This window comes from Oryza glaberrima, chromosome 7 (genome assembly GCF_000147395.1).
Source record: "Oryza glaberrima chromosome 7, OglaRS2, whole genome shotgun sequence".
NCBI lineage: Eukaryota > Viridiplantae > Streptophyta > Magnoliopsida > Poales > Poaceae > Oryza > Oryza glaberrima.
Genome location: NC_068332.1, coordinates 9198862 through 9270950, shown reverse-complemented (window position 1 = coordinate 9270950; position 72089 = coordinate 9198862). Strand labels below are relative to the sequence as shown.

General features: G+C 45.6%; 1 protein-coding gene and 1 pseudogene across 1 annotated transcript; one reads left to right on the top strand and one right to left on the bottom strand.

Annotated features, from left to right (window-relative positions):
* Positions 1-20385: 20385 nt before the first annotated feature.
* Positions 20386-26882, top strand: LOC127779258 (uncharacterized). The gene is made up of 9 exons (XM_052305990.1): positions 20386-20742; positions 21814-21907; positions 21991-24164; positions 24241-24423; positions 24494-24804; positions 25716-25798; positions 25882-25957; positions 26169-26227; positions 26314-26882. The coding sequence occupies exons 2-6, from the start codon at positions 21902-21904 to the stop codon at positions 25739-25741; spliced, it is 2700 nt and encodes an 899-aa protein (XP_052161950.1). The 5' UTR covers positions 20386-20742; positions 21814-21901; the 3' UTR covers positions 25742-25798; positions 25882-25957; positions 26169-26227; positions 26314-26882.
* A 24689-nt stretch (positions 26883-51571) lies between these two features.
* LOC127780160 (uncharacterized) lies at positions 51572-53254 on the bottom strand (annotated as a pseudogene).
* Between the last annotated feature and the right edge of the window lie 18835 nt (positions 53255-72089).

Below are 72089 nucleotides of genomic sequence, written 5' to 3'. Positions count from 1 at the left end.
AACAGAGGAGCACCCGGAGGAGAGGACAACGTTGCGACATCGACGGAGGAGACAGCGACGTCGATCGGCGTACCGGCGACGAACAGGAGTTGGCCGGATAAGGGGAGGTACTGGACACCGGCGAGGGCACCGTTCCGGCGAGCTTTGAGCGAGGCGGAGGATGGTGTCGCAGTGCCGGGGAAGGCGGTGGTGACGTCAGCCGCCGCACGGGCGAGGCAGCACAGGCGGCTAGAGGGTAGCCGGCACCAGGGAAAGAGAAGGAGGAGGCGGGGAGAGGTGGTGCGGCCACGGGGGAGCTCGGGAAGGGGCTAAACAATAGAACGGAGCGAGGGGGTTCCATTTTATAGCTGAGGAGAGGGAGCCGGGCATGGGAGAGGGCAGAACGGCGACGGGAAACACGGCCGGCGGCCATGGAAGGCGGCCGGGAATTTTGGGCTAGATTTCTATAGTTCCAAACGTAAATAAAGTGTAAAATACTTACAGAAGAGGCACTTAGTCCTCACACCGAAACAAAAGCAGCGGCAGCAGAAAAGACGATCCTAGCGGGGCTTCAGCTCCACTCCATAGGCAAAACTCAACTGGGGTCTGAGCCTTGGTCCTCTAACTTCGTCTTCAGCTCAAAAACACTACACTTCTGAAAAGGAGGAATAATAACAAGGCTGAGTACAACCACCGTACTCAGCAAGCCACACCAAAGATGCAGACGTGCAAGGGGATACAAGGATGGTTTGAGGCTATTAGCATAAAGGCGGTTGTAAAACATTTTATTAAGCAAACAGTAAAACAATTGAGTAATTAAGGTAATATTAAATCTCCACTGATCAACGCTACACCACGTTGAACAGGCCCAACCAACTCATCTGAACTATAGTGCATTGGGTCGATTTATTAAGTGTGAGACTAATCACGGTGAATCTGGTCGATCGCCCATAACCGCGGGCACGGCTATTAGAATAGTTTTACTCTGGCCAGAGGTGCACAATTGTACCCACAAGACACAATCCACCGGCATGTCACCGCGCCCGCGCAGACACATCACCATGTCGAGTGATTGTGACAAGACCCTCTGCATAACCCTCCCCTAACCATCCACACCACGCTAAGGTTTCACCCCCACCCCCTATCCCGGAGGTAGGCGGTCCCCTCGTGCGCCGCGGTGAATCTGGCAGCTGGACAACCGGACACCCCGGCCGACCCAACTCCATCACGCCCACCCTCGCCACTGGTGCCTAGGAAAGGGTCGAGCTATACTTCAGATCAAGCAGTTACCCACTCCCGCTTGTGGTAAGCACTGTAAGTCTTCCAGGGTTTCCCGTGAACAGGTCCTTAATTGCCATGGGTGCGACTAGCAAAACCATGCACCCACAGCCCACCATTCAGTTGCATTTTAGTTGGATAATTGCGGCCATGAAACATGGCCAAATGTCTCGAGCACGCAGCTCGTCAAGATACTAAAAAGGTCTAATACTGTAATTATCCCATCAACTAAGCTAGTGGTAATTAAGCATGGCTAAGCATATAGTTCTAGCTAGTTTAACATAAGTAACACAAGCTAGTGGATTTATTACCCAAGGTTGACAAAGGACAGATATCAAGTACACATGGCACAAGCGAGCAGATAGGTAATACCTGGATCCCATGTAATTAGCAAAACATGCATATTTATTTGCAAATGGTAAAACATTTATAAATTGGGATCAACATGCTCAAGGCGAATGTGTGACTTGCCTTGCTTCTTCAAACAATCTTCCAAACTCTTTTCCTTGCGACCGCGGACTTCCGAAACGATAGATTCTACATGCTGGCATGCAAAACGAGGAAAAACTCTAATAAACACCAAGAGAACAGTACATAAAAAGTAAACAAACATGTAGAGCTCAATTTTAGATGAACTTTGCAAGTTAAATGGCTCAATTCGGAGTTCGAATGAATTAGATATGAATTTTAGAAGTTTTGAGCCATTTAAATGAATTTCTATAATTATTAACGAATTTATTGCGCAATTAAATCATTTATGGCGTCAGCCGAGAGGAAGGGGTGGCACTGACAAGCGGGCCCCACCCGTCGGTGACTCACGGGAGGCGGGTGCATCGTGGACCAAGTCCATGCGCACACCGGCCCGCGGGCGCACCACGTGGCAGACACGTGGCGGCCACGACGGACGGGTGAGCGGAGGTGGCGCCGACGTGACGCCACGGAGGCACCGACGCGGGCGGCACCGGGGAGGCCACGTGGACGTCCAGGATCGCCCCGAAGGGTGATCGGACGGTCCACGGCGAGCGGGAGCGGCGCCAGCCGGCCGGCCGGGGGCGACAACGCATGGCCCGATGGTCGCCGGCGACGACCACCGGCACGATGGCACGCGCGGGAGGCGGCGAACAGAGGGGAAAGGGAGAGGAGACGGAGAGGGTCCTCACCGCGGGGCGCCGGCAACGGGACGACGACGGAAGGCGGCCGGCGAAGCTCGGGTGGCGGATGGCGGCGCTGCACCAGCGACAAAGCAGCGCCCGGGAAGGGGCGGACGGGCTCGGCCTCGATCTGAGGAAGATAAAGGAGGGGTTAGAGAGGGGAGGACTGGTGCGTGGGGACCGGCAACGACGGCCGACCGTGACAATATGAGGAGGAGCTCACCGGCGACTAAGGAAGGAGGAGCTCCGGCGGATTTCCGGCGAAGCGGGGCGGCGGCCGAGGTCCTCCTCATCCTTGCGGAGCTGAGGAAGGCAACGGCGCGGGTCGGCGTCGACCGAAGCGGAGGCGCGACGCGGCTAGAGTCGGTGGCGGCGGTGGAGAGAGGTGGTGCGCGTGGCGGCGGTGCTTCGGAGGCGGGGAGGGGAAAATGGAGTAAGGGCCAGGGTGGAGATCGACTCGGCAATGCCGATGGTGGTGTCGGCGCGGCTCGGTGGTGGCTAGAGCAGCGGTGGCGGCCGGCTGGAGGATTGCCGGCGAGCGGCGGAGCTGGGGCGCGCGTGGGGAAAGCGGTACGGGGCGTGAGGAGCTCGGGAAAAATGGGGAAATGGAAGAGGGGAGGCCAGGGATGCTTTTTATAGCCTCGGGAGTCGATGGGGAGGTCGGTTTGCGGCGGATTTGAAGGGGGAAAGGGGCGTCGGCGACGTGGGTGAGTGGGCTTGGGGTGGCGGCGGTTTTCGCGGGGAGTGGGGAAGAACGGCGCAGACGTGGGCGGAGACCGCGCCCACGCACGCACGGGAAAGGGGGCCGTGCGGGAGAGGAGGCGACGTGGTCGGCGCGGGCAGCAATGGCGGTTGCCGGCGGAGTGGCTGGAGGAAGGAGATGATAGGTGGGGCCGCGGTCCCACCTGTCAGCCAGAGGAGGGAGGAGACCGGTTGGGGGGGTGGATGCAGATTTTGAGAGAGAGGGCCGAGCGGGCCGAGCAGGAAAAGGAGGCCGGCTGGCCGAATGGGGGGGAAGGAAGAAGGGGGGGATTGGGCCAAAAACGGCCCAAAAGGAGAGGATGGAAATTTAATTTGTTTTCTTTTTATTTAAATTGATTGAATGAACATTGTATTATTATAATACTTATTGAGCTCCGAAAATTCACGGGAAATTTTCAGAGAATATTTAAGGCACAAAGAATATTACAAAATATTCCCGACCGATGATTTTTAACGGAATATTTTGATCCTCCCATTATTTCACTTGTTGAATTTGCTTTATCTTTTATTTAATTTCTAGAAAATTCATTATTAAACGATTTTTAATCCCGAACGAAAATCAGGGCGTTACAGCGTCCCTCCACCCCACCGCGGCGTCCGCCACTGCCGAGACGGCGTCCCCGGCGGCGGCGAAGGTGACCGCCACGGCCCTCTCGACGGCTGCTCTGATGGCGCAGAGGAGGCAGCTGAGGTAGCCCGGCAGCTGGACCAGCATGAGCAGGAGCACGACGGCCATGGCGGCGCCCTTGAACACCACCGTGGACGAGAAGGTGATCACCGTGCTCAACCCTGTGTTGAACAGCTTCGCCAAGGCCATTGCCATCGATCGCCTCTTGTCTCTGTCGTTCTTTTGCCTGAACACGACATGTTCTTGAGATTTCTTGATGAAAATTTGTCGAACACAAAATATATGTTCTTGAGATTGAGCAGGGAGAAGAGATATGAATTTGTTTGGTCGATTGGTTGTGCCATCGATTTGGTTGCCACTTTGAGTGGTAGAGCACGCATTAGACCAGTCGTTTGCGACGTTTGTTTATGACAATGTACTACCTCGTGCAGAATGGTTCAGAGTTCAGTGTTATAGTGTTGCTCTCAAGCTGTCTTTGCAGTTTGTATCATCATTTGAATGTTTGTTATATGTTCAGGTCAACTCCCCATCTCTCTGCGTCGGGATGAGAGGAGGGAGCGACGCACGCGTGCTCACCGGTTGACCAGGGAGCTCGCCTAGCCGTCCGCCGCCCTTCTAGCTCTCTGGCAGGAGAGGAGGGAGCTCGGCATGGCTCTAGCGCGGCGTAGGTGGCGGGAGGACGACAAGCGTGGTGTAGAGGCGCTCGGCGATACCGTCCTTGCGCGCCTGGAGGTCGGCGGCAGCGACACGGATGGTCCGGTGGTCGGCGGAGGTCCCGGCGCGCGCGTTGGTCGGCAGCGGCGACACGGATGGCAGCGTCGATGGCGTCTTCCAGGGCGCCGCCGTGCTGCTCGCCTTCACTCAGACCGGTGGCGCTCCGGTCGGGGAGCGGCGCCGACCACGCCCACCGCAGCCGCCGGAGCTCGCCTGCTCCACCACCCACCCACGCCATCCTCTGCCCAGGAAGAAGAGAGAGAGAGGAAAGGGAAGAAGAGAGAGAAGGGAGAGGGAAGAAGAGAGGAGTGAGGCTGACATGTGGGGCCCACATGGCCCCACCATTTTAAAATTATTTCTTTTTGCAGCTGACATGTGGGGCCACACTTTTTATTATTTTGCTGAGATACAGTTGCCACGTAAGCGCCACGTCAATGCCACGTGGGACGAAGACCTAGTCAAACAAGCCACGTATGCGCCACGTCAGCCAAAACCGCCTTCAAAACTACCGAGGGACCACGTTTGCCAGGTTTTCGTAAGTTGGGGGACGGGTCATACCCGGTTTTGCGGTCAAGGGACGAAAATTGGACTGGGCGACAAATAGAGGGACCCAAAGTGAACTTATTCCGGAAGAAAAAAGAGAGGGAGGAGGGAAGGACTTCGGCCGCGGGCCGAGGGAGAAAGAGGGAGACTTTGGGCCAGACTTGGCCCAAAGGGAGGAGAGGGTTTATTTTTAGTTTTTCTTTTTAATAAACTTTGTTAATTGTCATTGTTGCTTAATAATTATTTCCGGTGTTCTGAAAATTCAAGTAAAATTTGAGGGCTCCTTTTGGACCAAGGAGAATTTAACAAAAATTCTCTGGGCCACATTCGGATTTTTCTTATACGTATTTTAATGTTTGCCAATTTCTTTTCGAATTTTAATTAATTCTATTATTCCTTTTACAGAATGATTTTTAATTCGGGATGAATTTATCAGGACGTGACATAATTCCCAGCAATGGCACAGAAATACTTCTGGTATATTATGGTTATAGAGTTCATCCGCAAGCGCACGGATATACCATTGTAGCATTTCACCCGAGAGTATTCCAAGGGTATCGTATTTATTTTATCCCGTGGGAAGATCATGTAGAGAGAACTCAGCTAATAATTTATATATTACTTGTGATAATCATATTCTAAGCAGGGGTTATGATAATCCAAGGGTAGAGTGACACACAAGCATTTCTACTTATCCTCATAATAAATAATCTAAGCTAGGTGGAAAGAAAAGAGAAAGAGAATCTATTCCTATACTTCTAATATATATAGTATACATTCATTCTAGTTAACTGATATACTAGCTAATACCCTCTATCCGATGCCCTCCTGGTACTTCGAGAAGCCACCGCTGACTGCCGAGTTACTTACGACAGCCCGTCATGACCATCCAACCGGGGCTAAATACGGAGGAATACCCTCCCAGGAAATTTACTTAGGATTATATATAGGCTCGGAGGAATACCCGTACTGAGCTGTCACCATCAGCGGCCCACCTCTCATCCGCAATATATAACCACAAATAATGATATCCCGTAATCTAGACACCACGCCTAAATTACCAGATACTACTCTAATATCATCGTCATGACATAGAGTAATTGCATAAGCAAACATTTACCCGCACCAAAGCATCTCCCAGATAAGCTAGCCATATATTCAGTATAACAAGAACATAATGTAAAGTTGGTACTCATATACTCGGAAAATATTTCAATACCAGAAATGCAATCCTGGACATCCACGCCAAAACCTGGATCCAACGGCGCCAGGATTGGTTCGGCCGAACCTGAGGCTGGCCCAATCCAGCCCAATTTCGGCTGGTGGCCTCCTCTATTGCTCCACTCCGTAGACTTTTGAATTTTGGTTCAATTCATCGTGTCAATTCTGAGTTCTTGGCCCATTCATACATAAGTCTGGTCTTCGACATCATCTGATTGATTTATCGTTGGTGTTGATGTCGATTCTCCACCACTTTATGTTCATTCTCTGCAAAAGGTTAGTAGACCTAATACTGGTGGAATATTATTATTCTAATATATTTATGCATTGCAAGCATCACTAGTTCTCTCCTGTTTTAGTAATACTGACAGTCGAAACTGATCGATAACGACCGCCAACAGTGATATGATGACTAGACTACTTTTGTGCATGTTAGTTTTTATAAGAGCTTTTGATATTGTCTTTAAGTGAGATGATGCATGACACTAACTCTTTTACTTGAATTAAGAAAATATGCAATATTGATGCTAGCATATGGTTTGATTTATAAATGCTTTATATATATGCTTTATTGAATTATTATTCCTCAAATAGCTTTGTAATTGCTCATTGTGCAAGAGAATGAAAAATATCTATGAAAGAAATGAATACCGAATCCTTTGAAACAGTCTTGACGATAAGGACGTATTCGATGTGAGCAAAAATAATGGGTGCCGAATCCATGGAAACAGTCTTGACAACAAGGAGTACCCGGATTAATTGAAAAAAAAAGAGCAAAAAGGCTCAAATAAAAACAAAAAAGAAATTCTCTTGATTGTTTTGTGCTAAAGCTATTTTGAGAAAGAGTGATAAATGCAATAGGTATATATGTATAGTGTTTGTTTTTCAACCTATGTGCTTGTTAACATATTACATTATAAATCATTTGAAGTCATGAATCTTTAGTGTTGATTTGATATTTTTGACAATATCTTTGGTTCATGTTTACACTTCTATGCATGCTTGTTAACTAGATTGTCATGCTATCTACCTTGTTATTGCAAAACATGTTCTTGAATTACTTTTGGTATAGCAAAGCTCTCCGAGGAAAAAAATGTTGATGAACTCATTGTCAAAAGGGGGAGAACAAGGTAACAAATTGTGCATTATTGTCATAAGTAGAAGGAATTTCTTTCTTTTCGAAAGTGAGAGATTTTTCTTTGAAATTTTTTGGCGTTGAAGATGCTTTTTGGATTTGGTTCACAAAACACCACAAACCATTTGTTGTTTGCCAATGATTTTCATCAAGGAGGAGATTGTAGAATCAAGGAGTTGATTTAGATTTTGTGATGAAAATATTGGTGGTTTGCTAATGTTAATTTAGAGATTTTATGAGATGGTTGATTTTGTGAAGTGTGCAGTTTCGGTTGACCCTGACGGTCAAACCGGCTGAGTGACGCCGGTCAAACCGTAGGTGTTGCAGCAGTCTGACCGGCAGGCCCGACGGTCTGACCGGCAGGATCCTAATCGATGTCAGTTTCGGCTTGTTTTGTTGGATTTGGATATTTCCTTTGGGGATTTGGTTTCTAGATGGTTTCTATGCGTATGGATACTGTTGTTATACTAATGTGAGTCAAGTTGGGAGGAACTTGGTCTCGGAATATGGTTTCTTGGTTGTTGCATGTGCAGGTGTTGCTTGAGTCCTCGGGAGAGGATTGCCAGTGATAGATCGGAGTTAACTTGGGAGAAGTTGATGTCCAGGGATCAAGAGATCATGCGGGATACTAAAGGCTAGAGTACAATGCGCGTGGTGATGAATAAATCCATATGGTATCCAAGAGGGATTGTGCACGTATTGAAAGAGGAGTCGAATTTGGAAGGAAGTCTGAATTCGGGAAGTTTGATTGAGATAAGGAAAGAGATGAGTTGTTTACTTGCACGAGAGGGTTTTCTACGTGGGTTAGGAGTCCTAAGTTGTGTTAGATTCGTGGGCTTTGCACAGCCTACCTCATGTATAAATAGAGAGGGAGGGTGAGGCCTCCCGATATAGATTTTGGAGAGACTAGAGTTGAGAGAAAGTTAGGGTTTCGAGTTTAGTTCGAGATTTTAGTGAGGAGTGTTGTTGGTGCAGTTTGTAAACACTAGTTGATGCAATAAAGTTGAAAAGTTTCAATCTACAACTTTGAGTTTGTCATCTACCGGTGTTTCTAGATCCCGACGGTCTAACCACAGGTGTGCGCGCGGTCTGACTGGTGGGATAGCGGCGGTCTGACCACAGGTGTTCGGACAGTCTGACCGGCGAGGCTTCGGCGGTCTGACCGGCGGCAGGAGGGTAGTTCGACCGGCGGCGATAGGGCTTCATCATCGACTTCGTTTCAGGGTAATCTTTGATTACGCAAAAGATTTTTGGGTTTTTGGTTTTCCCTACCATTCGCCCCCTCTGGTAGGTTTGTTTGATCTTGTGCGATCCTACACTTTGAACTACTAAGACCCTGTTTGCAATATCAGTACTATGCAAAATCCATCAATCAAGTGTCTTCGGAATGCTCATAGTTAAGAACATTCATAACGAGAGAGAAGCAATAAATCGGTGTAACAAACAACGTAACCATCCGAATAGGTAGTTGTATGCATATACTTTTCCATAATTCTTGATGTTCTAGATATTGATATGGTTTTCAAAATATATTTTTACCACATTTTTCTATTAGAATATATGTAATAAAGAAATATTTTTTTACTTCTACTATAGGTTTTTAAGACAGATCTATATATGCAATTATAGTGTCTTTAAGGCACAAGTACTATAATACTTGTTGCCTCGAAAAATGCCACATAGGATAAGATGATGAGGTGGAAGAAATAAATGAGGAAAGAGAAGGTGAGCTACCCCTCATGCAAGGGGTAACCTTCACAGACTCCAAGAAAAAAAGTGATGAATGAAAGAGAGGATTGGACAAGCAAATAAAATAAAATCATTTGGATTAGTATGCTAGAGGTAGTGTTGATGTGGTGTACTTGTATGTATCAGCTCTTATATTACATAGATAAAATTAGATGTGGCAACTACCCCTACTATAAAACTTGCCCTAATGCTCCATATGTTGCCCCTAAAAATATCACATTGGATTAAGTGATGAGGTGGAGGAGAGAGATGATGCGGAAAAGCTAGCTCGCGCGCACGCGTCGGCGGCGCGCGTTTCGTGAGTTAATGTGCAAAGTTAACGTAACTAACTACTCCTACTTAGTTAAGAATAATGATAGAATAAATTAGATTATCTCTTTTTCTAATTTGTTTTACTAATAAATTGAAAACTTTTGACTTAAGATGTAAACTTTGAAGTCAAATTTTGAAAAAATTCAACTCAACATTGAAAGTTTTTAACTCAAAATTTAAATTTGTATGACAAATTTTGAAACTTTCAACTCAGAATTGAAAACTTTCAACTTGAGATTGAAAACTTTCAAGTCCAGATATGATAACTTTCAAGTCCAGCTTCGATAACTTCTCAAATCATTTGAAAAAATTTCAACTCGGGATTTAAAATCTTTCAACTTGAGATACGAAAACTTTCAACTCATATTTGAAAATTTTCAACTCGAGACTGAAAACTTTCAAGTCCATATTTGAAAATTTTTAAGTTAAGATTTGAAAACTTTCAAGTCAAGATTTGAAAATTTTCAACTCAAACATTTTGAAAACACGTGTGGTGATGATAAAAGAAATCCAAAAGGAAAGCGAAAAACAAGGAAAGTGAAAAAAAATCGCAAAAAAAAAAGAAAGTGAAAAAAATCGCGCGTGAGGAGCTGCAGCTGGCACACGCGTGCCAATTAGCAACGCCCGAGATGATGAGCCACCCCTAAATTAAGATGCAACTTCTCTACAAACTTTAAGAAGGATGTGAGAATATTAGAGATATTGATATTTGTGTATTAGAGGTGACATATTGCATGGGTTAACTCTTAATTTATTAGTGAATGGTATGGATAAATTTGGAGGTGGTAGTCACATCTACTATAGCACTTGCCCCAAACTATTTAAATATTTTTAAAGTTATCAATAGTCAAAATTAAAAAAGTTTAACTTCAACCTTGTCCAGAATGTCAGGAGTTATGGAACCGGAGGGAGTAACTCTTAGGCTCTTAGTATTAGGGTTCTAGGATTTGGACCATTCGATTCGGCTAATTTCGTTCATTTTGGTGAGGTCCGAGACAACATTACATCCCATGTCGCCTGAAATTGGTGAAATTTGATTCAAGTTTTATCATTATTGTTTAAAATTTCCGTACTCAGTCCCTTTCGGTGGAGCCCAGAGTTTTTACGCAATCGGATACAGAACCATGCTTAGTACATTTTGTTTAGGCACTCCTCACAACTTCCCTTGCTAGTGTCTTGCATATGACACTGTAGTTTCGATCTCTCATCTCATTACAACTCTCTTGCGTAGCACCTTATTAATTACTGTAGGAACTCGATAACATGGACCACCAGGAATATATGCTCTAAGAGTATATTTGCTACCTTTAATTTTAATTTTTTTCAATGTTATATCTACTCTACTCATAAATTAAGAGGTGGCATCTATACTATATATATTACCTATAGTCTAACTTTATACAATAGCTTCGATATTTATTTGTCCAGTCTACTCTCTTTCTCTCCCTCCTTGTTTTGATGTGTATTAGATGTTGTCTCTCTTGCATTAGAGGTCTAAAGTAGTATTTTTCCTCGTTAGCATGTTTCTTGTGCTCAATCTATCTCTTAGGTGCAGCCAAGAAGAAGAACTTGTGTCTTGGTTGTGAGTAACTTTACCATAACCAGTTGAATGAATTTGGTATGTCTACTGCGCCCGTAACCGTAAGGCACTTGTTTGCTTTTATTGAAGAGAAATGTGCTAAATTCCATCTATATGATTTTGTTGAGAGATATTCAAGTTTTTTATGAGAACTTGCAGGTCATGATATTGAACTTGCTTCCACTGACCTTTGTGTTGAATAGTCCCACATTGTATTTACATTGTAAAATATTATGGGTTTTAAATAGATTCATGCATGGATCTATCCATGGTATATATGTTCAAATTCATATGCATGTTAATAAATCAAGATAAGAGATGGAGATGCCAAAACATATTAGAATGTGGAATGGATAGAGTAATAATTTTGGGAACGATGCAAATGATGGAGAGAGACGCAGATAAAAGAAACTAAATGTTTGATCTACTTCAATTTCCAGTTACTTTACCCAATTCCTGCATGTTATAGAGTGATACTATATATATGTGACACCATAATTATATTTTTTTCATGTTTTTAATTTTTCTTTATAATAGGTTGGATGGCGTGTAAAAAATAATACACTTGCATTCAATTATTCAAATTCTTAAAAGCAGTCCCCTGTAAATATGCACATATATAAGTAGGGCACAGGAGGAGGTTTTTAACAACACATTACACATTGGATTGTGCCCTTAGGGCAAGTTTTATAGTAGGGGTAGTTGTCACATCTAATTTTATCTATGTAAGATAAAAGGTGATATATACAATACACCACATCTACATCACCTCTATCATTATAACCCAAATAATTTTATTTTATTTGTTTGTCTAATCCCCTCTTTCTTTCATCTCTTTTTTCTTTTCTCAATTATTATTTCCACCTCATTATCCAATCCTACATGGTATTTTTAGAGGTAACATATTAAGCATAATAGTATTTGCCTTTATCATTTACATACCATGCTTTGTACAAGTCCCCCTATTGTTCTGAGCTTGTGGCTTGGGAAGCATCGAGAATCGTTGATGTGCCAAGTATTCCAGTGGAGGCAGCAGGGGCTGTCAATCCATTACTCGGGCTACCACCAGCGGTGACGGGGCCATCCCGAGGCGAGCCTCTTTTGTATCAGCAAGCATGCCACCCGCGATGTTAACTGTTTGCAGAAATCTTGAGTACGCGCGCCAAGAATCTCGATTAAGTTTGGGCCTAGATTTTGTTGGAATTAATAGATAGGCTAAAGACCATTCGAAGATTAATTTTTTAGAAAATCACAAAAGCCCACCTCATGGGATAGCATGCATGTGGAGTTTAGTACCACCTTACTTATTCTAGGAGAGGGAGACCTCCTTAAAAGGGAGGATGACCACCTAACCACTTGAAGCATGTGTGGTGGAGAGAAGAGGGGGAACACACGTGCGTACGCTCGCTCGCCTAGCCCGGCAGGCGGTGCGCGTACGTCAAATGGTCCGCAAAATTTGGCTCCTCACCCTTACGCAGATTAATCCGGTGCGTGAAAACGGCGTGGAGTCCGGATAAGTTACGCGGAGTGGAGATCGTGCGGGCGCCCTGATCAAGCGACCTATCTCTATATAAACCGAGTCGCCATCTTCACGCAACACACGCGAAATCAATCTAGGGTTTGCCTCCTCCTCTGTACTGCGCCGTCGCTCGTAGACTACTCCATCCGATCGCCGGTGCGGGCGAAATCAATCTAGGGTTTGCCTCCTCCTCTGTACTGCGCCGTCGCTCGTAGACTACTCCATCCGATCTTACGCAGATTAATCCGGTGCGTGAAAACGGCGTGGAGTCCGGATAAGTTACGCGGAGTGGAGATCGTGCGGGCGCCCTGATCAAGCGACCTATCTCTATATAAACCGAGTCGCCATCTTCACGCAACACACGCGAAATCAATCTAGGGTTTGCCTCCTCCTCTGTACTGCGCCGTCGCTCGTAGACTACTCCATCCGATCGCCGGTGCGGGCGAAATCAATCTAGGGTTTGCCTCCTCCTCTGTACTGCGCCGTCGCTCGTAGACTACTCCATCCGATCTTACGCAGATTAATCCGGTGCGTGAAAACGGCGTGGAGTCCGGATAAGTTACGCGGAGTGGAGATCGTGCGGGCGCCCTGATCAAGCGACCTATCTCTATATAAACCGAGTCGCCATCTTCACGCAACACACGCGAAATCAATCTAGGGTTTGCCTCCTCCTCTGTACTGCGCCGTCGCTCGTAGACTACTCCATCCGATCGCCGGTGCACGCGAAATCAATCTAGGGTTTGCCTCCTCCTCTGTACTGCGCCGTCGCTCGTAGACTACTCCATCCGATCGCCGGTACGTGTTCAACATGTTGCGCATATTTGATCTATTCATGTTTTACTGCTTAGTTTACATGTGTAGATTTAATGATGCGTTCAATCTAGTTTACATCTGTAATATCATGATTTATTTATGGAATAAATTAAATCATTATGTGTTTATACTTTCAACAGATTTTACATTAATTAAAATGCACCACATATGTGACCCGGTCTGAATTTGGACACATCCAAATGAGGCCATGCAGTAAGCAGGGCTGGGACAATTCTCTCCTTGATGGGTTGTTTGCCGATGTACACCAGTGTGATCGTAACAGCAGTATAAGTACTATACAAAATCCATCAATCAACTGTATCTTCTGGTTGCTCCTAGTTAAGAACAGTCCAGATAAAGTATCTGAAGAGAGAAGGTGTTCAACAAACAACCATCCTAATTAGTAGTAATACACTAATAATGAAAATGTATAGAATTATAAGTGCAGCTCCAGTGAGGCAAGAATCGATTTTAATAGGAAAAAAAATGAACCATGCACACTTCGGTAGTTCACTCGAGCTTCTCTGAGGAATAATTCAACTCCAAAGTGAAGTCGAACTCAACAGACTAAAAGATTGTGTATCACCCATACCCCTTGGCACAAGCAGGCAACACAGCTATATGTATGTGATTGTAAAATGCATGTGAAATGAATATGGGGATTCTGATGCTGTGTTTGCTCGTCAGGAGATGGAACCCATCTCCTCTACACGGAAAACTTCATTAGCACATGATTAATTAAGTATTAGTATTTTTTTCAAAAATGGATTAATTTGATTTTTTTTAAGCAACTTTCGTATAAAAACTTTTTTAAAAAACGTACCGTTTAGTAGTTTGAAAAACGTGCGTGTGAAATACGAAGGGGAGAGGTTGGGAACTAGATCGTTCCGAACACAGCCAAAGGATGGATGTATGTATGCGAAATATATCTTGGGATTCAAAGGACTAGTTATGTGAATATATATCTCTATTTCCGGTCATTTTTTACATGCATAACTAATAATTCTATGAGACTATGCAATAAAACATTTTCTTTAAAAGCCTCATCAATAATAGGATACAACCTAACCCCATCACAGACAAGCCCCACCTATATATGACGGGTTAGAACAACATCCTATGACCGATAGTCATCCGTGATGGATGCTAACCCATCAAAGGTGACCGAGTCATATATGATCAGTTAGAGTTGGAACCTATGATGTGTTGTTTTATGTGTGTATGTTGGTGGTGGTGGTGATGGTGTGTGTGGGGGGTGGGGGCGGGGGGGTGGGGGGGGGTCTATCATAGAGGATAGCTAGCCTGATACATTTGAGTTTTACATGGTACTTACAGCTTGTTAAGTCGATGATCAGGCCAAATATGTTTAATTTAGCTCGAATGTTAAGTTTCTGGAATTATTATTGGTATGTTTTTTTTTCTTTTTACTATGCTGGATTCTAAAGAAAATGAAAAAGGGTATGACTAAGGCCCTGTTCGTTTCCTCCTAAATTTGAGGATGAACTTTTGGATTAAAATTGCACGTTTTTTAAATTGTTAAACGATGTATTTCGAAAGTTTTCGCACGAATATCAGATTAATCCATTTTTCAAGTTTGTAATAATTAAAACTTAATTAATCATACGTTATTACCACCTCATTTTACGTAAAACACTAATTAATCTTCATCTTTATCTTTAGAAGATTCAAACGCCACCTAAAATTAAATACTCACCTGTACTGTCTCACGCTCCAGATAGGTACAAGCCTAACCAAACTTTGGTCTCTTATGATTTCTTCCTGCCATCGCGTAGATCAATACCATATGGAGGCGGACTCATCTCCTGATGTACGGGCTACTTGCGTGAACCGACAGTGATAGATCAATACCTCTGGCTGTATTTGCTATTCTAAGTTGGGAACCTGGAACGCATCACGGAAAACGGAGCTGTTCATCAGCACGTGATTAATTAAGTATTTGCTATTTTTTAAAAAAATAAATTAACTTGATTTTTAAGCAACTTTCGTATAGAAACTTTTTTAAAAAAATAGCATTTAGCTGTTTAAAAAGCGCGTGTGTGAAAAACGAGAAAGAGAGGCTGGGAAAAAGGGTGCCGAACACTGTAACACATGGTTCTGCCTTTTTTAACGCCCAGACCCATCCGAAAGCACTTTCGCTCGCTATTAGTTTCTTATCAGTAAAATCCACAGAGAGATGCAGTATATACCCCTTCGTCCCTAAATATTTGACGCCGTTGTTTTTTTTAAACATGTTTGACTATTCGTCTTATTCAAAAACTTTTGTGAAATATATAAAAATATATGTATACATAACAATATATTTAACAATGAATCAAATGATAGGAAAATAATTAATAATTACTTAAATTTTTAAATAAGACGAATGGTCAAACATGTTTAAAAAAACAACAGCGTTAAATATTTAGGGACGAAGGGAGTATACTACAATTTTGGAGGTTCATCTATAAGTAGTAGCTGGCTACGAAGACGTACCATACATGGTTCTTAGCTTGATCTACAAACCAAGCAGACATGCACACTCATGTGAGAGTCTCACCCGCGCTAGTATCCCAAAACTAAAAATCCACATAGGTACACACTCCCTCCGTTTTTTAATTTTTAACACCGTTTATTTTTTAGCACATGTTTCACTGTTCGTCTTATTAAAAAACTTTTATGAAATATGTAAAACTATATATATACATATAAGTATATTAACAATGAATCAAATTATAGAAAAAGAATTAATAATTACTTAAACTTTTGAATAATAAGATGAACGGTCAAATCTATAACTAATATAAATATTCGTATTTTTCCATTCGTCACATCTAATTTTCGTCCGTTTTTCGTCCATACAAGATCCGAGTTGGTTAGCAATAGCGATAGAAAAAATTGCAAAAAAAAAAAAAAGAACGGCGGCCGCCGACGCCACCACCGCCGCCGGAGGGAGAAGAGAGGTGGCGGAGGGAGCCATCCGGCAGCGGCGGCTCTACCCACGGACGCCGCAGACGCCGCCGTCACCGTCGACGCTGCCGTAGGGACGGCCGTCGCCGAGGGAGCGCGGACGCCGACGATGCCGCCGCACCCCGCCATCGCCCGCGCCGTGCCAGTGAGACGGGAGGGAGAGGGGGAGAGGGAGCGGTCCGCCGTCGCTGCCACACCCCGCCGTCGGCCGCGCCATGCCGGTGAGACGGGAGGGAGAGGGGGAGAAGGAGCGGCGGCGCTGCCGGAGGGGAGGGGAGTGGAAGCGGTGTCGGTGAGGAGAGGGAGAGGGGGAGAGGCGGCGTCGGGGGCGGGGGAGGCTGCCGGCTTGGCTGGGGGGAGGGGGTCGCCGGAGCGGAGCAGGAAAAGCGGCGTCGGGGGCGGGGGTGGCGGGCGGCTCGGCTGGGTGGAGGGGAGGGGGAGGGTTAGGGTTAGGGTTTTCATCACTTTGGAACTAATCTGTGCCGTGCATCAAAACGAACGGCTCAAATCGATCGAGCATTGGGCCGCACCACTTGGGCCGCATGCGGGCCGGCAGTCCAGGAAGCGTGAGAAGAGTATAGGGATATAAATTAGACTTTGGTTGCTTGCGGGCTAAAGAAGAAAGTGGGCTGAAAAAGGCCCATAGAGATAAAAGGATACATGCTAAAATGATGTTTGTATTATTAAAATTAGCAATTAAGCTACTAAATTCCAAGGAAATTTTAATGAATGTAATTAATAATATAGAAAATTTAATAAAAATTAAATCCAACTATAACATTTTATTTCTCACACTTACTTTACTTATAAATTAATTTAATTATATATCTAACTACTTAAAAAACCCAAATATTTCCAACCATAACATTTTATTTTTCACACTTACTTTGCTTATAAATTAATTTAAATATATACCTACCTACTTAAAAAATACCCAAATATTTTAGAAAATTTGTATTTCATTTAATTATAATTTAATGTGTTTTAATTTTATCTTTTTGTCTTTCCGTTGCAACGCACGATCACTTTTGCTATAATTTCAAAGAGTGTAATTAATATTGAAGCAAATTTATATTTCATTAAATTAGAATTTAATATGTTTTAATTCAATTTTCTCATTTTTCCTTTCGTGATGCGAGCTAAGCAGGAATATTTTTATCCATCTTGATTATCATTAGTGCAATGAATAATTTACATATCTTGGAATATTATTATATACACGTTAACGGTGTACTTTATAGAATTTAACCGTTCCTTTACCCGTAGCGAAGCACGGGCATTTTGCTAGTATATTATAAAAGCTAACGGCGTTAAATATTTAGAAACGGAGGGAGTATATTAGCAAGTCTGATATGGATCGGGAGGCATCGGTAACACAATGCGTACAGTGACGAAGCTTAACTCCCGTCATCTGCTCTATGGTGTGTGCACCTGGGCGGCTGTGCTTGACGCCCAGAGTTTTTTTTTTTTTTTTGAATGGAGGGCAAAAGTTTTGGGACGCGCCTAAGGACCGGTAGCCCGATCCGGGGCTGGGGAAATCGAACGCTATCGTCATGCTGACATCAGTGTTAGATTTACGTGTAAAACTATTTTAAACTGATTTTTCTCTTAAATTACTTATCCAAATCATAATCTAATTGCACCATTAAATTGCAATTAAATCTTCAAAACAAGACCACACATGGATATATTCCCGACGAAAAAAATTAGCTTATTATTGAATTTTTTTTAATATTATATTATGTTCCACCAGGTATATCGGAATTGTTTCACTAAGTAGAGCAAAAATGTTTCACTCATTTAAATCGGGTGTTGTTTCACCTTATATAAAAACAATGTTTCAGCAAATAGCGAAATAATGTTTCAGTTCAGTGCAACATTAGATCTATATATAGTGAAACATTGTGAGTACACTAGGTGAAATATTTTTCGGTGGAACAAAAAATAAACCAAATTTCCTTAATATGGGGTTTTCAAAATATGTGGATTTTTTGTTGCAATGGAATATTTCATTCACTGCAACATTACATCTATACATAATGAAACATTGTGAGTACACTAGGTGAAACATTTTTTGTGGAACAAAAAATAAACCAAATTTCCTTAATAGAGAGTTTCCAAAATATGTGGGTTTTTTTTTGCAAAAGAGTATTTTAATTCACTGCAATATTGGATATATAAATAGTGAAATATTATAGGTACACTAGGTGAAACATCTTTTGTGGAAAAAAGTGGAGAGAGAAGTAGATGGGCACAACAGTATGGACGTGGGGGAGGGGCACGCGGGGGGAGCGTCCGATCCGGCTCCCCCGCGTCCGGCGCTCGGTAACGACCATTATGGAAAGTTTTGCCTTTTATACTATATAAAAGGTAAACAAAATGATGTACAGGTCTGTCGAAAAAAATATAAGACCGGAAACTCGACGCTCAGAGATTTTGGTTATCAAAATTCTTAGGCGGACACCTTGACGGATGGGTGGGAGATGCTATATAACCTTTCTCCAATAGCCAAGAGGAAGAAAATAATTGGAGATCTTCTCATAACCTGGTGGAATGTATACCTAGAACGCAACCATCGGATTTTCCAGCAAACCTGTCAAACCGAGGCCCAAGTGGCTTTCGTTGCAAAGGAAAATGGGTTAATTAGATCTATGCCACTATAAATATGCCAAATTAGAAAAATGCCACTACTAGTCACGATATCGGTTGGGTGCCACTGCAATTTCAGAAAATTGGATCCATGCCACTTCATCGTGTTTTCCATCCACTCCCCGTTGGTGCCGTCTCTCCGTGGCGCCACTTCGCATTTTCCCATGCGTGGACGCCGCCGCCACCGTCGCTCCACTCAGCCTTGCCGTCGACGACGCCATCGCGGAGATCGAAGGCAGTGGCGGCCGGGGCCCATGTTCTGGATGCGCCCGTCGCCATGTGGGACGGGAAGACAGGTGCCGATGGTGGCGGTAGCGCCGTCGATTGCGCGAAGCTCCACACGTTGTCATCACTGCTGATGGTGACGCTGTTGGCACGGGCGAGCAGCCTCGTGGTGACGGTGGAGTAGTAGGCGAGGCCGTCGGCTACCGAGGCGTCGGCGGCGGCAGCAACAAAGCGGAGCTGGTCGTCGAGCGAGTCGGGGTTACCGTTGAGGTGCGACGCGACAAGGCGGTCCATCATGGCCTAGTCCGTGCGGTGGTGGTAGTGGAGCCACAGATAGTCGGCGGCGGTGGTCGATGAGGCCTCGTCGCAGCCAGTGCTCGGAGTAGACAAGAGCGCCGTGGCCGCCGCCGCCCACCACACACGCCTTGCCCATGCCGTCTCCCTCGTCCTCTGCCTCCATGGCCACTCCCTCCCTGTCCTCCATCCTCGCTCACCTCGCGGTGTGCCCCTCCGTTGCCAGCTTTCCGTGCCGATACACCTGCTGGCGCCGTATCCCGTGCCGCTGCCACTGTCCACCGCCTGCCGGAGCCTGGACTCCGGCCATGTCGTGTGGTTGGTCCTGGAGCCGGCGGCAGAGGAGGATGACAAAGCGTTGCTGGATTTGGTGCCTGTTAGCAGCGTTAATGGAGGGGATGTCGCCAAGAACTTGCCGTAGCCGCTGTGGATCTTGATTTTGTCGCCAACGCCGATGCACGAGGCGCAGCTGGGCTTGGTCGGGTCGAACTAGAGAACCGAGAGGAGGCGGCTCTTGCATGTGGCTTGCCCCGCGGGGGAGATGAGAAGATGGTGGCGGAGACACCGGCGCTGGATACATGGTGGCGGTCATCGGCGTCGCCGAGCAAAGAGGAGAGGAGATGGAAGGAAGACAGGAGAAGACAGAAAGGAAGGAGATTTAGATAAAAACGTGACGGCAGTGACATGGTTAGTGGTACAACTACGAATGGATGAATTGTAATGTCATTTTCCTACCTAGACATATTTGAATGGCATGTATCCAATTAACGCTTACAACTATAGGTACCGGTTCTAACGTAGAACCGCTACGTATGTCGATTATACCGCGGGCCGTCTCCCTCTTCCTCTTATCCCCCGAACCAACGCCACCCGCTCGCCCGCCACCGCCGCCGCCCTCGCCTGGATCTACCCGGCCCGCCGTCCCATTCACCACCGAGAGCCGTCGTCGTCGCCCCCCACCGTCGGCCCACATCTCCACCGCCACCGCGCTCCTCAGTCGCTCCAAGGCATCCTCCTCGCGTCGTCACTCGCCACCGCCCGCCGTCGGTCCTCCCGCCAGCGCCATCCACCACCGTCGGCGTCGTCGGCCCTACTCCGCAGCCGGCGACGCCCCCAAGATCTGCGCCGTCGCAACCTCGGCCCTTCTCCACCACCGCCGCCGCCCTCCTCCAACGCCGCCGCGGCTCTCCTCCAGCACCGCCGTGGACCTCCTCCGCCGCTGTGGTGTGTTCCCCTCTCCCCTCCCTATATGTAGACCTTGTCAGAGAGCAAAATATTGGTGCAATTTGTTCATGCAATTTGTTGAAAATGAAATGCTAGCTAGGGATTATGATGCAATCTCTGAATGAAATTATTGTGCAATTTTGATATATTTGGGTTTGATGGGTATAGCAACCTCTGAAAATGAAATGCTATCTAGAGGTTGTGATAGCTAGGTGTATACTAGTATCGATTAGCTATGATGAATTGTTTGGCTATGTGGCCATGTGGAGTAACAGTAATATGCTTGCAAAGTGATGTTTTTAGTATGTTTTCAGAGTCCAAGGTACAACTGTCTACAACACTGCTCTTAGCTCTTTGCTCAATTGGTTAGCTCAAAACTAATTTGCAATTAAATTGAACGATTTTACATGCCATCAGTAAACAGCACCACTCCATCCTTTCTCTCTTAGCTTCATTTTCAACAGACTAGCAAAAAAATTGAATAGTAATGATACATTTCCTATATTTCCAAAGGAAAACCTACCCCCTACTTCTCATCATTGGGGATTGTGACATAATCTTGGATCTGCTTCAGCAATGCATAAATAAATTAGAAATGCAAATATATATAGTTGTAGGTCTTTACTGAAGATGATTTTTTTTAGAAGTTCTATACTGATGAATCATTCCTTTTGACAGTCTTAAGTAGTCTTCTTCTTAGTTCCTGTGTATACCTGGGACTTGTGAGCCTATATTTCAGGTTTGAGTTCTAGTTGTCAATCATATTTGTGAATCAGATTGTTCAGGGTCCATACAAAAAAGTTCAGAGTTTGCATGTCTGTAAATCAATTTCGTACATGTTCTGCAACTGATTGCTCAAAATACATGCTCTTGTAACTTGAAACTAATAATGTGAATGCTCTTTGAAATACAAATCCATAGCTGGAATTTTTTTTTGCAGATTGGGTGTATTATTCTGTCAATTCTGTATAGGTTAGAATATGTGTGCCTCTTATGCAGATTGGGGTAAATTACTATGAATGTGCTGAAATATTTGGGAAAATTGCTTATTTAACGTTTTTTTGTCAGTAGTTGTAGTCCAGGTCTACAAAAGCGATGGTGCTATGTTAGCCTAAGTAGCTTTCTAAACTTGAACCAGCCTGGTGATAACCCTGATAACATGGAGGTAAATTCGCCCTTGTGCAACAAATAAGACCTTAACTGTACATATATCTGTTCTAAATGACTAATTTATACCGTTCTTTCAAGGAGGTTAATCCATCGGCCACTGCGCACTCTGGGAATAGTGTCACTTCATCGGGAAGAAGGGCTAGAGGTCCAACCAGGATGCCCTCGGGCATGTACACTATCACAGCAGTAGATGAAGATGGGAATCCTACATCTCCAAAATCGGCACTCACCCCATATTCCAATGCTATAGGTGTCATTGCTCGGGATGACATCCCCATCAAGTACCGACACTGGAAGAAAGCTGATGTAGATGAATTGGAGTGGACGGTACCAAACAGATATAAGGACCTTGCTTGGGAAAGGTTGAAGCGGACATTCCAGTTTCCTGAGGGTTCAGAACAACGCGCAAAGGACAGGGCCCTTCAGAGGATGTCAGTTAGCTTTAAGAAATGGAAGTCGGACCTTGCCAGCAAGTTTATAAGGAAGGGCCTGACACCAAATTTTGAAGACAATAATTATCGAAGGATCTGCCTTTTCTGGGATGACTTTGTGGCCTACAGAGCATCAGAAGAGGCAAAGGAGATTAGTGAAAGGAACCAAGCCAATTCGGCCAAAAATCTGTACCCTCACCGTCTCGGCCCTAGCGGATATGCTAAGAATGTAGACAAATGGCGAGAGAGGGAAGATGAGCTGCTGGAAAAGGGAATCGAGATTGAGACGAAGGATTGGAGCCAACGGGCCAAGAATTACCAATACGCTCGAGGGGCAACACTTTCGGATATAGGTGAGTTGGTACACAAGGGTCCACGAGAGCAAGAAGTGACACAGAGGCTCCACGATGCCCATCAAAAGTCCTCAGAGGGTTCTTTTGTTCCGAACAGGGAGAAAGATGAGCTCACACTTGCATTGCAGAATGATGAGCATCCGGGACGCACAAGAGGAGTAGGACTAGTTCCATGGAGGGAAGGTTTTACTGAAGACGGACATAGGTACCGGTCTCGGAGATATAAGAATTCCGGAGACCAATCAGAAGAGATAAGGCAACTGAAGGATCAAATGGCACTGATAATGGCGAGGCTCGATAGTCAGGATAGAGGCGATGCTGGCCGTGTAATCAGCCCAGGTGGGAGGAAAAGCAGTTGTGCGTCAACTAAGGTTCCTCAAGAACCGGACATGGCTCGTTACCCTGTGGATGACATCACTGTACGTACTGCATGCAGGCTGCATGTGCCACTTCAAAACATCACTCAAGAGGTGGCACGCGGTATGGCACATCCCGTAATGGAGGGGGGAAAGATACACAGTAATCTGATACCAAGTGGCTACTCAAGGGTCGAAGTGGGGGACGTGCCGAGCAGATACAGGGCAGTCCAGCTTGATTTTGCTCCAGAGAAGGGAATAAACACTCTTGGAGAAGCCGTCCACAACATAATCCTGTGGCGCAAGCGTTTCATTGTCTTCCCTTCAGGAGATAGTGATGATGAGCCAAGCAATGATGGGTCTAGCTCTGAAGGGCTTTCTGTCTCCCCTCAAAGGATGCCAACTCCACCACCATTGCCACATAAGAGCCAGTCTCCTCCACCGGCACAACGTAAGAGCCCATCTCCTCCACCAGCAGAACACCATAGGCTAGCTTCTTCAGACCCACCGAAAAAAAGGGGGCGCCTATGTAAAACATCCCAGATGTTCGAACCCCCATCTCTGAAGAAGACCAAGAAGGCGCCATTGCCTAACATGTCTGAGCCAACTTTGAAGGAAAAAAAAAAGGAGGCAGCAAACGTAAAAGTGCCAGTTGCAATACAGGACCACTTCATTCGCATGGCAAGGTCACCTGCCCCACTAGTACCTATTTCGAACTTCCGACGCACAATCAGGAAAAAGAAATTGCAAGAATTTTCCAAGGAAGAATTTGAGACCAGCAAGACTATGCAAGATTTTCTAGAAGGTGCAAGGCTGAACAGTTTATTTGATGTACGCAATATTGCGAATGCCCCATTGGCAGCTCAGTACAAACTTGGTCATTCTTTGACTACCGATGAATATCGCAACATCGTTGGCAATTGTACTCAGATGAGGAGGGTAGAAGAGTGGTACTTACAGATGGCTAAGGAGGGTAAGGAGATGTTCCCCGTCTTTTACAGGGACGAGGACTTTCATCACTGTGATGGTATATTTTGGGTCCCATTTAAAGAACTATTTCAACTATACAATCTGATGGAGCTAGACTTATCGCTAATTCAATTATGGACATTGTAAGTATACTCGATCCCTCGCTATTTTTTCTAAGTAGATATCCTCGTTGCATGTCTAATTTTTTTCCTTATGCAGAATGGCGGCACTTGAATGTAGAACGACACATGGCAAACTAGGATTCCTCGATCCACAAATAATCAATTCCAGAAATATTGACCAGTTAGGCGATAAGTCTGAACAAGCAGTGGTCGACTATGTGTATGCATCCTTTGTCAACCTGCACAACAAGAATACCATCCTTTTGCCCTACCACTTTAAGTAAGTGTGGCATATATCGTTGTACTTCCCATTTGTACTTTAAGATGTTAATTGCTCTCCTTTTATGTAGGCCTCACTGGATCCTTCTTGTGATCCATTTAAACGATTCCAAGATTGTTGTCTTCGATGGACTGAGGACCCCACAAGCCAAGTTCCAATCTATCATTGACACCCTCAATAAGGCACTTGTGAGGTATAAGAAGAAGTGTATTCGACACGCTCCGCGTGCAAATACATTCCGGGTTTGGGCCCACCCTTATTGCTTACGCCAGGATCCGGGCACGAGTACATGTGGGTTCTACCTGATGAGATTTATGTCGATTTTCATGGAGGACAACAACTGGAACATTATGGATGCCAAGGTTCGCCATGCTCTAAGACGTAAATCCAACTTTCTAAACACAGTACATTTTCATATCTTCAATTCTTCCATTTGCAGAAATTAAAGCTCCCGACAAGTAAATTGTTGCCACATGCTTGTTTCGGCCTCGCTGAACAACTCTGTGGATTCATCTTCAATCATATCATCTCGTCAGATGGCGCATACAACATTTCAAAAGCTCCTACTGGGCTAGTGGGTTTCATCGAGGCTGGTTGCCCTAGTGACACTTTAGATAGCCGTTCAACAACCAAGGAGATGTAGGCTTAGAATAAATATTAGTGGGCAGAACGTACCCTTTAAACATTTTCTAAGTATCTTGTAGATTAGTTATCTGGATTGATGTGGTTTTCTTAATGTCTTGAACATGAAATTCACTATGATGGATTTAATCTGTTTATCTATTGCTTCCTTGAACACTTTTCCGTTCTTTGTATTGGGGTTAATTGTAGATGGCATGAAAAATGTATATCCTTTTATATTATCCCTTCGACGATATCGCCCTCCAGCGCCCGCCCGCCAGCGCTGACAACGTTGGTCCATCCATCCCATCGATCCACCACCGCACCAATGAAATTTCCTGATCAATTTTGGCTACGAACATAATGAGCCGATATGAACAGCAGTTTTGTAGTTAATTTGTTCCCTCATATTAACTTATGTGTTTGGAAAGTCATTCACACATATTGGTGGCATGGAAATTTAATAGCTGATGTTAGTATACCTGAAACACTACCTTCTGTATCTTTTTATTAAGTCTTCTTGTATTTTTTGTTAATGAAAGTGGAAGTAGTTTCCTCCCTTCGAAGTATTTTTTTTTCTTTTTGTTTTTGTCCCTGGATGCTTGTGCATATTTATTTTGGTGCTTACCCTTAATGGTAGCTAACTAAGTTCTTGTGCTTCTCAATTGCAGCTATGTTCCTAAGCCTGTCCTGGTGATTATTGATGTTCAACCGAAGGAGTTTATTGTGCTATGCTGTGGAGGAGGTTAAAGAGGTTAGCTTGTGATCTAAGAAACTGGAAGTTTATTGTGCTTTTGTCCTGTTATCCTTCATTATTGTACATGTTGTCTTTTACAGAATGCTACTCAGAAAAGTTAAAAGGTGTTTGTTCATGTTCCTTCAGAAATAGCTGCCCACTAGGTTGAGGAAATTGGTATGTCTGTTTCATCTGTTTTTACTAGGAAAAAGGGATGCTATGTGTATTTTGCAAGTTACAGATAATAGTTAGCTCGTTTGAGCAATAAATATATTAAGTTTTTGATGCTAGTGAGGTTTTCCTCACCAAGAAGAAAGAATCTTTTTGTGGTGAAGTCTTTTTCCTTCAGAAAGGATTTTTGACTGATGTATGTTCATCCTACTTATAGGAGTTGAGCACCTTCTGATGGATGTCAAGGGGACAACAATAGGCACGCTTGCAACAGAGGTGATATTTCACAAGAATACGCATTTTCAGCCTACAAGTTGCTTTATTATGCCCTAATATATCGTTTATCATTGTTGTCATTAAAGGTAACCAGCAAGCTTGCAGCCTTGAAAGGACTGGACGCGAGGCTCAGAGAGATCCGTAGGTACTTAGATCTTGTAATTTAAGGGCAGCTCGGACTGAATCATTAGATTTTGTACCACTTGCAGGTTCGCCTTCTGCTCATTGCTTTCTGTATGGTATTCTTAGGAGTTACATATAACTCCAATTCTCTTGCATTTGCTATATTAGGAGGTCAGCACTTGAAAGCTATCTCATTTTACCGTCCTTTGGTTTTATGGAATATTTGTGCCTTTGAGATATAGCCCACTATTATTGTGGTGGTTCGGAATTCAGTATCAGTATAAATATCACTCCCAACTCAAATAAAAAATTGATTATTTGTGGAATATGCTGCCACTGGTAGTTTATTGCCTTGTGATGCTTCTGGTAGTTTTCACAATACATTGGACACGGGATATATGAAGAGATCTTTTGTATGGTCAAATCTGTTTTTATGTATGGTTGTTATGATTCGTAATGTCCTCTATTTTCATGAGGAACGTGTTTTTTTCCCCCGTAAAAGAATGAATGAATACAGGACGGTACTAATGCGTGGTAATGCTTTACACTAGGTGGAAAATACAACGATATACGAGTAACTACTTGATATGTCTTGAGCTTTGGTGCCCCCAGTATTTTTTTGATGTGTAAGCTAAGCAACATTGTTTCAGGCCTCTTGTTTCCTAGATGGACAATGTGTAGTACTGCGATATGTTTGGAGATTTTTGGATGTGGGGTGATGTGAATATGTGAATTGATGTTTGGAGATGGATAGCATATATTATGTGAATTGATGTGGGATTTTTGTGTGTATGGTGGATTGATTGAATGGACATACTGTGAACTGGCTACTTTTTTTTTTTTGGCTACAAGATTATAGGTGCCAGTTATTAACACCAACCGACACCTATAAGCTTACGAGTGCAGCCCTTACACCATCATTGGTGCTGGTTCTTTATCAAAAACCGGTACTTGTAATACCATATAGGTGTCGGTTTGGGAACCGGCACCAATGACACCATCATTTGTGCCAACTAGTTGGTGTCGGCATCGAAACCGGTACCTATTAGACCTTCCGAACCAGCACTATGACTTACATGTAATATTGTTATTGTTCGTTGTAACTATGCTGGTAAAGAAAAAGCTGATTAACTCAAAAACCCGTAGTAAGTGACAGTACTCTTGGGTAACATCTTGTTTGCAAATTTATGTGTGGTAAAAACAGCGTACCCGCGTACATGTCATCTACCAATCCAATCGCCATGTGCACATTACTGACTGTACTGACAACTCCTGATTTTCTAGTGAACCAGCAAAGGTAGCCTTAGAGCAGGTATAATAGCATGCTATAAGCTAACTATAAACATATTTTAAAGAGATAAAGGAAGAGAGAAGAACAGCGGGCTACAGAGCTACAGCACGGACTCTAAGACGTAATGTGTGTATGACAGGTGGGACACGGACTCTAAGACGTAATGTGTGTATGACAGATAGGACTAAGTATTAATAGTATGGTAAGCAACTATTATATAAATTTGGCTATAGATGATTTGAATCTAGTAGTGAGCCATATATTAAACTTGCTATTATATCACCCGTCGTTATGAGAGGTGCACCATCTTCCATTTTAAATTGGTATGTAGTTTTCAAAACTGAAATTCATTACAGAATGAGAAACTACTGATAATCCCGATGTATGCATAAGATAATATAGATAGAAAAAATAAACCATGTGAACCAACAACCCAACCTTTCCTCATATTCTATTTACTAGAACACTAATCCATCCGTAAAAAAAAAACCAATTTAGTATTAGATACCAATTTAGTATTAGATATGACGTTTTCTAGTATGCCTAAATTTGCTGTACTAGAAAACGTCCTAATCCAATATTTGTTTCTTTATCTTAACTAATTTCTTAACTAATTAAAAGATTTGTATTTTTCCAATCCCCCCTCCCCCCCACCACTCCCAAAATCGTAAAAATATAATCGGACAGGGAAAACTGAAGCTTTATACACAAATTTTATACAAAATAAAAGGGCGAAAAAACATATAAAAAGAAAAGAAAAAGGATAGTCCGATTCAATGACGCGAAAAAAACCCTCCCAGATCGCTGTGTTGCGTTCAATCCGAGTCTGATTCCCCAAACACACACGGAAAAATCGTAAAATCCCCCCAAATCCAATCTCAAGACACACACGAGACAAATCCTAAACTCCTCTCCAATAAATCCAATCCAATCTCAAAAAACAAAATACTGAAATCCCATGAAAAAAAAATCCAATCTCGTTGCGGGAAGCCGTCGACACCGACAGATCTGTTGCGTGAAGCCGCCGACGCCACCGTCGCCATCGGATCCACCAGGGGAAGCCATTGACGCCGTCATCGCTGCCGCTCGTGGTGGGGGAGGGCGTCGCCGCCACCGCTGCCGCTCGTGGTGATCTTGAGGGTGGAGAGGGCGCCGTCGCTGCCGCTGCTCACGGTGGGGAGGGCGCCGTCGTTGCTGTCATGGTTTGGGAAGTGCCGCCGGTGCTCGCGGTGAGGCAGCACCCCGCTCGCCCACCGATGTGAGAGAGAGAAGCGACGCCGCCGTCGCTGGGGAGTGAGTGGAGAAGTAGAGACGGCGAGACGGAGAGAGCCACGAGAAAGAAGCGAAGTAGGCAGAAGATTCGAGAGACGGAGAGTTACGACAAGATAAGGTTCGAGTCTTCGAGAGGAGGTGGGGTCACGCTGGTTTTTTTCTCATCCGTGCGGTGCTCCAACATCTATCGGGTAAAGAGAACCGAACGTTGCTAGCGTGGCTAGCCTCGTCAGCAGCGAGCAGGCAGCGCACGCGAGTTCGATCCCTCGGATCGCAACTCGCGTCTCACCGGGGTTTTATCCCCAAAATAAATTTTCCAGATCTCTCGTTGTATTTAAGAGGAGAGCAGTAAAAAAAAATGTATCGGGTAAATAAAATAACCAGTACGTTTTGTTTTGTTTTTTTTTTTAACAAAACAGCCACGGATAGGATCGGCTCCAATTAATTCCTTGTTTTTTTAAAAAAATATATGTTAATTAATTACTCCCTTCTTCCCTAAATGTTTGACGCTGTTGATTTTTTAAAACATATTTGACCATTCGTCTTATTCAAAAACTTTTCGTGAAATATGTAAAACTATATGTGTACATATAAGTATATTTACCAATGAATCAAATGATAGGAAAAGAATTAATAATTACTTAAATTTTTTGAATAATACAAACGGTCAAACATGTTTAAAAAAATCAACGGCGTCAACCATTTAGGATGGAGGGAGTAATTATCAATGATAGGTAATAAAAAAAATTAATTGGCCACTGCAAATACAACGTATTATAAAAATACTATTACTATTCATGAAATCGGGTGGATATGCCACTATAATTTTTCTAAGAATAGAACAATGTATCACACCGTCGTGATTTTTCTTATCTCCATCACATCATTGTCTCCGTATCCGTGAAAGTTCGACAACACGCCTCTGGTCAGCTTGCCGCGCTAATCACTCGTCCGACGGTGAGAATACTCAGCTTTTCCTGGCAGCTTAGAAAGCGTCCGTCTGCATGCAATGCCACAATGACGGCCGTGGAAAAAGCCACCGAGATGCAGAGCTTGCAAGGGATACATCCATGACCTACCACTGCAGTTCAATGATGACATCCTACACAACTGCCATGAGTGGTACTAGTACCAGTGATTCAACATATGCATGTACCTTAGCAACGGTGGCCTCGGCGAGTAGGTGGACAACGCGAACACCGTTGAGGGTGTAACGCTCCGCTTTTCGTGAGACGTTAAAAACTAATTCAGCAAAATCCTAATTTCAAAAATTCCGTTCTTTATGTGCGAGTCTAATTTGTGCCAAGATCTCAATTCAATCTCCATCTTTGTTCCCCCTCGTCGCCATCAAAATCGCCCACCTCAAAATTCCAATTCCGATTCAAGTCTCCGAAATTCAATCGCCTCCTTGAATCCTCACCAAATACTTGTCCTGATTCCAAAATATCCTATTCCACCTTGAATCCATTCCTTGGCTCCTCCGTATTTCGCTGAGTTCAAATATGCAATTTGAATTCAAACCTAAACTCCAATTCTCTCCAATTCAATATCTCTGCAGAAATCTGTTTTGCGTCCTTCTAATTTTGGATGGGCCGGATCCCCTCCCGTCGGCCCATCTCCTCTCTCAGCCGTTCCCCCTCCTTCCCTCGTATGTGCGTCGCGCGTGCGCCGCGCTTGAGAGAGAGCGCTCGCTCTCTTCTCTTCCTCTCTCTCTCACGCGATTCTCTCTCTCCCTCTCTCGCCGCTTCCCGCCAGCGCCCCGTCGATTCAAACCGCCACCGCCTTCGCTCGTTCCCGCGCGCGCTCCCGCCGTGGTGGCCGACCGCCCTCGGTCGCCGTCCGCCCTGGCCCGCCTGCGCCGCGCAGCCGCCCGCGCCCACTCTGCCGCCACAGCGCGCATGCGTCCAAGACGCGGAGGCAGCGCCTCTTTCTCCCACGCGCTCTCTCCTCCCTCAGCTCGCCCAAAAACAGCAAGGAGCAAAGCTCCTTTCCCCCTTCCCCTTTTTGCTTTTTCCCTTCCAGCCACCATCGCCTCCTCTGCCGCGCCCGTGACCACGCTCGACCGCCATCTCCCGCTCCTTGACCGCCTACGTCGGTTTCCTCCCAAACCGACTTCACCACCCCTATAAAGCCCAAAGCCGAGCTCCCCTCCCTATCTCAATCCCTCCCACTTCAGACTCCTACTCCACCGCGCCATTGTCGCCCTCCCTCTGCTCTCACCGTCGCTGTCCGCCGCCGAGCACCGGGGAGACCGGTGCGTGCGAGGACGCGTGACGCGGGACTCCGGGCGCCCGTCTTCCTCCCCTTCCCCGGCCCGAGACCGGAGGGCTCGCCCCGCGCCATCGGCCGTGCGTGCCTGCGCCCGTCCCAGCTTGGTAGTGCCCCCTTCCGTTCCCCTTCCTCGCTCTCCCTCGCCTCCTTTAGCTCGCGCAGCAGCTCGGTAGCCGTCCCGAATGCGCATAGACGCCGCCTCAATGCCCGCCGCCGCCCGGCACGGCCTCGCCGCCATTGTCGCCCGCTCCCGGAGGTCGCCGCTCGTCGCTGGCCCTCCTCGGTGCCTCTCCTCCTCATCCGGCGCCGGAAACGGATTCCCCGAGCCCCGGAGATGCTCCCGCCGCCCTCAATCGATCCCTCGTTGACCGCTGCCGTTTCCCCTCTTTGCTCGCCGCTGGCATGCGCCGCTGCGATTCGTCGCCGCCGGCCTCCCTCCGGTGAATCCGGGCCGGTGGTTCGCTCCTTATTGTCCCTCACGTCGCTCCGGTGACCTCCCTCTCCATTGAATCCCCGTGTGCTGCCCGGCGAATGTCGCCGCCATCCGCCGTCCATCCGGCCGCGGCCTTTCTTCCTCCTCCCGCTCGCCAGCGTGGCCGCCACCTCGGCTTTGACCGAGCCGAGCCGGTCAGCCGCCTCCTCCATCCCCCACCCTCATGCGCGCGGTCCACGGTGCGCCAACCGGCTGCGCGTGGGCCCGCCGCATCCCTGGTCCATCCGGTGCACGCGCGTGAACCGTGCTCACCCGAACCCTAGCGCCACCCTTGCGTGCGCCCATCCCTCCGTGAGCCGCATCACCGACAAGCGGGTCCCACTCGGGACCACGCGATGTGAGCCCGGTCCACCGGCTCCCTCTCTCCTCCCCTCCCGCGCGCCCTAATGGGCCGTGTCTCCTCAGGCCGGCCGGCCCGTTAGCTCGGCCGAGCCGCGCCTCTTCTCTCGGGCCGCGCCCTAGCCACCCAAGGGAAGTCTAAATCTCCTCCCCCTTTCTTTTCCTTTTCAAAAAGGGTTTAAATAAATCCTTTTCCCCCTATTCCGTAAATCTATTCCTTATTCCAAAATTCCATGAATCATTTCCCTTGGTTCCGCACATCAGTGACTGTCAATAATATTCTTGTGAATATTATTTCTATAAATTCCATAAACCATTCCTCTTATTCCAGAAATTCCAAATAAACTTCCAAAATCCATATCTTCTCAACCGCTCATCCAATTGACCCCGTTCCACTTCCAGTATTTCCATAAAATTAGATCTATCTAATGGCACTATTAATTAGTCCAAATAGGGTCTTTCTTTTGGTCTTTTGTTTAGGTTTTTGATTGTTTGCGTATAGTCGCAGTTACCGGATTTTCGTCATTCGCGGGTTTTCTCAAAGATTCGTGAAGCTTCATGAAGACCTTGAGCAAGGCAAGTCACCTTTGATCATCTTGCACCTAAAATTTAAATCTAAGTATTTCTTTTCCGCAAATATTGCATGAATAGGTTTAACACAAGTATTTCGGCCGCGGCTTGCGAGATAACCTGCCGGCCCTAATCCTAATTGCTACAATTACCCTCCTTGAATTGTTGAACACTTAGACCTCCTTTGTCGAATGTTGTGCTTCGATGCATGGGCCTTCGGGCTCGAGCATCGGAACACTTCCCTTCAAATTTAAAATATCCAACGATGGATAAAACTTGGGGTTTTACAAAAGAATTGGAAAACCCGACACCTGGGTCGGTGCTTGCGAACTAAATGAATTTTCAAAACCGCAGACCGGAGGACGTACTAGGAGTACGGTTTCCCGTTCTTGCACTTAAGGACCGTTTCCTTGGAATTTGATCCGAACATAAGGCAACTGCGACCACATGGGTGGAATGGGACACCCCTGGCTGAGTAATTAGCTAATCGGGGGAACCATGATGCCAAGAGACATGTGGATTCAACGGGGTGGTGCCGGGGAGAACCCCCGGGTTTCCTGGCACAGTATGGTCTGGGACCTAACCTGATGTCGGTCTGGGACCCCTCTCGTTGGTATATGGTGAACCTGTGTCGGCTTTCGAAATGCCTTGTCGTGAAAGCCCCAAGTCACCAGACGTGTCTGATCCACACGGGCTAGGTGACCAAGGCTAGTAATGTCGTGTGGGTAAAGTGTACCCCCTCTGCAGAGGTTATTAAACTGTACGAACAGCCGTGCCCACGGTCATGGGCGGATGTGAGGTGATTCCTAGCGTAGTTTTGTTTGACTACTGCTTGTGAAATTACTGTTGTGGAATGGGTTCGATGTTTAGAAAATCTGCGGCTGATGGGATCAGCCAGGCCCGGGTGGCCGTATGAAAGCCGTTGGCCGGGTGCCAACCTTGAATCAATTCAAAGACTGATACATTGCACATACTCCAACCGGATGAGACGTACTGTCTCATCCGTGTCGTTTGAGAAGCACTCACTTAGTTGTTTCCAAAAGGAGTTTAAATAAAACCAATTGCAAAAACAACAGCCTTTCCTTTGAAGCCTACATTAAACACTTAATTCCCATGGCTTGCTGAGTACGAAAGTACTCACCCTTGCACTATATAAATATATATATATAGTTCCTCCGTCTTGAAGAGAAGATGAAGTGAAGCGAAGATTAGGGTTTCGTCCTGGTTCCCAGCCGTCGCCTGTGGTGTTGGGTGTTAGTTCGTTGGTTCCACTGCTGCTACTGCTGTTGGTGTTTCCCCGTCCGCGTCGTCGGTTGTATTCTCAGGCTGTCCTGAGCTGCAACCTAAGTTAAGGTAAATAAGTCCTCTAATTATTTTAAGGATTTGCAATGATTTATATTTGTCACCGTGGGTACCAGCACTATGTCCTGGGACTGGTACTGAGAACGCGGTTTCGTAGGAAGCGGTTCGCGCCGTTATTCCTATGACACGCTCCTGTCAGGTGCCGTTGTACGGCGGTGCCAGATTGGGGTGTGACAGAGGGCTGGTACAACACTAAACCCTAGGGACTCAAGTCAGTGCGGGCAACAACATTCCTCGATGTGCGAAGCTCACGGAGTTCGCCTTAGCCCTAAGGCCCTCGATCCACTCAAGTCAACGATGACAGATGGTGGGGAACAAGGAGAGGGATGTGCGAGGGATGGAAGCATAGCAGGTCGTATGGTGGCAGAAATCAGGGAGTAGCGGGATGGAGGCACGAGGGGCAGGAAAGGAGGAAATGGAGGTAGGAGATTGGAGCCAACGATAATGGATGCGACAACTGAGGGAATGGGGATGGGGATGAAGACAACGATGTGACGGAGTGGTATGGTTATATTTTTAGAAGATTGTAGTAACATCTATTCGATTTCATTAATAGTAATGGTATTTATTTTCAAAACGTTATATTTGCAACGGCATGTATCCAATTAACCCTATAAAAAACCGGGACAAATGTATACTGAATACATTAGTGCCGATTTATTTAAATAACCGGTACTAATGATCTCATATCAGTGCCCATTTTTTTCCCATATTTATTTGAGACACCAAACCCTTCGTGCTTCCGGATAATAATGTATGTAACTTATAATTAAGGCCTGACATTTTAGTTAAGGCTTTGTTTTGTATTACGAGAGTAAACTCCACTTGTATGTGAAACTATCGGGTCCTTTTTAGAACGACCACCCCTCTCTTCCATGCCAACATCTCACTCTGCTAAGTATTGACAACGATCTCTATATTCTTAACTTATTTGTTGTTTTGTCCCGTTGCAACGCACGGGTATCTTTGCTAGTATGCTATATATTCGTGGTCTTCACATTTGCATGTCACATGACATTCCATCTCACTGCATGCCTACATAAATGTACTTAAGCTTTTATGAATATTCACAAACCATACATAGTGATATTTCATACGAATTTAGAGTTCTAACTAGGTGGGAGCAATTTTTTTTGAACGACTCGCACAAGACAATGCAAAGTTCATATTGATAGAGCAGAAAAAAATTACAAGATTACAACCCTAGAAAGCTGTAACCAGGAAAAGAAAAAAGTATAGCACCACCAACACACCGACAGCGCCGAACACAAACCCAGGAGAAGGCTAGCACCGGACCGGCCACCGCTAAGCATGACCGACCGTTGCTATGCCAACAAAAGAACTACAACAGGGAACACCCAAAATCCAACCCTTACAACCGACACAAAACCCGCTCTATCCACATCCCGGGGATTTAGGGAGAGAGGGTGAGAGAACCGCTCTCCCCCCTAGGCCCCCCGACGCGGCCAGCTTGTATAAACTAGGACGTCGATACAAGAGGAAGAGACTCTAAAGCGAGCTCGCAATAGTTATTTGTGTGGCTGTGGCAAGGGTGCTGCCAAGACGACGTCACCAGGGAGAAAAACGATGAAGGCATCGTCGCCGCCATCCGTCAAGGTCACAAGAACCTTAACTGAGCTTTCACCCGGCAGCCCACTAGAGGGGGTGAGGCGGCACGACAACGCCCTCAGGAGGGATAGTGACGCCAGAGCGCCATCGTTGTCGGCCCGGCCAAAGCTGGGTTGTGTTTTCACCCGCCATCCACCGCCAACTTATCCCCCGATGACGCACCGATGCTCCACCGCCATCTAACCTCCGCTGGCGCGTGGGCAACACTGCATCAGCGCCCCCCACGCTGGCCAGCCTCTGCCTGCCACCACCGTGCGCCGGCCACTGCCTCCGCCGACCACACCACAAACGGCACCAACACTGCCGCCACCAGCCAAGCCTCGCGCCGCGGCCAACCCCACCGCCCTGTTGCCCACGTCTCGCTGGCCTACGCAGCCTCCAGCCGTGCCGCGCCTCCCCGTCCCGCCTCGCGCCGCGGTCCCCACGCCGGCTGCCGCCACTGCGTAGCCACTGCTGCCGCCGGCCAACCAGCCACCCGCTGGCGCCGCCGGCCATCCGCTGTCGCTCCTGTCGCCACGGGCTCCACGCTGTTGTCACCGCGAGCAACATGCCACCGCCGCCGCTGCCACCGCACCGTCGCCGCCGTCGCCGCAGCGGGCCTCGTCCTCATCCGATCTAGCCACTTGTGGACCAGATCCTCCTCCAGGCGCCGGATCCGCCTCCGGCGCGGCCGGATCCGCCTTGCCGTCTGTCACACCCTAAAAATCCCAAATATATAAATTGTTGTCTAAATTGGAATTATTAGAATTTATTTTAAAAGCCTAGAAGAGAAGATCTAGTTTTAATTAATAAATTCCAATATAAAATGGGGCCAGATAAAATTTCATAAAATATTTTGCTTAATTCTATAATTCCTAGGTTTTTCTGGGATTTATTTGAGCTAAGGAAGTATTTTTTAATAAATGGAATTGCATTTAATGAATAATTTAAATTGAAAAAGGTTTTAAAAGTCTCTTTTGGCTTTGGGACGAAAGTCGGCCCAAAACCCTCTCTCTCTCCTCCTTGGCCCAAGTCGGCCCAAGTCAAGCCGAGCCGCCCGCGCGCGCGCTCGCTGCCGCTGACAGGTGGGGCCCGCCTGTCAGGACCGTCGTCTTCCTCCCGACGAAACCCTAGCCGCGCCGCGCCGCCGCCGCCGCCATTCCAAATCCGGCCGCCCCTTTCCGTTTCCGGTGAAATTGATTGAGGGGAAAGGATCCCTGGGATCCCCTCTATCTTTTCTCTTATGGAAACATCATCTAAATCGCTTTGGAAATTCGCGGATTCGATCTCGAATCGGATTCGTCTCTCTCTCCCAAACCCTAATCTTTCCATCGCGTCGCCGGTCGCTGTGGGCCTTCGCCGCCGCCTTCCAACCCCTATAAAAGGACCCCCAAGCCCGCCGCTACCCGTCGCCACCCTTGCCTTCGTCTCTCGTCGTCCGTAGCGCCCTAGCCCCGTGAGACCTCGCGCCACCGTCGTCGCCGCCGCTCCAGCCGTGCGTCGCCGTCGCTGCAGTCGTCGTCGTCGCTCGGGAAGGCCGCCGTCGTGATCGCCGTCGCGTCGCCGTCCTCGTCCGCCCCTCCGTCGTTGTTGTAGACCGCCGGAGCACCGCCGTCGTCGTCAAGCCGAAGGTCGCCGCCGCTTCTTCCTCATCGCTGTCGCCGTCCGTTGATCTTCCGCCGCCGTTTTGGTCACCGGTGAGTTCGCCGTGCCGTCCGCTACCCGTAGGTGCTCTTCGTTCGCGCCGCCGCGCTATCGTTCGCCGGCGAGCATGCACGCCCGAGCCGCCGCCGGTGGTGACGTCACCGCTGACGTCATCGTCGTCGTTCCCCGTGGCCCGGTCGTGGACCGATGGATCTTGGCCGTCCGTTTTGGATGGATGGATCTCAGCCGTCCAATCTCGTGAACTACCGTCGTGCACCCTGTCCTCCGCCAACCCTAGCCGCTGACGCAATAATTCCTTTTTCCTTTTCAAAAATAATTCATTATTGCGTCATAATTCAATTAAAATCCATATAAGTATTTTAATCCGATTTAATCTTTAAAAATTCATAACTAATTCATCTTAGCTCGGATTTAGTTGGTTCAAGTCTCTAAATTTTTCTAAAATTGAGATCTACATGTTAAAAATATCCACATGTACTGTTCATGCTTGTTTATGTGCTGTTTTGGTGTTTTTGCTCTTTTCTGTTTAGATTCCGACGTTACCGGACAGTTCGTTTTCGCAGGAGAAGAATTTGAAGAGTTCCAAGGCCAGCAAGGCAAGTCACGCAGAACCCAAACAACCTGTCACGACCGGAAATCACCCAACGGGCGTTCCTTACGTGCGTGTGTTATTCCTTGTCCCAGGAGGCAAGGTACACCAAAAGTTGATACAATTCAGAGTTTAACAAGCGGAAGCGTAAATAGTTAATTGTTACATGGGCAGCGACGGCCCAGCACACTCAAAGACAACGAAAAACAGCGGAAGACTAAGGCGACAACCACAGGCGCTTGACGGCAGGCACGAGCTAGACACCAAAGCCTTCATCATCCAGGGGCTCCTCTTCTGGGTTTGGGAAAAATTGAGCAAGACTGAGTACAACCACCGTACTCAACAAGACACACCCACAAGTGCAGCATAAATGCAAAGGAGTACAATGGAGTTATTATATAGGGGTTAGGTTTTGCAATAAACAGCATTTAAAAGACCCTTAGTTGCTCAAAGCTAAATTTAAAACACGATCCTAGAACTATTAAATATTATTAAACAAGGCCGTGAACCCACACGAACCTGCCTTAACCCAAGGCCTACGATGATTCAGACCGAACTGGCAACCCGACCCTGGGTCCCAGCTCGTCCCAAGCCAACCCAGGCCAACCATTCCACATTTTAGTTGTTAAGCAGGTTTTAAGAATTTAAAACACTAACTTGGGTACATTGCTCGGCTTGCCCATAACCGAGGGCGCAGCTATTCGAATAGATTATACTCTGATCAGAGGTGTACATCTTTACCCACAAGACACGTCTTTCTCACGTGCAACCACGTGCCACATACCACCACGGCATATGGACGGAAGACATGACATAGTTTCCAACCCATCCTAGCCATAGACAAGAGTACCGACCCAACCCACCTACGGCCGGAACCCCCGGACAGGCAGGCAGAATTGAGCCCCTAGCAGCAGGACACCAGCCCTGTGCCATGACATCTCGACTACCGGGCCGCAGCTCGTGTAGCCTTCATTTGTCCTAGAGATGTCCATCGACCCCCGACTTCGTCCATCTCCATCCGTGTACTTTTGTTTATAGCCAGACTGAGCCACAAACTAAGCCTTACCCATTAGACATGTGGAAGTACGGTAGTGCTTTGCAACAGAGGCCCGAAGACCGGTCCTTGTATGGCCGAGGTGCTACCATCAAAACCATGCACCCCGAGCCCAGCCTAAAACCATTTTGAGGGTTTTGAATAGAGGGAGAGGTGTGAATCCAATTCCACAATAATCCAACCATTCCATGGTGTCCAAGTGATATGAATATTCCCAAAGTCTAGAGTTATAAAACCACCTAATGTTGCCTAATTAATCAGCGAAGCATCTACCTAAATTCATACTAGTGGAGCCATGAATAGAGTGCCCACTAGCTGGGGTTTTGTTTATTCTAGGGTGAACAAGGTAATAATAACAATAACCACAATAATAAGGTCATAACAAAGGTAAATAGGCATGGCTAAATAAAACAGTGATAACGCGGGAATTTAAATAAAGCGATAATGCAATAATTTAAATCAAAATAATTTTATAAACTAGGATCCAATATGTTCAAAGAATTATGTGACTTGCCTTGCTCGCTTTCCCAAACGTCGGCTTCAACCTCCACGAAGAGCGGATCTTCCGAAGCTGCAGCGTCTACACGACCAACGGAAAATAAAAGGGCTTTTACTCTAATAAACTCCATATAACAAGCAGGAACAAAGCACAAAAATGGGTTCTTGACTTCTTAAGGAAAAATTAGAGACTTGAACGGTCCAATTCCGAGTTCAAATGGCCAAGTTATGGCCATTTGAAGTTTATATGCTCTTTAAATGAATATTTACGGATTTCTTCATTTAAAATTTAATTAAAAAGAGATTTATTGCGTCAGCCGGGGGAGAGGGCGCGCGGACCGGGTCCACGGGAGTGGGCCCCACGCGGCAGCCTCACGGTCCACGGTGGACCGGGTGCACCCGGCTTACACCGGCCGGCGCCGTGGGCCCCACGCGTCAGCCGCACCCGAGGGCGCGGGCGGCTGACGGCCGGGCCCCACGCGGCAGCCGCTAGGCGCGCCCGGAGGCGGCCACGTCGGCGCGGCCGGCGGGAGGCAGCGCCCGCGCCCCGATGGTCGCCGCCGGCGACCACCGGCACGGCGGAGCAGCGGCCGAGAGAGGGGAGGGAAGGGGGAAAGGAGGCAGCGGTCCACGGCTCACCCCGGGTCGACGGCGACGACGGAAACGGCAACCGGAGCGGAGGAAGGCGGCGGCGCGGCTCGGGTCGACGGGGTCGGCGGCGCTCCGGCGGTCGGCGACCGAAACGGAGAGGTGGACGGGGTCGGCGAGGTTGCGGCGAAGCCGAAGGAGGCGGCCCCGAGGTGGGAGGTGGTCCGGGGCGACGACGGCGGCGGACCGGAGCTCGGCGGCGACGGCGGAGAGAGAGAGCGACGGCGCGAGCTCGATTCCGGCGAGGAGAGAGGGCGGTGAGTGGCGGAAACGGTGGTGGGGAGCTCGGGGAGGGTTTATATAGGGTTGGGAGTGAGAGAGGGCGGCCGGAGGGGAAGGAAACCGGCGCGGGAGGTCCGGCCGCCATCAACGGCGCCGGCGAGATTTGCGGGGGCAAATCCGCCCGTTTGAACGCGAGAGAGAGAGGGAAAAATGGGGGGAAAGGGAGAGGGGATCACGGGGAGTGATTCCCCCCACTTTATTGCTTGCGGGGACGGCGGGAGGCGGCGGGATTCGCGACGGCGGCGGCGCTAGGGCGTGGGGAGGCGGCGGGAGGAAGGGGATGACGGGTGGGCCCCACCCGTCAGCGAGGGTGGCGGGCGGGCCCACCCGTCAGCGGCGCGCGCGCGGGGAGGCGGCGAGTGGGCCGCGGGGAGGAGGAGAGAGGGAGAGGGAGATGGGCCGAATCCGGCCCATTAGAGAGAAGGAGGGATTTTAGGGTTTTTCTTTTTATAAAATCATTTTAACTTTGTTTATTTCTTAATAATTATTATTTGTGCTCTGAAAATTCCACTAAAATTTATTTACACATTTTAGGCTTTTAGGAAATATACAAAAATCCTCCAAGCCCTATTTGACTTTTAACTTTGCACATTTTAATTTTTGAAGGCTTTCACAAGCATTTTAATTATTCTAGGCATAATTTAGAGGATGTATTTTAGGGTCGATTTGGGACGCGACACAACCCTTTGAGCATGTTGATCCCGTTTAAAGCTATTGTTTCTATTCAACTATTGCATTTATTTTCGAATGTCATTGGGTGGAATTAACCTATTGTTTGTTATAGCCCTTTTGTTCTTGATTACTTTATTCCTTGATACCTTGGGTTATTATAACTTGACTAGTTGGGCTTTATAAATTGGTTCAGCTAGATATTAGATATGATTGCTTAGCCATGCTTAGAAACATTAGCACACTATGGGGATAACTTATGATTCACTATTATTTAATGATGGCTTAATGATAGCTCATGATGGTTAATCATGATTGGTTAATTAATTAATTTGCCAACTAAAACCTGATAATGGTGGGTTGTGAGCACATGGTTTTGATGGTCGTGCTCATGACAGTTAAAGACCGGTTCACGATTTTCGGTCGTGAAACATTAACCGTGCCAACCACAAGCCAGCGTGGGCAACGGCTTTACCTTTTGTATAACATGGTTCATTGCAGGGCACCAGATTGAGAAGTGGCGGAGATAAGCCCACGGGGGTCGCTGGGGAGTCCATGCCTTGTTTATAAGGGGGTGATTATGATCCAGGAACGGTGCGCTGTGGTGGATTGTGTTGTGCGAGGTGTACTGTCACAGCTCCTTTCCGAGGTACCGTGGTGGTATCGAGGCGCATGGTGACATGTCGTGGGGCTGTGTCTTATGGGTACAGTGGTACACCTCTGATCAGAGTAGAACTATTCGAATAGCCGTGCCCGCGGTTATGGGCGGGTCAAACGATGTCTTTCGTGATTAGTTTCACACTTCTCACCATAATAAAAGATGCTATAACTGGTAATAATTTGATTAGCTCCTGGTTTGGAATGGTATATTCCTGGTTTGGAGATAGAACTGTGCAGCCGGGATTGGTTGTTCAGAATGGTTGGGCCTATGCAACAGGGTATGTTGTATAGCGTTGGATTAATATTGTTTAATTATTACTTAACTGTTTATTTAAATTCTGAAATGTTTATTAAATGCTGTTTATGCAAATGAAACCCTACTATGCCATCCTTTGTTATCCTGTGCACTTGCATATTTGCTGCGTGGCTTGTTGAGTATGTCATATACTCACCTTGCAATCATTCATCAGAGGAGGAGTTCGATAGTGATGCTGATAGTGTGGATGATTAGGCGTAGCCCTGGTCAAGCTGCCTTTGGAGAGGAGTCGCCTGCGTTGTTTCTTATTTTTTTCCGCTGCTTAGATCTTTATTGATTGAGAGGAACTATCTACCTCTGTAATGACATTTTATTTGTTTATTAATTAGAGTAATAATTGTACTCTATTATCAATTTGTTATTGTGTGCCTCGGCTGATTCCTGGACGAGGGTTCACACACATGTAAGCGTTTGGAATTTTGGATAGAAATTCCGGGCGTGACACCGTCGCCATCCCATCACCATCCCCGCCGCCGTCGCCATCCCCTCCGCCAGCCGCCGGTCATGCCAGCCCTCGCCCCTACCGCCGTTGTCGCCATCCCCGCCACCAGATCCGGCCGGAGCGGTGCGGATCTGGCGGTCACCGCCGCCACCGCCCAGGAGGCTCCCTGGCCGCCCGGGAAACGAGAAGCAAGGAGCCCCGCCGCCGCTGTCCTTGCGGCCGCGCGGCTTTGCCGGCGGCCACTCAGGCAGCGGCGAGGCGGAGGAGGAAGATGGGGGAGAGGGGGTGGCCGGGTCGTCGCCTCCCGAGCCGCCCCTGGGGAGGGCGACGCGAGAGTTTCAAACTTTTTATTTTAAGTTACAGGTGGGAGCAATTAAATTTCACTACAAGCTCTCTTTGTATCCTCAAAAATATTTTTCTTCAGATTTGTTTTGAGAGTTAATTTTGAGTTTCATAACGTACACGGAACAATTTCTACTCCTCTTTTCAATGCTTTCGAATTATGTCTGCCACTAACACTGGTGGAGAAACCATCTTTGGTCGGTCGACCAGATTTTACAATAGTCCCGGTTGTATTAAAAACTGGGACTAAAAATATCTTTAGTCCCGGTTTAAAAGCTACAAGGTATTTTTCAATCTTTAGTACCTATTGGTGTTACCAACCGGGACTAAAGATCTATTTGTAGTCTCGGTTGATAACACCAACCGGGAAAAAAGATCACCATACGCTTTACTCCCGGTTGGTGTTACCAACCGGGACTAAAGATCTATTTATAGTCCCGGTTGGTAAAACCAACCGGGAGTAAAGATCTACGCGGAGATCGGAGAGGTGTGCCCAATCGGATCGAGCTACCTCCTTCCCTCCTTTTAACTCCTCTCTCCTCCTCTCCTCAACCTTATCTCCTCTCATTTTTAACTCCTCTCCTCAACCTTATTTATTCTTCTTCTTATCTCTATTCCTCTCCTTCTCCTCTCCTTCTCCTCTCTACTGCCAGGCCGGCGCGGCGGCGGCGCGGCGTGCGGTGAGGCGGCGGCCGGTGGGGCGCGGAGGGCTGGCCGGCTGGCGTGGCGGCGGCTGGCGGCCGCTCGCTGGCGGGGCGTGGAGGGCCGGCTGGCTAGCCGGCGCGGCGGCGGCGCGGCGAGGCAGCGCTTTCTCTTTTTTGTTTGGAAGAATTTGAGATTGTCGTGTGATGTATTTGATTGGATCTGAGATTGTTGTGTGATGTATTTGATTTGTGTGTGATGTGAATATGTGATGAATTTTGTAGAAGTTGTGATGTAATTTTTTGTAACATACTGAAAATCTGCTATTTTCTAAATATGCATCATGCCGATTCTTATGTTTTTAATAACTTCCTAAACCTAAGAAATTATAATTAGAGGGACCTCCTAAAACTAACATGCATAAAATCCCTCTTTGGTATTTAAAATCTTTTGTTGTTTTATTCTAAAAATTGGTCTTGTTAAATTGAGGTATTCTCTTTGATTTGATTTTGCATCTTAAACCTTCTTTCGACCAAAATTTCCTTTCTTCAAATTTAGTTTGAAAATCCTTTTTACCTTTATGAATTATGGTCCAAGAAATCCTCCAGCACTACCTTTGAACCTAAACCAAAGTAATTCCAATTTTCTTGGAATTAATTATTAACCCATCCCTTTGATCTTAAACCTATCCTTGATTCTCGATCCAAATTTCCTATTAGCCTCATATACTTCTCTAGAATCCATGCCATATATTTTGGGCTAAAATTCTATTTATTCTACTCCCTCCATATTCCCTCCACATACTCAAAAATATTCAAATCTACAGCCATATTATTTATGGTGTTGAATATTTTGAATTCCTATTTGAGTGCATTAAATAAACTCCATCTCTAAGATATTGCACTCAAATAAACCAGAAATTATCTCTTCTGGGAATTATATTTGGATATAATTTCCTTTCAAACCTTCTTATTCAATTATCCTCCGAATTCGAAACCCTTGTAAAACTTAGCCATCCAAATTGCTTCCAATTACAAACTCTCCTCTAAATTAAACCTCTATGAAAATTAGACTTCTTCCTTTTGACATTGGGCCGAATTCCCTTTCTTTCTTGCACGGCCCAAGCCGGCCCAGCTACCCCTCCCAACCGTGTCGTCTTCCTCCTCTTCCCCGGGCGCCGCTGGATTGGGCGCCAACGCCCCCAGCCGACGCCGTGCCGTGTCCATCTACCACCGCCGCCCACAACTCTCTGCCGCTTCCGTCGCCGCTAAGCATCCGCCGCTGACGTCAGCCGCCACCTCAGACCGCTGACGCCAGCCATTGCACCAAACCGACATGATCGACCAATCGGATGAAAGGCCGGCGCCGTAATTCTCTTCCTCACGTCGCCGCAGCCGTGTCTCCTCTCGCCTTCTCCTCCGAAACCGCCATAAGCAACCGACATCCGCCGCCTATAAATAGCCGGCGAGATCGTCCTCCGTTCCTCACATTATCAGAGCTTGAAGCTCTTCCTCTCTCTCTGCTGTCAACTCCGGCTGACGCCGCCATCGGTCGATCTCCTCCCCTATAGCTTCCCTCCTAGTTTCCTTGCACCATCGGCTTTGCCTCCCTCCGGCGAACCCATTTTTCCCGTTTCCCCCTTCTTCCCCACCCCATAGCAACCACCACAACCACTTTCTTTGTAGCCGAAGAGAAGCTCTTCTACTTGCCGTTCCGGCCAACTTCCCCTCTCTCTCGGCCAGCCACCGACTTCCCCGGGTGCGCGTCGCTCGGGAACACGCTTGGCCGCCGCCGTCGTGGCCGTTCCACCATCGGAGCACCGGCGCCCCTTCTCTCTTTCTCTATGCTGTTACACGGGAAGAAGAAGAGAAGGAGGAAGATGACGGGAGGAAGAAGAAAAAAGAAGAGAAAAAGAAAAAGAAAGACTGACAGGTGGGCCCCTGTACAGTAGCATTTTGTATTTTCTCTATTTAATTCAATTCCTATTCTTTAAAAGCCCATATCTCCTAAACCGTAGATCCGATTCCAGTGAAACTTGGACCTAAATTCATCTAAATTCAAACCCTACCTTTTTACACCAAATTTTCTATTTTAATATTTTATTTTGAATTTCCTTAATTTATTCAAATACCATTTGAATAAATATTTGATTTAATATTATAATTGAATTTACAATTTAAACTTATATTTGCTTTTCGAATATTTTCATTTATTTCCAAAATACCTTTTAGCCACTAAAAAGCCGCTGGTTGGAACTTTACGCCTTCCATGGGGACGTTCATGCGGTCTATTGACCCCGACGTCGGACCGTTGGTTGTAAAGCCCGGTAAAACCAAACCTAAGGTCGAAGTGCTGCTCCTGGCACTCCACGCCTTGATGCGTATAGTGGTCGGAGCTTTACTATTCCCTCGACCTCCACAGCACGCCGCACAGTTAGCTCTTGGGCTCTGTGTGATCCTAGCCGCTCCGCCACCACTCACGGTTGTTGGAGTAACACTTCCGCCCTACTAAACCCACACAAACCTCCTATCCCTCTAGCCGTTATGCTGTCTGTTGACATCGGCTAGAGAAGATACCAATTCTAGTCGTTATACTGTCCAACTCTAGCAACGACTAGCAAACACCCAAATCCCAGCCGATATTCATCCTACCTCGATATCGGCTTAATCAAATGAAACCCCAGCCGGCCTGCTATCCAAATTCCATACCAACCATTTACCCTTCTACTACCCATAGCCTATGCATGAAATACGAGCCGATATGCTATCCTATTTCAGCATCGACTAGAGAACAACTAAATCCTAGCCATTCTTCTACCAAAGCCCAACTTCGACCAATACTAGCCACATATCCACTTAACCAATTATATTATTTAGTATATCCCCTATTCTCCAAGAAACCAAAAACCACACATAAAATATAAGTGACAATTGTTACTTAATCTCCTCTAGCCTCCAACCCTTTAGAACCTACACATATTAGCCCAGTAATCCCTACACCCTATAAAGGAGATAGGTTATACCCTAAACCCTAGCCCTTTTAGTTGTTTATCGTTTTCTTGTTATTTTATGGATTTTATTGAAATTGGCTCTTCCTCTTCTCTAGTAGAGTCTATTGTATTTTAGAGGCAACCTGTGGTATTTCAAGGATCGGATAATCAGGTTGCCTATCTCGGATTTATTTGCGTTGGAGCAAAGCAAGTTATTATTCCTCCCCTTGAACATAATTACCCTATATTCTATATCTCTATTCTATGCATTAGTCATTCATGATTTTGAATGCATAACCTAAACATATAGCAAACCAGATATATGCTAGATTTGCTTAGCACTGCCTAGTTAGTCTGCATAAAAATATAATGAACTTAGATTGGGACAGTACATAGGAATTGGTTGATTTCCGGGTGGCTAGTACTGTCTCAGTCGATATAGTTATTACCAAGTGCTTATGTCAAATGAACGAGTACGACTGCAAATCTAGAATGGGGACAGACCTTGCATAGTAGGTTATCTAGCAAAGGTGGTATCTCTGTATAGTGGTTCTTATTTAAGTCCTCGCGTAGGAGGCAAGCATATGCCGCGAAGGGCAAATATAACATTTACCGAGGCGCAGGTAAATGATTTGTTGAGCTCAAGTGTGTGTGTATTGTGAAAACCAGGTTGAGATGACGGGGGTCTCTCAACCAGTTCTCTCTCTAAAAACCTCGGGAACGCCAGAACTCCTCTCGCTGCTGATAACGTTACGTTCAGAGCGCATGAGGATGAGAGTTCATGGAACAGGTGTCACTGATGTTAGTAACCGAAAAGCTTTGCCATGACTAAAGCTAATGAATATTGGCATGTCATGGATTGCGGGTAAAGCATACATTTACTGCAGTAAAATAAACATGAATCTATTCGAATAGCCGTGCTCACGGAATTGAGTATCGGGACTCATATGGTACTTTGGTTAGAAACCTAATTCAAGATTTTACTAAATGCTGCTGTATTTAAAACATCAGGCTTTTTATTTCTATATTCTCTGCCTTCTGCAAGTAATCGTAACCCTACTCAAATATTACCCTTTTCATACATTCATTATTGAATATAATAGCTTGCTGAGTACATTGTACTCACCCTTGCTTCAAACCCCTTTTTCCAGAGTTAAATTGAAGTTCTTGCCGAAGCCAGGAGTTCAATCATATAAGTTAGTCTTATTTCAACCTAGTTCTCAAATCTAGATTAGTTAGATGGTTTAAGTCTATAGCAAAACCTTAGAGTTGAGTCACTCTATAGCTTCTGCTGTAATAGTTAGCCACAATCTTGTAAATTCCCCTATTATTTTATGTAATAACAACTCCTTTTGATGACGCTCTCTCTCGTGGCCCGATCTTCTAGTGAGGGGATAACTCTCGCTTTAATCGAGTGCGACGTTTGCGACGTGGCTACCAACTAGAACAAGTCCAGGATGCCGTGCAATCGCTACTCCACAAACGATGTCGTACCAACCGTGACGCGCGGTTGATGATCCCTGCAATGCAAACGAGAGAACACTGCAAGAACAAGATAAGATGCAATCTAAATATTGCGAATAGGTAATTAAGCACAAAGGAATAGTTGCGATTGAAGTGGTAGATCTAATCGACCCAGCAAATCAACACACCAACTATTGGGGGCTCTGAATCAATAGTCGCCGACTAATCGAGCGAGGACTAAAGACAAGGTGAATGGCACTTGGCAAAATTCAACTAAACAAAACCCAATTGTTTTTTAGGATGTACAAAGCTATTTATAAAGGAAAATAAAGCTAGGGTTAAATGCTAATTCGTGGAGGTGGAGGGAGACACTTTCGAGATGGGCCTAGTCTATTACAAGGCCCAAGGCCCAAGTTCGGTTTCAGCAACAGCACTATCTTATTTTGGCGATTCCCGTTGACTCGAGATGAATTTGGACATGAGACCGGATGCATTTGAAAGGTAGCGAGATAAGCTTTCCACGAACTCCAAGATCACCCAAATCGGAGTTGGCATGAAGGCGCTAGGTCCGTTTGAAGTCAGTGCTGTCTCCGGAGGCCGAACTGGACTTGGACTTGGAATTATCATTGGAACGTGTGAAGTTATGAGCGTATCCGACAAAGTGATGTCCTCATCACCTTTGGAACCTTGTTCAAATGTATGCAATAAAGATCCAGATTGTTGAAGCTGTATCAATCTACTGATCCAGGGCTTGATACAGTTAAACATGTGGGTTTCTCAATCATTAGTTTTGGGACCCGACATTTTTTTTAAGATTTTTTGATGTATTTGAGTATTTGAGATGATCGATTTGTGGATTTGGAGGCAATTTGAGGATGATTGATTTGAGATTTTGGGGATGGGATGGGGTGAAATCAATATATTTAAAAATAATGAAGAAAAGAAAAAATAAAGAGGAACCGGAAAGAGCAACCGGATTAGCCTCTTTAGTCCCGGTTGGTATGCTTTATGTTTAGACTAAAAATGGATTTTTACTCCCGGTATTTTCACCCAAGAAGATAGCGATCTTTAGTCCCGGATTCGTAGTCCCGGTTGGAAAACCGGGACTACAGGGGTTACGAACCGGGAGTAATAACCCTTTCTCCACCAGTGTAAGTCTGGCTTATAACGTTTTCTTTTTCTTCAGGCAAACTATCTTATACAGTATATGCCAATAAGTTCTATCGAATGTCCAGCGCTCCAGCATATAAGCCAAAGAAATCTCACTAACATGCGGAACCACATCCTACAATTCTGGCTCCTAATAGTACTGCTGAGCAGATTTCTATTGATGTTTTGGTCATATGTGCACATGGCAAAGGTTATTGATAAAACTAATTAGTAGCATAGTTTTTGGTTTACACTAATCCTACATTTTTAGTTTGTACTAGATTGCGATGAAAGCTAAAATTATCCATCCTAGAATGCAGAGCACATATGCTCACTTACTGCCTAATAATAGTAAAGACATACAGAGAGTTGTAATATGTAAAGGAATAGTAAAGGAGAGTTATATAAGTAGCTAGTCAGACCATGCTACTTGATATCCACGAAGCTAATAAGCATACAGATTCCTTTGAAGCAGCTCGCACGATGAATATGCATGATACGACGCAAGAGCTATAAACTTTCCATATTATTGTTTGTTGGATATGTGTGAATGAGAGGCATCAGTAACACAAGACGTACTTGCAATGGAATAAGTCTAGCAATGTACTCCGGAGCCGCAATGTGGTTTGTGGGTACTGATAGGTGTTGTTCAAGCTCGTCTCTAGCTCTGGAAGGGACGGGAGGCAGTCATTCTGTCAATCCCAGCTGTCACACATATGACTTTGAAAGATGTTTGATGTGAGTATAGTGACCACAACCGCTCTTCAATATTCACTAGCTTATGTAGTCGTGCATTCGCACGACTCTAACTATTCTATCATGTGTGGTGTATATAAAAAATATAATTTGTTGTGAAAATTTGTAAAGTGTTAATTAGGTTTCGAAAAAAACTTTACTATCAAGCATAGTATAAAATTGTTGGTGTGAAAAATATATGTAATGCTATTAGTTCAGCTAATAGTGTAAAGTAATTTAAAATCTTGTCAAAAAATATTGTAGAATCATAATATGATAGTTTATAACTAATATTTAAAAAGTGGAGCATAGGATAAAAAAAAATAAATGGAATTATAATGAAAAACAACAAATGCCGGATGCGTTGAGAGCATCACATGTGGACTTTTGGTCGCCAAATTTCCACCATCTACGCTACTTCATAACCGCCTCTTTGTTCTCCTCTTATATTTTATTTATCATTCGCTTGCGATACTTATATTTTAGCAAATTTGATTTTGATTTACATACTTAATATGCGTTCAGATTTAGTATGAAATCAAGATACACCACAAATAGATTTATCTTGATCTGTAATAATAATTTAATATGATTACAGTAAACTTGTAAATTTATCGTGATACACCAAATCTATAGAAGCATGTTGTGTTGCCAAAATTCCTATACTATGTGCATTTTTAAAACGATCATAGCGCTTTTTAAATGCAAATTCTAAGACTTTGTTTATAATAATTTTATAAGCTATGTATACAAAATTTTTAAAAAGAATTTATTTCAGTAAGTTAATTAATTCTCAAAATGTTGATGCGATGCATTGTATTGCATTTCTATCGAATTTTATATCTCCATATGAGCGAATTTCAGATCAGGTTATTTGATGGCTAAGTTCCCTATTCGATAGGCTAAGTTCTTAATTTAAAAATGCTGCATATATCCGGTTGGATGTAGAGACCGGATAAAAAATACCCTTCTCTAAAAATAAAAAAATAAAAAAAATCAGAGATATTTGAGGCATTTGTGTACATCAGATTCCCGACGTATCCTAAGGCTAACCAAACAATGTAGGCTGATAAACAAGGTATGCATGAAGACAAACCTTCTAGTGCTATTCATGTCACTGCAACCACCAGGCTACATGCCCTTTCATTATCTCAAATATCTCTGATAGGACCTCGTAGAATTTTGAGAGGAAGTTGAACTTGAGGAAGAAGAAAGTTGAGAACTCAAACAAGGGAGGAGATAGTTCAAACTCTTCAGTTTCTCATTTCTAGTATTCGATACCGAATCCATAGTCCAGTTCTTACATTTATGGAATAAGTTCACTTTGTGTCCCTCAAAAGTGATTGAAATCTAATCCGTGACCTTAAACTACAAAACCGGATATCTTGACCCCACAACTCTTAAAACCAATACAATTTGACTCCCTCAGCGGTTTTGGATGGCGGTTTTGCTGACGTGGCATCCCATTCATTAAATAAATTAAAAAAATAAAGCGGGCCCACCAGTCATCTTCCTCTCTCTACTAACCTATCTCACTTCTCATCCGGTCAACCCTCTCTCTCTCGCCCCCATTCTTCTCGGCGTGATAGCTGCAGCGCCGGGATGATGATGGGCGCGGCGGGGCTCTCCTCACACCCCGACCCTTTCCACACTGACGCTGGTGGTATAGTGGTTGGATATGCGGCTTCCTCATTGGAAGTCGTCGATGGGCCGCGGCGGCGGGAGGGGGTTGAGGTGGGAGGACAGATTGCCAAGGTTGCCTATGGAGCTGGTGTCAAGGGCGTCGCTGGCCAAGACCGAGTTAGCAGTCGACACACAGGAGCTTGGCGCTGTGGACTAGGCGTCGGCTATTCGTCTTCGATGTGAGGACGTCAGGAGGAGGGGGCGGCGCAAGCGGTGTGCCCGCGCGTGGAGGCGGGCCTCAAGGGCCTCGGGTGCGGCGTGGAGGCGAGCGGCCAAAGTCGGGGCGACACTCCGTGTGGTGGGCCCATGGGAGGGCTGCCTTGTGCGTTCCAATCCACGGTGGCGGTGGTGCTCAGCAGCGGCCCGAACATCTGCTGCCGCACCTGTGCCGCCATGGAGCGCATCTGCACCCGGCCATTTGGTACTCGACAGGAGCGCATCGGGGAGGGCTCCCTCGGCATCTACAGCGTCGCCGCCCATCCTCCCGACTGCCGCCACTCCAGCTCCCGTCTTCCCCACTACCGCTACCACAACCGTCGCTCTGGCAATCGCACACCCGCCGCCACTACCGTTCCATTGCACATCCTCTCTCGCGCGAACATCTCCTCTGCCTTGGCCCTCCCAGGGCTAGTCTCTGTCTTGGCCCTCATGATGGTGTTGAGTATCCGCAGCGCTGTGGCATCATCGTTGCTGTTGAAGGCGTCGTCGGTGAGCTCCCATGGCGCGCTGATTTCAAACATGTGCGGCCACATGCGCACGACACGCAACGCAAGCGCCTTGGCAAAGTAGGCGACGACGCGGGGCATTGGCGTGGGCCCGCCAGCGAAGCCATCTCGGCGCACACAGTGAGCCTCACCCTCCTCGCCTTGGCCTCCTCGCCGCCCTCCTCGTCGGTGCTGAAAAATGTGTTTATTTTCGCATGCGGCCTTGTTACGATGCCCGCAGTGAAAATCGATTTTTACATGCGGGCGTCTTAAAGAGCCATATGCGAAAGGAATAAGTTCAACTGACGTCCCTCAACTTTACATCGAGTCAGTCTAAGGTCCCCAGTGTGCAGTACCAGAAATCTCTACCTCTCAAGTATCACAAACCGTGGAAAAAGGATCCCAAGGCACTATTGACCCAATTTTCCCTGATTTTGCTGACATGGTATACGGTGGGACCCACATCTCAGCAGCATCCTGTCTTCTGCACATTTCTTTTTCTTTCTCTTTTTTCTTCTTCTCTTTTCTTTCTTCTCATCTCTTCTCCTCTTCTCTTCTCTTCTCTTCTTCCCCGAGCTTGATAGGTCGGCAAGCAGGGCGGTGGCGGGCGCGCAGCGGCGGCATGTGCTCTGGCGTTGGTGCACATGTGGTTGAACACCTCGACGGAGACGGAGACGGAGACGAGCCGGTGCACGAGTGCCACACGACGTCGCCTTGGGCGCCACGTCCTCGATGGCCTTGAGGAACTCCTATGCCCGTGCCAGCGTCAGCACCTCCTTCACTGTGGCCTCCATTGTGCGCCAGAACAGCTTGTCGGCCCACCGCACCACGCGCCCCATCTTGCACATCTCCTCCCCCCGTCGTCTCGCGGGCATGGAGTCGGCGTGCAGTGGCGGCGGAGAGCGTGTGGCGGGCGTGCGTGGGGACGGTGGGGAAGAGCGCCGGGAGGACGGTGAGGAAGATATAGGATGGGCGGAGGTTGAAACCGAGCTAGGAGAGCGTGGCCACGGCGAGCGGTGGGTCGTCAGTGCGAGGCAGAGGATGTCACGGGGATGGATAGATGAGCCGATGGCGAGGCAGGAGTAGCGCGCAAACGGAGGGCGAGGTCGGTGGTGGCAATGTTATCATTGTTGTGGGATCAAAGGAGAGGAGGCGGCGGTGTGCCATCGCATCCACTAGATTGAGGTGCGCTTGTCATGACTCTCCCATCGGCGACGGTGGATGAGGGAGTTCACGCTGCTCTGGCGGGAGAGTTCCAACTACTTCATCCCCTCCACCTCCGCCCTGCCTTCTTAATGTCCTCGAATGCCTGGGGCCGCAGGAACTCCGCCCGCCGCCCCTTCCTGCTCCGCCTGCCACCGCCGCCGCGCTTGCTCGATGCTGCCCCGCCAGCCTCTCGGGCTCGGGGAAGAAGAAAAGAGGAGAAGAGAGAAAAGAGAAGAAGAAAAAAAGAAAAGGAAAAGAGGAGAAGAGATGATGCGACATTAGCGAAACCGGGAAGAAAATGGCCACTAGATAATTGAACTATTGCCACCAAATTATTACAACAAAAAATAATTCATACAATATATTGTACTATTGTAATTATAATTTTTCTGTGGTAAAGAACTTTATTTTATTGCAATGATTTACAATTATTGTTTTATTTAGGACTTTTGTTGTAATAGAAAATGAGATATATAAAAAAAACATTAATGTTGCAAAAAAAATGCTATATAGCCACAATTTTATTTTTTTTGGCATTTTACATAGTACATGTGTAGACGGGGGATACTTGTAGACCGAATATAGAGGGTATTGGGGTCTGTTGGTACGAGGATCGACGTAGTACGACATCAAGCAAACAAACGACATGAAGCAAACAAAAGATAAGGATTATACTGGTTCAGGCCCCTTGGTAGGTAATAGCCCTAATCCAGTTGGTATGAGATTATATGATGGAAACCACATATTACAAAGGGAATAGCAGAACTCGATGATACCGACGAGACCGTAGTCGAGTTGGTCCGACTAGATCTCCCGACGACTTGGCTCCTGCATGCTCCGGCTCCGTAGGCTGTGGTGGGTGTGTTGGCGGTGATATTCGATGCCTTAGGTCCTGCCGCCGGTTGGAACTTTACGCCTTCCATGGGGACGTTCGCGCGGTTACGGACCCCAACGTCGAACCGTTGGTTGTAAAGCCCGGCAAAACCAAACCTAACGTCGAAGTGATGCTCCTGACACCCCACGCCTCGATGTGTATAGTGGTCTGTGTGATCACTATTCCCTCGACCTTCACAGCACGTCGCACAGTTAGCTCTCGAGCTCTGTGTGATCCTACCCGCTCCATCGCCACTCATGGTTGTTGGAGTAACACTTCCACCCCACAAAACCTGCACCCACCTCCTATTCTTCTAGCCGACATGCTGTCTATCGACACCGGCTAGAAATGATACCAAATTTAGTCGTTATACTGTCCAACTCTAGCGACGACTAGCAAACACCTAAAACCCTAGCCGATATTTATCCTACCTTGATATCGGCCTAAACAACCAAACCCTAGCTAACACCTTGCTAGTTAAAACCCAACCGTCATCCAAATACCCCATCTACCAATATCGCCTATCCACTATACTCAGCCACCTCTCTCCTAGAACCTATACACAGCCTAGCCAATATGCTTCCCTACTCCGCAATCAGCTTAAATATAACCAAACCCTAGGTATTATACTACCCGGACCTACCACCAGCCAATACTAGCCATATTCCAACTGAACCAGTTCAATTATCCAATATACATCCTATCCTTTCAGCAACCAAGCATTCACATAAAATATAAGTAACCTTAGTTGCCTGATCCCCTCTCCACCTTAGCCTCCAACCCCTTTAGAACCCTATACCCCTTTAACGGAGATATTTATACCCCAAGCCTAGCCCTTCTTGCTCTTTATCACTTTCTTGCTATTTCATGATTTTTATTGAATTTGGTTCTTCGTCTTTCTTAGTAGAGTCTATTTTATTTTGGATGGCAACCTGTGGTATTTCGAGGATCGGATAATCAGGTTGCCTATCTGGGATTTGTTTGCGTTGGAGCAAGACAAGTTATTATTCCTCCCCTTTGAGCATAATGATCCTATATTCTTATATCTCTATTCTATGCATTAGTCATACATGATTTCAAATGCATAACTTGAACATATAGCAAATCAGATATATGCTAGATTTTGCTTAGCCATGCCTAGTTAGATTGCAGAAAATATAATGAACTTAGATTGGAACAGTACGGTAGAAATGGTTGATTTCCGGGTGGCTAGTACTGTTCCAACCGACATAAGACTGCCAAGTACATGTGAAGAACATACGAGTACGACCGCAATTCTCGTATGGGCATAGACCTAGCTAATTAAGTTATCTAGCAAAGGTGGTACCTCTGTATAGTGGTTCTTCTTGAGTCCTCGCGCAGGAGGCAAATTTATGCCGCGAAGGGCAATATTGTGATATTTACCGAGGCGCAGGTAAATATTTATTTGAGATAAATCATGATCATGAATTGTTTGTGAACCCTGATTGCGATGACATGGTGTCATACAATCAGTTCTCTCTAAAGATCTCGGGAACGCCAGAACTCCTCTCGCTGCTGATAACGTTACGTTCAGAGCGCATGGGGACTAGAGTTCATGGAACAGGTACCACTGATGTTAGTAACCGAAAAGCTTTGCCATGACAAGGCTAATGTGTTTGGCACGACATGGATTGCGGGTAAAGCGTACATCTACTGCAGTATGAATATTCCTAAAACTATTCGAATAGCCGTGCTCGCGGTTATCGGGCATTGGGACTCACTATGGCATCTTGGATAGAAACCTAATTCGAAATTTTATTAAATACTGCTGCATTTAAAACATTACAGGTTTTCTACTTCTACATTCTCTGCTTTCTGCAAGTAAACCTACCTTTACACAGATATTATCAATTCATACATTCATTGTTGATTAAATATAATAGCTTGCTGAGTACGTTGTACTCACCCTTGCTTCAACCCCCTTTTTCAGAGTCCATTTGGAGTTTGTGCCGAAGCTGGGAGTTCAATCATATAAGTTAGTTTTATTTCAACCTAATTCTCAAGTCTAGATTAGATAGATGGTTTAAGTCTATAGCAAAACAGCAGAGTTAGGCCATTCCAAAGCTTCTGCTGTACTAGTTAGCCACAATCTTGTAAATACCCTATTACTTTATGTAATAATATCTCCTTCAAAGCTATGTCTAAACATATGCAAAGACGATCCAGATTATTGAATTTGTATCAATCTACTGATCCAGGACTTGATACAGTTTTAATATGTCGGTTACCGAATCATTAGTTTCGGGATCCGACACGTCGGCCGCCGGCGCACCTCCTCTCTCACCAGTCGCCGCCGCGCTTGTCGTCCGCGCCGGCCGCCGAGCTCGCCTCCTCTCTCATCGCCTGCCCTGGCCACTATCGAGCTCACGTTGTCACTGATGTCGGTGGTGAGAGGGGTGAAGTGACCCACCCTATCGCTCGCCCCGCCAGCCTGAGCGCTCGGGCTAATGCGTCCGACCAAATCTGCCGGATCCCCCATCTGGCATCTGGGGGGAATATTCCCCTCCGGACCGCCCTATCCGACCTATGCTTAGCAACCAAACACCCACAAAAAATAGGTCGCCATGTCCTATCCACCTAAAACCCTACATCCAAACACACCATTATTCAATCCCTTTGTGTGTTTATGAACTGCTATGTGACATATCGTATATAATTATGTTTTATTTTATTTTTTTTGAAACAAAGATAGAAGCTCTACTTCATTTCATGGATAAAGAAGAGATCAATACATATCACTACTAGAGAAGTGATCTTTGCCCGGATCGCAAAATCACATTAGTCCCGGTTCGAATAGGAACCAAGACTAAAAATCATTTTGAGTCTTGGTTAAAAAGCCCAAGGATACTTTTTTATACCAACCGGGACTAAATGATTTTTAATCCCGGTTCAAAAAGTTATCAGGCCCTACTATCTTTAGTGGACTAAAGATTAACATTTAGTCTTGGTTGTTTATTCCAACCGGGACCAAAGATTGAAAAAAAATACAACCGCACGCCTCCACTTTTTATCTCCTTGGCAACCGTGCTCCTCCTCGTGTTATCCTTATCCTCCCGCCCTTTGCCCTCCCTCCCTCCACTCCTCTCCCTCCGTCCCCTTTCCAGTGGAGAGGAGGGTGGCGGTGGGTGGACGGGCGGAGGGGACGATGGCGGCAGGCAGCGGGCGGCGGGCAGGTGGGTGGAGGGGAGGGCGGTGGCAACCGGTGGGCGGCCGGGCGGAGGGGAGGGGGGCGTTGACCTGGAGGGATCGTCGGTGGTGCTGACAAGCAGGCTAACCACCAGACGTCACGCCAGAGCCAGCGCCGGAGACGATGACGTGCGGGTCTGTCTTGTTTTTGTGATGTCGTTGTAAATGTGTGGTGCCGTTGTAGATTTTTTAAATATGTTTTTGTGAATTTATGGATGGTTGATTTTGTTGTTGAGTATGTTCATTCGATCTGTGATGTCAATTTGATATGGGGATTTGGGATTTCAATTTAATTTTCGGGATGCATGTCGGGAGCAACTCAAACTCAATATACAAGTAGGAAAAAACAATGAAAAAAAGACCTTTAGTCTTGGTCTGTGACTCGGGACTAAAGGGGTTGCAAACACTAAAAATGAGTTCCCCGGCAGTGTACTGACCCAAGAAATGGTTCCACTGAAAACACCATCCTACAATAACCTCAAGATCATTCCCAAAAGCTACACTAAACATATGAAAACATAAAATTATGTTGTCATACCATTGAGAATTTTTTTAATAATTGTAGGATAGCTGCAAAAAATAAATATTACAGTAGCACTCATTTTTTAAATTAAAAAAATCAGTTTCACCTAACAATAAATTCACTCGTATAAGTTAGGCACAGTTCTAGATATGAGATCAATATAAGATGGACGAAGGTTTTATACTTCCAGCTCACAAGGGCATGTGTGTGGGTATCGACATTCCTTTGCACCAGTGTTATGGATAACGGCTGATACGGCCGTATATACGGACGTTATTACGGTGACGCTAATATCTCCGTCACGTTTTGATGAAACGGTGGTTGTTGATCGTTCCAGAATGCATAATTGCCGTCATTAGCGACTAAACGACCGTTTCTGACTAATCAGCCGACTAACCAGGCGTAATTACGATTCTTCCGAGTAATCGATATGTTACTTGGGATTAATTTAGTGTTGTTGATACCGTATGGCATGCTTTTAATATTTCCTTTATGCATTGCGAATCAAACCTATCAGTATTTGGTGTACCATTATGAATGCTCAGACCTACACTTTATGTTATGCTTGTTTTATTTGAAAATAGTATGTATATATTCAATATATGTACTTATACGCAATTATCTGTCAAAAAACAAGCTATTTATCAACTATGTACACATATTTACACAAAACGTTAAATTTCCGCCAAATTCCGATTAATCATCCGTATTCCGATTAATCGTTTGACGGTACCCTCTCCGTCCGACATCCGTATTCTGTCATCCACAACACTGCTTTGCACAAGTTGGGTATGGCCTGCTATGGCCTGGGAAGCATCGGGAATCGAAGAAGCAGTAAGATAGCTGAGGGAAGCCACTGTAACCTGTACGTGGCGCCGTGACGGCCATCCTCCACCACGCTGGTAGCATGTGCTAGCGCTCAGGGCCGTCCCCAGGAACTTGGTACATAGGGGTGAAATAATGACAATAAGGCCTATAGTTTAAAAAATCATGTTTAATACAAATAAAACATATTTTTACTCAACTATATACATGCAATATGTGCTATAATGTACAATATTTTGAAATATATCATACACTAGTAATAATGAAAGAGTGAAGAGTCCCCAAAAAAAAAAAGAAAGAGTGAAGAGAGTAGTGCTGACCTCATGTTCTACTTAGAAAAATCATTGTCCGTTTAGTACTATTTCTTGAAATAAAATCATCAATTATATGTTCATAATTAATCTTGTTCAAGATATCAATTTCAAGTGCTATTGTTGCACGTAGCAAGCTATATCGCCACCTCTAAGGTCACTGCGCGTGGAAGTGGGATCAATGTCTCGGTCTCGGCAGTCGGCGCAGCATGGAAGGATCGTCGCACAACAGCAGCAAGACCAAATTATGCGATCACACAACCCAGCAACACCACACCTTGGCTTGGCCTTGGTGGTCGATCTATCTATTGGGCTTGCATTGTTATAGCTGAGTACTTAGAAGTAGGCCTTCATGTTTATATGGGGCAAAAAAAACTGAGGCCTGTTCTGAGCTAATATCTTGCATCCTTGGCGGTGTACACTGCAGTATAATTTTGGATGTTTACATATATAGCTTTCAATATATTAGCTTATAATTTTGGTTGATGATCGATGACGTTGCCGTATGATTCAGCGAGCAGATCGATCACGCCGTCGCCTCCGGCTTGCCGATGGGCTGCGCTGTGGACACCATTGCCACTGGATCGTGTAGTCGGCTCCGGCTTGCAAATGGGACTGCATCGTAGATGCAGAAACGCCGACAGATCACACCGTGAATGTACGCCGAATTGCCGCCGCGGACGCCGAGTCGCCGATCGATCTCACGGTCACCGCCAAATTCGTCCGTAAATCGCGGTCTCGCCCTGGGATCGATCTGTGGTTTGATTTGGCACCACCGTCTACGAACGAGAGTTTTTAAAAGTGGTTTTCACGGTTGTTCGGATCACTATATCCACGAAAATCAAAACGGGTCCGGTAGTTAGACCCAGTACCAGGTTTGATCGGGACTAGGCCGCTGATGTACGGTGGATGAGAGCAGGAGTACGTACACCTAGGTGTATATAATCATTTTCATATATATATATATATATATATATATATATATATATATATATATATTTTGGAGCGTATCCTATGTACACAGGCCCTCGCGTGTACACACCGTATACACCAACTAAAAATTATCACAAAAAATTCTAGGAAAATTCATACATGTACTTTCAATAGTATTACATCTACGTGCAAAGTCGCATCTTCAAATTCATTCTACATAGAGAATAACAAAAAAGATAAAATTCTGATAAAATTACAACCTTAAAACTGTCAGATTTTTTGTTTTTTTTTGTTATGGCTAAAATATAATGAATTTAACGTTAAGATTTTAACCCTAGGTGTAATACAATTGAAAGTATGTGTATGATTTTTTCTAGATTTTTTGGTGATATTTTTTAGTTGGTGTGCACCTATGTACATGTGAGGGCCTGTGTGCATAGAATATGTTGCCTATATATATATATATATAGATAGATAGATAGATAGATAGACACACAGAGTTAAATTTCTTGTGGTTTGTATATACATATTTACAATGCTATTCGGAATACAGTAAAGGACATCAACAAGTTACTCTTGGTGGCCAAGACCGACAAGTCTAAACTTACTTGGCGGTGGGCTGCCAATAAATTTATTCTTAGTAGTTGAGACAAGTACGAGCCACCACGGAAAGACAGAGTTTTTGACAGCAACAATTTACTCTTGGCGGCCTAGATAACCTACAGTTGGCGGCAACGACTATCAATAATACATAAGTTTTCTTGGCAGTTTCACGGTAGCCAAGTAAAATATTCTTGTCGGTCATAAACCGACAATACTAATTTTCCTGGTGTTTTGGAAAGTTGACAATCTTCTTAATTTGCTTGGCTATCGGACCACCAAGAAGACATTTCCTTACGGTTAGCTACCAAGAAATATGAATATCCCTGGCTCTCTAGATTTGGCTGTATTTACTTGGCAGTTGACCGATAGAATAATTAGCCTTGGCGGGTTTTAGCCTATTCTTAGCGGTTTTCGACTGCCAAGGACATTCCGTTTTATAGGGTACTGCCAACATAATAAGTTCTTGACCTGCGTATCGAATTTTATCTAATGGAAAATATAATCATGACACTTGACTCATATTTGTGTGCTACGGACAATTTTACTTCATAGATTTATATAACTGATCGACATCTCTGATCATTGGATGACTTGGTTTGGTACCGGTTTGGAAATGGCTTATATATATGCCAGATGTTTAAAGTGGAGTTTACAAATAGGCCCTTGCATACCACTACAGTACCTTTAGTATGTGTAGTTGCAAGAGGGCACCATGGGAAAAAGGGAGTATAATTGTGTAGAGACCAGATATATTTGACAGAATATGTCTTAGGGTTAAAATCCAACGTACAACGCATTACTTTGTAGCTATTGTTATTGTTTGTTGTACCTATGCTGGAAAAAAAATATGGATGATTAACTCAAAAGCCCGGTTTAGGAGCGAATTTCAGATTGAGTTATTTGAGGGCTAAGTTCCCTGTTCAATAGACTAAGTTCCTAATATAAAATAGCTATATATATCCGGTTGGATGTAGAGGCCGGGTAAAAAATACCCTTCTCTAAAAAAACTCAAAAGCCCGGCCGTAGCAAGTGCCAGTATACCCTTAGGTAGCTTCTTGTTTACAAATTTATGTGCGGTAAAAACTGCATACCCGCATACATGTCATCTAGTACCAATCCAATCTATCATGTGCATGCACATTACTGACTGTACTGACAACTCCTGATTTACTAGTGAACCAGCAAGGGTAGCCACTATATGTCATTATGGGAGGAGAACCATCTTCCATGTAGTTTTCAAAACTGAAATTCATTACAGAATGAGAAACTAATGATAATCCCAATATGGGCAGAAGATAATTTATTTAGCTAGAAAAAGTAAACCATATGAACCAACGACCCAACCTTTTGTCATATTATATTAGAACACTGCGTGTTTTTTATACTAGGGACAATTACATCTATACCTCCACTTTCAACTCCAATTGCTATTTTGCCCTTGTTTTTTAGGGTTTGCAATTTTACCCCCGTTTTTTGAAAATGAACCGGAGTTCTACCCCTGGATTGGATGGCTAGTTTCACGGTGTTAATTTAAGGGTGAAAGGGCATTTATACCCTTGGATTGTTGTTGTATTTTTGCCCCTATTTTTTTCATCTTGATTTTTTGCGTAAGATTTCTTCCATCAATGCGCTGAGGACGAACGCCGCCGGCACCGACGGGATGCCGGAACCACCCTGGCCATTGCTTGCTCGCTGGAGACCTGCCGTCTCCCTTGCTTCGGCGCGGGGAGGACGAACGACACCACCGCAGACGGGATGCTGGAGCCACCCTGGCCGTTTCTTGCTTGCTGGAGACCCATCGCCGCTGGCGTCTGTGCCTCGACGTGCCGGGGCGCGGCGGCGGCGGCCGCCGTGACGGTTGGCCGGAGAGCCGCCACCTCGCCTCGAGTGCCTGCCTCGACTCACCGGAGCGCTGTTGCCGCCGCCGCGACGGTTGGCCGGAGAGCCGCCACACCTAGCCGAATGCCTGCCTCAACTCACCAGAGCACTGCTAGCTGCCGCCATCGCCAACGCGACGCTGGAGCTGTCTTCATCCCTGCTTGCTTGCCGCACGCTCTCACCGCTACCTATTGCTGCTGCCTAGGGATTTTGGATTTTTGGGGAATCAAATGGAGATGGGAAAACACAGGGATGGAATGGTAAAACTACTAATTCAGTGATCATTTTTTTATTTTAATTTGTGTTTCTTTAACTCAATAGCATGGGACCCACCTAACAGCCGTTCAAAACAAGGGTAAACGTCTGCTTCGTTTTAAAAAACGGGGGTAAAATTGTAAACCCTAAAAAATAAGGGCAAAATAGCAATTAGGGTTATAAGTAGGGGCATGGATGCAATTGCCCCATATATATATGCGTGGTGATCTCTGCATTTGCATGTCACATGACATTGCATCTCTCTGCATGCCTACATAAATGCCTACATAAATGTACTTAGGCTTTTATGAATATTCACAAACCATAGGGATATTTCATACGAATTTAATTTGACTACAAGCTCTCTTTCTATCCTCAAAAATATTTTTCTTCAGATTTGTTTTGAAGTTAATTTGGAGTTTCATAAAGTACACTGAACATTTTCAACTGCTCTTTTTGTTGCTTTCTCAATTATGTCTGCCTCAAAGTCTGGTTTGTAATGTTTTTTTACTTCAGGCAAACCATCTTATATATCCCAATAAGTTCTATCGAATGTCCAGGATATATGCCACAGAAATCTCACTAACATGTGGAACCACATCCTACTATTCTGGCTCCTAATGGTACTGCTGAGCCGATTTCCTATTGATGTTTTTGGTCATAACGGAAGTAATGCATATGGCAAAGGTTATTGATGAAACTTAGTAGCATAGTTTTTGTTTTACACTAATCCTACTTTTTTAGTTTGTACTAGATTGCAATGAAAGCTAAAAGTATCGGATCCATCCTAAAATGCAGATCACATGCTCACTTACTGGTTAATAGTAAAGACACACACAGAGTTGTAATTATGTAAACGAATAGTAAAGGAGAGTTATATAAGTAGCTAGTGAGACCATGCTACTTGATATCCACAAAGCTAATAAGCATAAAGGCTCCCTTGAAGCAGCTCACGTGATGAATATGATACGACGCAAGAACTAAACCTTCATACCACTGTTCATTGGATATGTGTGCATTGGAGGCATCAGTAACACAAGATTTGCAATGGAATAAGTCTAGCAATGTACTCTAGAGCCACTGTGTAGTGTGATGAAACTAGTAGGTGTTGTTCACATCTCTAGCTCTCGAAGGGACGTGACAACTGGCAGTCATACTGTCAGGCCTTTGAAAGATGTTTGAAGTGAGTATACTGAACACTACCGCTCTTCAATATTCATGCGTTTCATCAGTGTTTCTTAAAGATTTATACTCGAGGATCGGGAATTCGGTCTCTACAATTATTAATTGGGCAATGCTTCTTCCGTTTTGGCATGTTGTAGTTTGGATTTCTCAGTTCCAATTGCCAAGATTATTCATTTGTTGCATGCGTATTTGATAATTCCGTTGCTTGTGTTAAACTATTCCAAACACTCTACTTACGGTCGAGGTACTGCATTGCAGTGCCATTGTCAATGTCATACAACAAACTCCGAACCGCATGATACTCTAATTAGCTGTTTTTTGCGCTATTTTTCCCGAGAGTAGGTTCGCGTGGGTATATGGTTGGTGTAACTGGAAGGACCATGCACAGTACTATAAAATATCAAATAGGTGTCGGCACTATATGTGCCGGAAGTGCTAAAACCGGCACTTATAAGCCTTTTTCCCACCTCCGCGGGTTGAAATTGCAAAAGATTGACACATTTAAGTAATTATAGGTGTCGATTCTAATAAAAAACAACACCTATTGTATTATGTGTCATTGTTTTTTTAAAAAACTAAACCTTCAATATTAAAAACCAGCACCTATAATAAATTATAGGTGCCGGTTTTTTTTAGAAAGGCACCTACGAATTGAGCCGAGCCGGTGGGCCCCACCACAACGCGTCGAGGAGATAAGGTCCGCTCGCTTGTTCGAACTCTGTCGTCTCCTCTCAATCTCTCTCGCTCTATCCGCTCTCTCTCCCCTCTCTATCTCGCTTGCAGCAGTTGGAGGAGCGGAGCAGCGTGCGGCGGGAGGAGAGGCGGCCGCCGGAGGCACCCTCCCTCTGCCAGATCCGGCAAGAGGAAGGGCGGCGGCGGTGGCACCGGCCCGGCAGGGGCGGGAGGGGCGGCGACATGGAGGCAGGAGGGGAGGCAGTAGCAGCGTGCGGCGGCAGGAGGGGAGGTGGCAGGCGGCGGCGCCTCCCTTCCGTCATATCCGGCGACTACCCTCCACGGTGGCCCAACAGTGAGTCTTCAATTTCTTTCTGTCATTTGTGTGGGGATGAATCGATGTTAAATTTATGTGATGGTTCTGTGATTTGTGTGGGGATGAATAGATGTTGAATTCTTTCTGTGATTTATGTGGGGATGAATCAATGTTGAATTTATGTGATGGTTCTGTGATTTGTGTGGGGATGAACCGATGTTGAATTTTTGTGATGTTGAGATGTTGATATTGATGAATTGATGAATGGTTGTATGTGGGATAGTGTCACGCCCAGAAATTCCCGAATAGAATTCCAAGCAGAATATGCATTAAAATCCCCGTCCAGGGCCGGCCGGGGTAGACAAACGACAAAGTTGACATACAGATTCACGTCTTACAAACATTATAAAAGTCTTACATAAATGCAGCGAAAAATTAAAAGATAACTGGAGCTAAGCCTTGACTTGGACTGCAGCGGGGACACCACTCCACAGGCATCCTCGACGGCACGGACGAAGCCTACTCCTTGGAGAAGCCACCATCTGACGCATACAAACTCTGGGGTTTGGTGAAAATACAGCAAGACTGAGTACTACCCACTGTACTCAGCAAGTCATACCGGAATAGGGGTATGATGCAGGGAATTATCAAGGGATAGCTATAGTGGTTCATTTGCATAAAGTGAGCATTTATAAACAGTAGTTAAAAGTAGTAAAACCATTGTAATAATTAATCAATATTAATCATCCACTGTCCAACGCTATACCACGTTGCAACAGGCCCAACCATCCACCTATACTATTCAATTCCATTAGACTAGACTAGTGTGAAACTAATCACGGTGAATCTGGTTGACCGCCCATAACCGCGGGCACGGCTATTCGAATAGTTTTACTCTAATCAGAGGTGTACAACTGTACCCACAAGACACAGCCCTACGACACGTTTCCGTGTGCCGACATGCCACCACGACATATCGGATAGAGGCCGTGACAGGACCCTTCGCATAACCCCCTCTAACCAAGCACACCACACCTCAGGTTTCACCCCCACTCCTCGCAAGGTAGCGGGCAGTCCCCTCTCGTGTCTAGGTGAATCTGGAAGCCGCATAGGCCGTCGCAGGGCCTATCCAAACTCCATTACGCCCACCCTTGCCTGGATGCGTCGGCTAGAGGAAAGCTACACTACAAACCCAGCGGTTGCCCACGCTGGCTTGTGGTAAGTACGAGGAATTCGTCCAGGGTTTCCCGCGAACCGGTCCTTAAGTGCCATGGGCGTGACTAGCAAAACCATGCACCCACAGCCCACCATTTAACATATTTTAAAGAAGCGACACCAGGACGGTGGCTCTAATCCAACATCAACACTAGAACCTGAAGTCTATACATTAATATAATTTTCCCTATTGTGTGCTAGTTGAACTAAGCATGGCTAAGCAATCCCTAGTCCAATATCTAGTCATGTTATATCCCAAGCTAACAAACGAACATGGTACAAAATAGCATGGCTATAACAGTAGGTAAACATCCCATGGTAATATTGTAAAACAATGCAGTATTTGAAGGAAAACAATGGAGCATTTGCAACATAGGATCAACATGATCAAGTGACAAGCATGACTTGCCTTGCTCTGCTACTGGAGGAACCTCGGCGACTATTTCAAAGTACACCGGATCGTTGGGAGAGCCAGAATCAAGCGACATACAAAGCAAACAATGCAAACAGGCTATAAGACTACTGAAACATAGAACAAAACCATTTTTAATGGATTCTATGCATTTTTCTTGATTTTCTGAGACTTGAATGGGCTTAAACGGAGCTCGGATGAATTAGATATGAATTTTAGAAGATTCACTTTGTTTTTACTATAAACAGAAAAATCCTTAATTGATTTATTGCGCAATAATTAAATTCCCGGGGAGAGAGAGGGCGGCGCCGACTTGTGGGCCCCAAATGCCAGTGATTTGGGAGGGGCGGTCCACGGTGGACCGGGTCCACGGACCGGGAGGAGCGGCGCACCACGTGGTGCACACGTGGCGCCGACGCGGCGCACACGTGGCAGCCGAACCGACGGCCCCGATCTACCCTCGGGTAGATCGGACGGCGGCGGGGAGCGCTTGGCCGGCGCGCACGGGCGGCTCAAGCCGGCCCGGTGGCCATGGCGCACGGCGGCGCTACCGCGGGGCGGCGGCGGCGGCGGACGGCGGCGCAAGGCGGCGAACGGCGGGACGAACCGGCGACGGAGGGCGGCGGCGGCGCGGCGGCGGAGGGCGGCGGCGGCGCGGCGACACGGGCGACGATAGCAGCGGCTAAGCGGCTAGGCGGTGGCGCGGCGGCTAAGTAGCGCGGGAGAGAGGGAGAAAGGGGAGGAGGGGCCTCACCGACGACGATCGACGACGGTGAGCGACGCAGGGCGATGGCGACGGTGAGACGAGCTCCGGAACCACCTAACGAACAAGAGAAGAGGGGTTAGAGGGAGAGAGGAAAATGCGAGAGAGCGAGGGCGCCGGCCGAAGACGGCGGCCATGGCGGAGCTCACCGGCACGCGGCGCGGACGGGGTTCTGGCGGCGGATTGCTACGGAGGAGGGGTGGACAGGACAGCCCACACGACGGCGAACGCGACGACGTCGACGGCGCGGCTCGGCACAGCGACTAGCGGCGGCTAGCGGCGACCGGAGCGGCGGTGGCGGCGGCGGAGAGGAGGGCGACGACGCTAGGGCTATAGAGAGCACGGGAGGACTCGGCGAGATGGGGAAAAAGAGAGACGGGATGGCGGTGGTGCTTAAATAGGGGAGGAGGGGTCCGGACGTGGCCGGGAGAGGCGGAAATCGCCGGCCGACGTGGGCGACGTGGGAGAGGAGAGAGAGGCGGGATTTGAAAATCGAATCCCGGCCATCATGAGCGCGGGCGCGGGCGAGGGAGAGGGGGAATGGGTGCGGGGGACGCGGGCGCGAGGGCGACGTGGGTGACGTGGCCCGGGAGACACGGGAGTGGGGCGCGGCGGCGGCGGCTGGAGGTTGGGGGAGGACCCGACAGGTGGGCCCCACCTGTCGGTGACCCCGGGAGAGAGGAGGCAGGCGAGGTTGGGGGAGCGAGGATGTCGTTGTGAATTCACAGCATTTGAGCGAAACTTATTTCGAAGGTACAAAGCCTCGTAATCAATTTATATATTTGCTCTTCCAGCTTGTCATACATTGAATTCCAATAGCAGCACAGTCCATTGATGCTCATAAAAGCATACGTATGCATTAGTATGCAGAGATATATATGGAATGTTTGCGAGGCTTAATTGTTGCTTCAAACCAGTAGGCTGTGTTCATGCATACTTTGTTTATCAGCCTACAATGTTTGGTTAGGCTTAGGATACGTTGGGAATCTGATTTACACAAACGCCTCAAAAATCTCTGATAGGAACTCGCTAGAATTTTGAGAGGAAGAGATAGAACTTTAGGAAGAAGAAGAAAGTACAGGACTCAAGCATGGGAGGAGATAGTTCAGACACTTCCGTTTCTCATTTCTGGTATTCGATATCAAATCGATAGTTCAGTTCTTACATTTATAGGCTAGACTCAAACCAGCTCACACAGCCCAATTCGTCCCAACATATTTCACATCTGGAATCCTAAGGCGAGTGGTAAGCCTAGGCGGCCCATCGGCGCCAACATCTCCCTGTAGCGCGCCATCACCTTGTCGCTGATGCTGGTCAGGGTTCCGGACAATTTCTTGCGAGCAGCCATATATAATTGGGTGAGGTAGTCTTACAGAAAAAATTGGGTGAGGTCATCACCACCCAGCTTGATGCGGCTGCGCTAAGGCAAGCCAGCAGCTAGCAATGGTATATATCTCAGCAAGACAATGGGCTTCATCTTCTGAGGCGCACAGATTTTTCATGGTGGTTGCAAGGATCAGGCGTGTCCGAGCCTCAGATACGTGCACGGAAACAGATCCCCAGCCCACATGTCAGTGGCACAACTACAAACTGCACAAAGTCAGGGGATCCTCATTCTACGTGCACATATGTGCAAAATGCAGTATATCTCTGGCTCACCTTACCGGCCGTTGGATCAAACATCAACTGCAAGACTGACATGGCAGAACAATACCCTTTAAAGACTGAGTTCTTTACCCAACTTTTCCAACTCATCTCCCTCATTTTCCGTACGTAAATAATATGAGAAAAGTTGACAAGGTGAATTACATTTTCAGACTATATGTGCAATTTTCCAAAGTATAATAATGTTCAGCTGTGTTTAGTATTTACCCTTAGACTCTAAGAACTAACATATTGCCCTAGCGTTAGAACAGAATTTTAATTAAAGAACATTATCATTAACCCGTTATTACCGTCATTTTCTTCATATATTATGTCTTTGACCCCACACTGTCTTTTTTCTACCCACAAAACGTAGAGAATTGGTGGGAATATAGTTGTTACGTGGATCCTATAGTCCCACGTACCATTTTTCTTTTAAGAAAATAGTAAAAAGTTGGTGGGGTAGTGATATAAGCACCATTACTACCTTACTTAAAGCAATATATATGAAGGGCAAGAAAACTGAGATTATTGGATTATTTTAATTAGGTGCTGATAAATTTTTCATACGAAGTTTTCTCCAAACATTTTTCAAGATGACATATTTAGATCGACTTGACACTAACAAATCCTAAAAACGATCTCTCCAAATATTTTTCATGGGGAGATAAATATATACTTCATTTACTTGACACAAACAAGATCTGAAATGAGCGCACAGACATGTCAGCATTATCTCATAGCGAGTAATGGCTGTAGTAATGTGATAATGTCATTGTAGGAAAGAACTGAACACACTTTGTTCCAAATGAAAGAGTCGATCAATAATCTTAAAGGAAAAAAAAATGAAGTACTACTTCTTTTTTCCAAAACACATTACAGACAGAATAACTTATAAACACGTGCGTGCACTGATCCCTAATAACGTACAAACACTTACTCTACCTATATGAACACGAACGAAAATCACCACATGAACATTACCGTTGATGGATATGCTGCTTACAGAAAAAATTGTGTAAGGGGTCAGTGGTGTGGTTAAGGCGGGGGCAAAACATTATTACAGATTCGACTTCTCTTACATACTGCTTAATTTTTTTGAATCTTCATATGTACTCCCTCCGTACTTAATGTATGACGCCGTTGACTTTTCGACCAACGTTTGACTATTCGTTTTATTTAAAATTTTTGTGCAAATATCAAAATATTTATGTCATGCTTAAAGAATATTTGATGACGAATTAAACTACAATAAAATAAATAATAATTACATATTTTTTTAAATAAGACGAATAGTCAAACGTTGAACAAAAAGTCAATGGCGTCATATATTTAAATATGGAGGTAGTAAATAATATCAATGAAACTAGCATTTGGTTAAATAAGATATTAGTTAGCTGATTTAGTTCCATTCCCAGGATAGGCCATTTCTATATTTAACTAGATGAAACTCCGCGTGTTGCTACGGGAGTTTAGTATAAAAATAGTAGAAATAACGCGTAATATAGTTAGACAACGTAACACGGTACAGAAAAACATGTTGATAGAATTTATATTTTTGATCAACCATTGGAAAAGGCTATAAACCATTAAGCTGATATCGTTTATAACAATTTAAATAGTATATAGATTGATAATCCAATAGTAAAAGTAAGGTCATGTGGCTTCATGAGAGAAAAAAATAAGAGAAGGATAGAAACAATTAAGGTGATGTGGTTTAATGGGAGAAGATAGAAAACATTAAGCAAGTGGGGATGAAGTACACAAGATATCGTAGAAAATGATGAAAAGATATATGTTTTAAAGAAAATGGTGAAAATATATATGTTGAAATATTATATAAATTATGTGCTATGATGATTTAATATGCTTGTATTTTAAAGCGTTGGAATATAAGTAAACAAAGAAGATATAGCATGTTTGCACATGAGGATTAACATATAACAAATGCTAACGGATGATGATGTAACATCTTTATATGTTAAGCTTTAGGATCTAGTGGCCTCCCTCCCTCTATCCCAAAATAACTTAACCTAGGAGAGGATGTGATCCAGGTTAAGTTTTTTTTGGGTCACATCACATCCCTTGCTAGGTTTAGTTTTTTTTTTTGGATGGAGGGAGTAGGTTGTAACTTTTATAGATAGTGTATATATATATCGGTGACACTTATTGGTGACAATAATTATTATGAATGCCATGCATGTGTCTTTATAAATGCCATTCGTGGTGCTAGTTTGATTCTCTCAGTTGAAGCATAGTATACGGGGCTATTTCTTTTTGGTTATGCTCACCTCCTCTGCTCAGCGTTATAACGCATCATATGTCAATAACTCGATATATGTGGTTAATTGGCCTAGGAGGCATGAGGAAGATGGAGGATGTTGGGGCTGTTGCCCAAATTAGCAAAAGATACTAGTAATGCAGATGAAACTAGATGTCCATTTGGTCCTCGACCATGGCGTGCTCCGAGCTCCATGGACCAAGTCGGCGGCCAAGCTGCCTTCTTTCAGCACGGAGCTCCAGGAGAAAGTAAGGCGGTGGTCCCTGGTCCTCCAGCAAACAGTCTCCCTGAAATTGAAGCAGTGTGGAGAGGCTGCTTCAACCCCCGCTGCACAGACATCCAGAATATCAGGAGTGTGTTCTCGAAAGTAATATTGTGCTGGCGTGTACTAATCTTGAGTATTCTTGTGTTCAGCATCGATCGATAGCGCCGTCATCCAGCGGCAGCAGCCACTCCGACAGAATCCCTGACAGCTGATAAGTGCCGGTTTAAGTGGAACCGGTACCTATTTCATTTGGGGCGTTTTATACTGTCTCCTACTGCTATGTACATGTAATAGTTTAGTAGGATTAATCTGAGCATTGATTTTTATGGGTATTATTAGGCCTTCTCTTAATTTTGGTGGAAGGGTATTTCCGTAATTTTATGGGTTCATGGGCTAGCCTACAAGGGCCAACCAAGATGACTTCCTTCACGACGCCTATATATGTTGTCCACCTGACCTCCTCCACGACATTAGGAGTCTTGGGACTGAGGACATATTTTTTATTTTATTTTTTCAAGCTTATAGGTGCCGAGGTTTATGCGGATGGGTAAGGATGTTCCCAAATTGATACTGGTTGACATGGGGTTTCCCAACCAACACCAATAGGAGGTTCTATAGTAGTAAGCGGTGGCTT

Coding starts and splice junctions, on each gene's coding strand:
- LOC127779258 (XM_052305990.1), top strand. Junction 24,424..24,493: donor CTTTTGCCCTACCACTTTAA/GTAAGTGTGGCA, acceptor CCTTTTATGTAG/GCCTCACTGGATCCTTCTTG. Junction 24,805..25,715: donor GGTTCGCCATGCTCTAAGAC/GTAAATCCAACT, acceptor TCTCAATTGCAG/CTATGTTCCTAAGCCTGTCC.